This window comes from Gossypium hirsutum, chromosome A11 (assembly GCF_007990345.1).
Source record: "Gossypium hirsutum isolate 1008001.06 chromosome A11, Gossypium_hirsutum_v2.1, whole genome shotgun sequence".
In the NCBI taxonomy this organism is placed as follows: Eukaryota; Viridiplantae; Streptophyta; class Magnoliopsida; order Malvales; family Malvaceae; genus Gossypium; species Gossypium hirsutum.
The window spans coordinates 98,561,362-98,633,450 of NC_053434.1; the positions used below are offsets into that span (position 1 = coordinate 98,561,362).

The window sequence follows — 72,089 nt, forward strand, 5'->3', positions numbered from 1 at the left end:
TTTCATGTTTTTTCTTCAACCCTGACAATTTTAACTTCAAATCCAAAATTGCACCAAAATACAGACTATTCAAAATTAATATTTGGATTTGATTTCTGGGCATTTCAAAACTTATTTTTGGGTTTGAATATTGTCCAGTACAAGTTAAAAAACCAAGCGATTTTAAGCTCAACACTCGATTCTCTCGCAAGCTATTACTTCTTCCTTTTGCCTTGGTTTTTCTTCATCTTCCTCAATTGTTTCCTCCCAATTTCAGACGTTGTTTCCCTAATTTTTGTATAATTCCCTTAATGTTCATGGAATTTCACTCACCCTAATCTAAGTTTAAATCTCAATTTGGTTTTAGTTGAGAACTTGAGCATGACCAAGAAAGAGCGATATTCAAACCCATAAACAAGATACGGGACAGATAAAGGAAAATCAAAGATATAGAAGAGATGAACAAAGGAAGATAGGAGAAAAATCAAACCCTAAAATCAAATAAAGAATCCAACACATTCAAAGAACAAATAATAAACAAAGAACCCAAAATCTTCAAAAACAAAAAACAAAAAAAAACCCTCAATATTTGAAATAACATTTTCAACCCAAAATCATTTCAAATAGAAAAAAAAACAACCTAATATGATAGTAAAAACCCAAAATAGGAGAAAAAATCTAAAAAAAAATATAAGAACTTAAAATCATTTGAAAACAAAAAATTTACAATCCAGAAAGAAAGCAAAAACTCGGGAAAAAAGATAAAATACAAGAATTTAGAAAACCTTAAAAATCCTATGGATCCAATGAACAACATGGTCACTGATTCTCTATTGTTGCCTTGTAGTGGCGGTGCTACAACTTCCTTTGGCTCTTCAACTCGCTCTTAGCCTCACCAGAAGACTCCTTAGCCTTTCATAAGTAGGTTTAAGGTTTCCAAAAGCTCAAGGATCAAGCTTTGATTTTTTTTCAACTTTAAAGAGATTTTCTACAAAATGCAAAGCAAGATTTTTAGAAGACAAGGAAGAGAGAAGTGTTTTGATGGTCGAATTGGTTGGAGAAAGCCATGGATGGAAATGACTCATGGCAACAGTAGCTAAGGTTATAAGAAGAGGGAGAATGAGAAGAAAAAGAAGGGAAGATAGAAAGGAGAAATACAAAATAAATATATAAATTCTTGGAGAAAAGTCAAAAAAAGTTTTTTTTATAATTATTTTAGATTATGACAGTATCATGATGTCATTCATGTCACGTGTCACAATCTTATTCCGCCACCTGTCTTGAACTTAACGGCGTTAGGCTCGAGTATCAATTTAGTTGATGAAAAAAAGTTCGAGTACTTATCTGGGACAAAAAAACCAGAAGTATCAATTTGAGAGACGTGGACAAGTTCGGGTACCAATTTTATATTGAACCCTTAAAAAAATACACAAGCAAGGTTTAGTTGATGACAAGTGTAACTTAAGTTTAAATTTGGGTAAACTACCTAGTTGGTCATATAAATTTTAGGGCGCTTTTGTTTTTGTCTCCCAAAAAAAGTTCTTTCAATTTCATTACTATCATTAGAGAAATATGTCATTGTGGTCACCCAAGCATTAAATTCCTAACAATGGTTGACTGTACACGCCACATCATGCCCAATTGTTAGTCAAATCCCACTATTAAATTATTCTTTGACCAATGTGAACCAATCTAATTCTTTTTTCATTCTTTTTTCTTTTTTGTCAAAAATCTTCTTTCTTTCTTCTTTTTCATCCTTAACCCAATGTTTTCCCTTTACACCACCCTCCCACACCAAACTAAGTAACCTTTTCGATTTTGGATGAAGAATTTGAAATTTAATAATTTTGTAGGCTACAAGACTTGAAATATTTAAGGACATGTAAGAGCTCATCAACTCAACATCAAATGTAAAAAACAAAGTATTGGTGAAACTCCCATGATTATCCCAAAGCTAAACTCTGAAGAACTTGAATCTCACTTGGAATTTCTATATGCTAGAAACTTGCCTTTTAAAGGACCGAAAGAACATGTGCATCCCATAGTACAAGATTTTCATATTTACAAGAGTTTTATCAATGTTACATGTGAAATTCATTGAGTGCACAAAATGTTTTTGATATTGTAGAGGCTTCAAAAATTTGTTCAAGCAAGGCATTGAAGGAGATTTCCATAAGCTTCATTTTCAATAACATTGAAGATGTAATTTTATTGGAGAAATATGAAGCTTTAGTAGCTAAGCACCACTTAACTTTGAATGTAGATTATGAGGGATTTCTTTAATAAATTCAAAAATGAGAGATTTAATCAATTTGAACTTGGGTTTCAGAAGAAAATGGTATATCAAGAGAAATTAAAAAAGGATTTTTCAAGAAAAGAAATCAGGGATTAGTCAATGAATTTCATATGTAGAATATTCAATAGGTGGATCAGATACATTTGGATTTAGAGAAAAGGTTTTTGATATTAGATAAGAGTATGCATCAATACAAAACAATATATATATGGAGAGAAGAATCACAGAGAAAAAGTAAAAAAGGTAACTATATCGGAAATGGAAAGTTTGTTCAATGAAATTAATTAAAACTAGACCCATTCAACAATATCAAACATCAAAATTATGTGATTTATATGCAATCTTGTATTTGTTACATTTACAAGAAATGATTTAGTAATGGGCAAACTTAAATCTATTCAATATAGCTTTGCAAAAACATCTGAGGTTGCCTCAACATATATGTTACAAAACAATATAAGGGTGGTGACATGTGGAGCAAAGCCCATCCTAGTTGAACCCAACAACAATTCTCCTAGCAGAACAATTAAACAATTGCAACATCATTCAGATAGAAAAAATAAAATATGTTAGAATTAACCACTAAGAAACAAAGCTAAATTGCAAGGACTAATATGATATAACTTGGTGGAGCATTGTTTTTTCCATTAGTAACAAAGTGTTGGATGATGGAAAATAGGGTACAGTGGCTGGATGAATGGAGCAAAGGGTAGAAAGAAACTGCAACGAGGTGTTGCAGACTGAGTTTGGTGTGGAAGTAAAGGCATGAGAGGGTGGCATGCTATGGAAAAAATGGGTTAAGAAAGAAGAAAGAAAGAAGTTTTTTACCATTTGATTGGTGCACCTTAGTCAAAGAAGAATTTGATAATGGTATTTGATCAATAGGTGGGCATGATTTGGCATGTACAGTCAACCATCGTTAGGGATTTAACGTTTGGGTTATTAAAATGAAAAATTTCTCTAATGGCAATGACAAATTGCAAGAATTTTTTTTGGGTGACTAATTGGATAGTTTACCCTTAAAATTTTTAAAAATAACTAAATAAACACGCCATCATCTTAATCATGCTTGTGGATTTTTTTCTTTCATGTTAGCAATGCATTATTACTATAATAATTGTATCATTGTTTGTTTGCATTATTTTCGACAATGAATGTAGCACTTTACATTTGTTTGTCTTTTGGATTGGGTGTAAGGTGTTACATCAAATATAGTAAATCAACAACCGCCACACTATCTAGAAGGGAATGATATTAAGATTTGTTCATCCAATATCAAAGCTTGTTCAAGAGGTATCAATGCCAATATGCTCAGGGACTTGTAACGACTATTTTTCTTACAAGTATCGAGACCACTCTTGTAGGCATCGATACTTATACTTTGGATTGCATTTATTCCATGAATTTAATATTTTTAATTGCTAGATTCTCTCTGCAATAACTACAAATCAATGGGAAGGTATAAATAAAATTTAATATTAAAAACACTCCAAGGTAAATAAAAACCAAGCAAACTTTCAAAGTTCATAGTGCAAAATTTTAATCTTTCTTTTATTATACTCAACTTCCTTTGTAGAACACTTATTTGGGTCATTTCATTTTCTTTGTTCAAGTGTTTTATTGTATTTGAGGATTTCCTACTTGATTTAGTGGGAGAATCAAAGCAAGTAGTGGAATTTTGGTTTGGATTGAAAAAAGAAATGGAAAAGAAGGCAAAGGGGAAAATCTTCTCCCTTCTTCCTGGGGTGGTCATCCACTTGTGGAAGAAGGGTACTAAAATCTCTCTTTTCTCTTCTTTTATTTATTAGGAGTGTGTTTGGTAAACTCAACAATTAAGTGTTGAAAAATTAAATGTTAATTTTTTAGTACTGAATTTTATAAACACTAATTTTGTAACACCCCTAACCCGAATCAGATCGCCGGATTAAGGCTAAGAGGTATTACCGAACTAAACATTTAATTATCTCATTCACATTGTAAATAAACATAAACAGAGATCGAGCTGAAATACATACTGATATTTAAGTTATACGCCATTTTCGTATGGCCAAAATATTTACAATTTCAAAACATCGTTATCATCAGCCTAACCTATACATGCCATATCGAGTCCAAAATATAACTGTACCAAAAAGATCGATGGTGTGATGAACTGCTGACGATCCCCGACTCGGTGGCCAAAATCAACAATCTATAAAACATAGAAATAAAGAACAGAGTAAGCTTTCAAAGCTTAGTAAGTTTTAAGCATCACAAACAATTAAAGACTTATCGAAAATCGAAACATTCATTTAAACATACTTATTCTCAATTCAAATTACTTCATGGCTGAATACACATAAACATATACATAGATTTCTCAGCACATATTTTTCTTCTACTTAAAGTTCATACGATGCATTTAAATCAAATAATCTCATATATTAACAACATTTGACCGAATAGGTCATTGTTTTACTCGTAGATATAACAATCATTCACACTTAAGTATCATTCTTTAATACTAATAATTCACAAAATCATTGACTGAATGTACATGAGTACATAAAGAAATTTTAACATATAATTCATATACAAATATACCATGACCGATTAAATCATTCTCATATTCACAAATATAACCATCAATCATATTTATATATATTCTTCTTTGATGCTAATGATTCACTTCGAAATCAATTCAACGATGAGGAAGTAATACGTACCTGAACATCTTAAATGTATAGTACTTACTCGACGATGGTTTACTGCGAACATTCAATATCGTAATCTTACTTAACTTACTGGCATTAAGCCTGTCAAGTTTTAGGACTTGAAACTAATTACCAGTACAAGCCTGTGGAAATTTAAACCCGGTATAATACCAGCTCGAAGCCTGCGGGATTTTAGCCCGGACATATTTCCAGCACGTAGCCTGCGGACCTTAAGTCCGGTTATAATTCCAGCACATAGCCTGCGGACCTTAAGTCCGGATATAATTCCAGCACATTGTAATAGCCCGATTTAGGCTTAGTCGGAACAGTGGTTTCGGGACCACAAATCCGACGAAAAAAAAATGTAATGGCTTGAATTTTCAGAGGTGTCGGAACGGTGATTCGAGATCACTAAATTCGACAAATGGGTAGAAAATATTATTAATTTAGTAAGTATAAGTTAAATATGAAGTTAGGAAAATTTTTGAAATAGTGAATAGTGCACTAGAAATAAATATTAAAATAATTAGAATCGAAATGAGGTATCAAGACCTCGGGGATTTTAAACTGAGCCATAAATATTTTTATAAATATTTATGGAGTGTTAAAAAGTTAGTATTAAAGTTTCGTTAAGAAATTTTAAAGTTCCGATAATTAATTGAACTAAAAGGACTAAATTGTAACAAATGCAAAATTTTGGGAAATGATTAAATAGCTTAAATGATAAAAGGAAGAGGGCTTAAAAGGCAAATAGACCCAAGGTCTATTTGGGCTGGACGGCAGAGGCATGAAATCAGCAAGAAAGTAAGGAGAATTAAGGGCAAAATTGCAAAATTGCAAAATTTGCTTAATAAAGTTAGGACCCAAGTGGAATTATCTAGATTTCTCTTCATTTTTCTGAATTCTCATCAGCTAAAACACCATGGAAGGGCTTCTTCAAGCTGGTTCTTCATATTTTTATTACAAGTAAGTTCAATTCTTGACTATTTCTTGAAATTTTTGTATTTTTATGACTTTTACAACTAGGCCCACTTGTTAAATCCATTAGTTTTTGATTTTATGAAAGAAGTTGAAAGTTGATATGAATATGTGCTGGAAGTATATGATGATTTAGCATGAAATTAGAGCTTTAAATTGTTCATATGCTGATTTTATTGAAAGAATTGAATAGAAAGTGAATGTTTGGGACCTAATAGTAAAAGAGTTTGAAGATAGAGTTATATGTGGAAATTCTGAATTTCAATAGTTGTGTAACAACTTATAATGTCTAGTAAAGTACTAATTGAGAAAATTAGATTAATTGAGGGGTTAATTGAGAAAGGACCGAATTGTATAAACTGTGAAATTTGGGGCAAAATGGAAATCAACATTTTGCACTAAAGCAGTTTTGGACAGCAGCAGTAGTGTAACTTTGAAAAATCACCAAAAATTGTAGAGATTGAATTAGAGGATGAATAAAATATGAAACTAAAGCTTATTGAGTCTAGTTTCTTATAAAAGAAATGATGTGAGCAATGGAATTGTAAATCATGAGATATAATAGATTTTGTGAGACAAGGTCAGAATGAATTCGGGTTCCCCTGTTCTGACTTTGGAAAATCATTAAAAATTGTACAAAAATTATTATGAGTTATAGTTTATATGGTTAGAATCCTTAATGAGTCTATTTTTAGAAGAAACAAGCTAAAACATCATCCGAATTCTGTACAATGAGATAATTAATTTTTAGTGAAGAGTGGTCGGAACTGTCAGACAGCGAAACAGGGGAAACTTTAAAGAATAAACTGTACTATTTGGCTGAACCAAAAATTATGAAAATTTTATGGTATGAAGATATGTGAGTCTAGTTTCAGGAAAAATTAACGGATCTTAATTTGGAGCTCTGTAGCTCCGGATAAAAATAATTTAGTGACTCTGACTCGGATAAACAGCTTTGAATATACATGTTAGTGAATATTGAAATTATGGTTAATGTTGTTTAAGTGTGTTATACACATTAAGGATGTGGAATGGAGAGGAGGAGGAGGAAAATTGGGAAATATATGAATGATTCGTGTATAAATGGTCATATGTTTGATTATAACTCATAAACGATGAAATATGAATGATGCTTATTTTTGTGCATTATTGGTCATGGTTTAAGCTCATGTGTGAAAATAAAGTTTCATAGTATGTGTGTATGGTATATTCAGTATATGATTTGGCATGAAATAATACCATGAATGGTTTATGAATTAACACATGTTGGTAAGCCTGATATATGAATAAATGATCAAATTGAGCGGAACGCCGGATTTGAGTACTTCTGATCAAGTGACAAAGTGATAAGTGGTAGCTTTAGCTACACTTATCTGATCAAGTGACAAGTGGAAAGTGATAAGTAATAGCTTCGGCTATACTTATCTGATCAAGTGACAAAGTGATAAGTGATAGCTTCGGCTACACTTATCTGATCAAGTGACAAGTGAAAAGTGATAAGTGATAGCTTCGGCTATACTTATCTGATCAAGAGACAAAGTGATAAGTGATAGCTTTAGCTACACTTATCTGATCAAGAGACAAAGTGATAAGTGGCTACACTTATCTGATCAAGAAACAAAGTGATAGGTGGCTACACTTATCTGATCAGGGACAAGTGATAAGTGATCATACGTAAGACCATAGTTATACTATGGCAAAGTGAAAGTGAAGTACTCAATTTTCCGTGACCGTTCCCTAATTTGATTAAGGATGGTAAGTGACAAATGGGCCCAAAAGAATTAAAGTAAATGGATAAGTGGTAGTGTATTTATATCAGGACGATGTTGTTATTCAAACTAAAGTGATATTTTCATTGCTAAATTGAGAATTTCATAAATGTGTTATTGAATGGTATAATCAATAAACATTGAGTTAAATGGTAAATACGTATTAGTTTTGAATTGATGTCATTGAATTGTACGTGAATTAAATGGAAATTGCTAGTGATATGATTTAAATTATGATTTAAATTATGAGCATGAGAAATTACGAATTGAATGAAATGGAAATGAAGCATTAAATTGCATGAGTATGTATCGGGTCTCGCAGGCCCTAATTATTATAATTATAATATTTTGAGGATATATTGTGAAAAGTTATAGAAACATATTAATTATTTTGAAAGTTTTAATTTTGATGAAATTTTATAACTCGGTTAAATACGTTTACAAGTGTATGTGTTTTGGTAATGCCTCGTACCCTATTCCGGTGTTGGATACGGGTAAGGGGTGTTACATTTAGTGGTATCAGAGCTACGGTTTAGTCGGTTCTCGGACCAAACGTAGCATACGTGAGCCTAGCTATACATGCCACGTTATTACTCTTGATGATGTGATATCTCCGGGCTCTAACGAAATTGCTTTGTTAAGACAGAGATGATTTTCAATCGAGCTATTTTCGATAATGCTAAAAATGATATTGAGATAAATGAAATATGCTCACGTTATGTTGGAATTTGGAAAGGTAAGTATAAAAATTTGTGATATGGATGTGTTCATGTATGAAAAGAGATGACTATAAGTTAAAAAAAAAGTTTATGTTGTGACAAGCTCATCCAAGTATGTTGGTGATTATATAATGCTATGTGCTCAACATATTTGATTAAGTGAATCATAGCAAATTTACTTAAATAGATGGAACGTGTGTATGTACATCTGCTTGAATAAGTGAAATTAGTATGTTCATATGATAGAATCTTATGTTTAATTGTTAAATTAAAGATAATAAGATATTTTGTTTTATGTCTAAACCATGAATATTATAATAGTATGAAAAATTGAATTGGAAGTCAAATTGAGTAGAACGCAGGAATGAGTACTTTCGTTCAGTGATATGTGATGAATTGACGGAAAAGACCATGGTTTGACCATGGCAACATGTGAACATGTGATTATGTGATTCCGTGTAAGACCATAGCTGGGCTATGGCATCGGTAAGTGATATGTGTGATATGTGATTCCGTGTAAGACCATAGTTGGGCTATGGCATCGGTATGTGATTTGTGATTACGTGTAAGACCATAGTTGGACTATGGCATCGAGAAAACGAAGTACACAATTCCGTAAGACGTTCTCTAATTTGGCAAATGTCGGTAAGTAAAATAGAAGCCAAGTATTGGAATTTAAATAGATATTAACGTTGAGCTTAAGTAAGTAAATTCGTTGTGTGAAATTGTGAGTGACAGAAAACATTTGTAATAAATAGATGTGTTAATTTGCTTGGAATGAATTACGTGGTTATGATGGTATTACATTGATGATGAATACAAAATCATATATATATATGTATCTATGAGAGCAAGTTGAAAGATTTATGACTTCACCATCACCCCCTTATCAGTAGTGTTCTATAACGAAAATTATCTTGATGAGACAGATATATTTTTCAACTGAGTTAATTCTAATAGTATAGAAATAAATACTAAAATGTTTGAGTGAAAATGTATTGATTATGAGTTGAAACTCATAAAGGTATGGATCAAAGAATAAAACATTTTTTTATTGATGAATGTTATAATTATACAAGCATATGAGTTATGATATTTGGATTATGATGCTATATAGAAATTTTGATTGTGAATTAGTGATTTGAGTTAGAATTTTGTGTTGAGAACAAAAGTGATTAAAAGCAAATGTTTATTAAATGCTTTGAGAATGTGAACTTAGTAATGAATTGGCTATTTGTGATGGTATGTGTTATGCGCATTTATGTGTAAGATAAATTTGAGGCTTTACTACACTCACCCCCATATTAGTAAAATGTTACAATGAAATTTGTGAGATTTTGGTTGAATAAGCTTACGAGTGTAGTGTTACAGAAGTTCGTGTACGGGAGAATAATAATGTGGTCGGAAAAGTGAATGAATTAGAAAATGAGGACAATATAAAAAGAGAGAAATATTTGATAGTTCTGAAAACTACTCAGGTTATCAAAATGGATATCATTCTATATGGATTGTAATTTTTCGATACTTTGTGTAGCTTCAGATGCTGAAATATCGCTATCCTGATTTTCTTATGAATCTATGTGATTATCTGTAAAAGATATGAAAATCCAAAATCATGTGTGAATTTGAAATATACTGTGGAAGTAAATCATTAACCTACCATCTGGTAAGATTTTCGGGAACGAAAATCCCTAAAGGGGGGGAGAGTTGTAATAGCCCGATTTAGGCTTAGTCGGAACAGTGGTTTCGGGACCACAAATCCGACGAAAAAAAAATGTAATGGCTTGAATTTTCAGAGGTGTCGGAACGGTGATTCGAGATCACTAAATTCGACAAATGGGTAGAAAATATTATTAATTTAGTAAGTATAAGTTAAATATGAAGTTAGGAAAATTTTTGAAATAGTGAATAGTGCACTAGAAATAAATATTAAAATAATTAGAATCGAAATGAGGTATCAAGACCTCGGGGATTTTAAACTGAGCCATAAATATTTTTATAAATATTTATGGAGTGTTAAAAAGTTAGTATTAAAGTTTCGTTAAGAAATTTTAAAGTTCCGATAATTAATTGAACTAAAAGGACTAAATTGTAACAAATGCAAAATTTTGGGAAATGATTAAATAGCTTAAATGATAAAAGGAAGAGGGCTTAAAAGGCAAATAGACCCAAGGTCTATTTGGGCTGGACGGCAGAGGCATGAAATCAGCAAGAAAGTAAGGAGAATTAAGGGCAAAATTGCAAAATTGCAAAATTTGCTTAATAAAGTTAGGACCCAAGTGGAATTATCTAGATTTCTCTTCATTTTTCTGAATTCTCATCAGCTAAAACACCATGGAAGGGCTTCTTCAAGCTGGTTCTTCATATTTTTATTACAAGTAAGTTCAATTCTTGACTATTTCTTGAAATTTTTGTATTTTTATGACTTTTACAACTAGGCCCACTTGTTAAATCCATTAGTTTTTGATTTTATGAAAGAAGTTGAAAGTTGATATGAATATGTGCTGGAAGTATATGATGATTTAGCATGAAATTAGAGCTTTAAATTGTTCATATGCTGATTTTATTGAAAGAATTGAATAGAAAGTGAATGTTTGGGACCTAATAGTAAAAGAGTTTGAAGATAGAGTTATATGTGGAAATTCTGAATTTCAATAGTTGTGTAACAACTTATAATGTCTAGTAAAGTACTAATTGAGAAAATTAGATTAATTGAGGGGTTAATTGAGAAAGGACCGAATTGTATAAACTGTGAAATTTGGGGCAAAATGGAAATCAACATTTTGCACTAAAGCAGTTTTGGACAGCAGCAGTAGTGTAACTTTGAAAAATCACCAAAAATTGTAGAGATTGAATTAGAGGATGAATAAAATATGAAACTAAAGCTTATTGAGTCTAGTTTCTTATAAAAGAAATGATGTGAGCAATGGAATTGTAAATCATGAGATATAATAGATTTTGTGAGACAAGGTCAGAATGAATTCGGGTTCCCCTGTTCTGACTTTGGAAAATCATTAAAAATTGTACAAAAATGATTATGAGTTATAGTTTATATGGTTAGAATCCTTAATGAGTCTATTTTTAGAAGAAACAAGCTAAAACATCATCCGAATTCTGTACAATGAGATAATTAATTTTTAGTGAAGAGTGGTCGGAACTGTCAGACAGCGAAACAGGGGAAACTTTAAAGAATAAACTGTACTATTTGGCTGAACCAAAAATTATGAAAATTTTATGGTATGAAGATATGTGAGTCTAGTTTCAGGAAAAATTAACGGATCTTAATTTGGAGCTCTGTAGCTCCGGATAAAAATAATTTAGTGACTCTGACTCGGATAAACAGCTTTGAATATACATGTTAGTGAATATTGAAATTATGGTTAATGTTGTTTAAGTGTGTTATACACATTAAGGATGTGGAATGGAGAGGAGGAGGAGGAAAATTGGGAAATATATGAATGATTCGTGTATAAATGGTCATATGTTTGATTATAACTCATAAACGATGAAATATGAATGATGCTTATTTTTGTGCATTATTGGTCATGGTTTAAGCTCATGTGTGAAAATAAAGTTTCATAGTATGTGTGTATGGTATATTCAGTATATGATTTGGCATGAAATAATACCATGAATGGTTTATGAATTAACACATGTTGGTAAGCCTGATATATGAATAAATGATCAAATTGAGCGGAACGCCGGATTTGAGTACTTCTGATCAAGTGACAAAGTGATAAGTGGTAGCTTTAGCTACACTTATCTGATCAAGTGACAAGTGGAAAGTGATAAGTAATAGCTTCGGCTATACTTATCTGATCAAGTGACAAAGTGATAAGTGATAGCTTCGGCTACACTTATCTGATCAAGTGACAAGTGAAAAGTGATAAGTGATAGCTTCGGCTATACTTATCTGATCAAGAGACAAAGTGATAAGTGATAGCTTTAGCTACACTTATCTGATCAAGAGACAAAGTGATAAGTGGCTACACTTATCTGATCAAGAAACAAAGTGATAGGTGGCTACACTTATCTGATCAGGGACAAGTGATAAGTGATCATACGTAAGACCATAGTTATACTATGGCAAAGTGAAAGTGAAGTACTCAATTTTCCGTGACCGTTCCCTAATTTGATTAAGGATGGTAAGTGACAAATGGGCCCAAAAGAATTAAAGTAAATGGATAAGTGGTAGTGTATTTATATCAGGACGATGTTGTTATTCAAACTAAAGTGATATTTTCATTGCTAAATTGAGAATTTCATAAATGTGTTATTGAATGGTATAATCAATAAACATTGAGTTAAATGGTAAATACGTATTAGTTTTGAATTGATGTCATTGAATTGTACGTGAATTAAATGGAAATTGCTAGTGATATGATTTAAATTATGATTTAAATTATGAGCATGAGAAATTACGAATTGAATGAAATGGAAATGAAGCATTAAATTGCATGAGTATGTATCGGGTCTCGCAGGCCCTAATTATTATAATTATAATATTTTGAGGATATATTGTGAAAAGTTATAGAAACATATTAATTATTTTGAAAGTTTTAATTTTGATGAAATTTTATAACTCGGTTAAATACGTTTACAAGTGTATGTGTTTTGGTAATGCCTCGTACCCTATTCCGGTGTTGGATACGGGTAAGGGGTGTTACACACATAGCCTACGGACCCTAAGTCCGGATATAATTCCAGCATATAGCCTGCGGACCCTAAGTCCGGATATAATCATCACTGAATATCATGCATACTTATTCGCAAGAAATTTTAATTCACATAACATCTCACAATCATAGTTCATTTATTCCCTTCGAATAATAGCATAACATGGGCACCATTCATATAACTTTTGGCTCAATAACATACATAAGAATATATGTCCATTTTACTTTCCAAGCTTAACTTCTAATGTCTACTCGGCTTTAAGCCTTAAACATAAATTATTTGTCACTCAACTATATTCAAATAGATTCAATAGATCGCAGTACAGTTATCATACACATATCAAGACATTATCAATTACGTACTAAATGTGACTATTCAAAACTTGCCTCGATATACTTTAACGGTTGCGGAAAGGCTACTCAATTACTTTCTCTTTTCCCCTATCCAACTTCGACCCTCTTTGCTCTTGAGCTTAAATTCAAAAATTTTAAACTAGTTATTATTCGACTATTCAAGCATTACTTCAGAAATATAATATATATATTCGACTTTCACACATATAGATCATAGTAAGTTTATAAGAAAACATTAAGCAACTCATTAACAAATTTTTATCAATGTTTACCACATAATCACAAATTCACAATAAGCTGTCTTCCTGAGCAACAGTCACCAAATTATTTATAACTGGAGCTAAAAAACTCCAATCAATTTTCGTAAAATTTTCCTGAAAATAGACTCATATATCTTTTATCCATAAAATTTTCAGAATTTTTAGTTTGGCCAATCAATACCAGATTTTTCTTAAAGTTTCCCCCTGTTTCACTGTTTGACTAATCTGACCACCCTTTACTACGAATCAAATTTCTAATTGTACAGAAGTCAAAATATGTTCTCGTTGATTTCATTTGAAACTAGACTCATTAAGCTTTAATTACATAGTTTATTCAGCTTCTAACTCCACTCTCACAATTTATGGTGATTTTCCAAAATCACATTACAGCTGCTGTCCCAAGCAGATTTATTACAATATACTATTTCACAACTCTTTGCATTCATATTATTTAAACATGTATATCACCAATCAATTTCATCACATATCTATAATTTCACTTAAGCATAATCTCAATCCAAATATATCCATTGTCCATATATCAAGCTTACTTAAAGCTATTTATAATTTATTCATATCATTAACCAAATATAGTTATGCAACCAAAACACAAATCATACATACCTTATAATATGCATATCAAAATAACTCCAACCATAATCGGATATAACCGAATTTAAACATGAAAATTAAGCCATTTTCGAACTCCTATACTCAATCAATACATACCAAAAGCTAATTTTTTCATATCCGTCAACTCGAACCTAAAACCATAACCGAATACTCAAGTACATATTATCTATTCTATTATTACAATTTATGCACATGTGGCTAAAACAAATTGAACCATTTTGAACACAAATATCAACTAAAAATACAACCATTTCGCATGTTTATTATTATGCTTATAATTACATATTTTCAATATAAGCTAAATCATGACCGAATTATCACTATAATTGACAACATTAACAAACCATTTCCAAAACATATAACACCTTCAAAGACATCCCTAAAATCCATAGCCAAATGCATCATTTCAAATCAATAACAAAAATTAAATCATGGGCTATGAAAGGAGCTTAGCAATTAACTCAATTTCACATAAATTATTAAGAAATAAAATCAAACATACCTCCAATTAGAAACATCAAATCCAATTAGAAACATCCAAGCCAAATATCCAAGAACCCTTTTGTTTTGCTTGTTCTTTAAATTTCAGCAAAATGAAAGAAGAATGGATGAAAACTTTGTTTTTCTCACCTATTTTCTTTTATTAAATTATATAATTCCTCTTATAATATCATTAAATATTATATTACTAACATGGAATCATATAATATTCATTAGGTTATTATTTTACAATACAAAATATATATTTTTCTTGTCAACTTTCATCATTGCCGTCCACTAATATAATAGTGGTCCATTTTACATGCAAGTCCTCCTTGTAATATACCATGCATTATTCGGCCCTCTAAATTCTTCCTATCACATTTTTAAGTTTTAACACACAAGTCCTTTTTAGCTATTTCCACATTCAAATGACAAAGTTAAGACACGATACTTTCACACATACACTTTCACATATAATAAGCATAGAATATAACGTTTAATTATTATCGTGACTCGGTTAGGGTCAAATTAGGGCTGTCACAAATTTTATATTCTAAACTTGTTTGATATATTAGTGAAATTTAAGCATGGAATATAATTATCTTATTTGATAATATTAAATTTTCATTTGTGGAAATTCATTACATTTAATCTTATTAATATGATATTATTTATTTTATTTTGAATAGTCTTATATAAAAGTTAAAAGATAAATTTTGAATATTTTATTTTTTAATAAAATGAGGAAATAATTTATTTCAAAAATAAGATTTTGCAAAATAAAATTAATTTAATATTTTTCACATTAAGCGATAAGTAGTTATCTACTTATTATACTCAACACTTTTATGTTGAAATTTTTAGATTAAGTAAAATATCAATATTGTTATCAAACACAATTAAAAAAATTAAATGTTAAAAATATTCATTTTCAACGAAACGAAAATTTTCAATGATTTATCAAACATACCCTAAATTAGTCAAATTGCAAGTCAAAATGAGATGGTTCACATCAATTTCTTTATTCACATAATGCGGCCAAAATTTAATCTCTGTGCTCAAGTATCAATTTTATAAAGGTTGATTTACTGAAAAAAAATTAAATTAAATTTGGTCATTTAAGTGAAAATGCATCTTGTAGGGTGTGTTTTCATTGAAAACGTTTTTTGAATTTTTTTATTTTTAATTAATATTTTTAACACATTAATTTTTTATTAGATGGTTAGATAATTGCAATTTTATCTTTGAGTCTCAAGTTCAATTCTTTTTATAAGCATTTTAATATGTTTTTTTATTTCATATTGTTTCAAGCTTTTTTATTTTTAATTAATATTTATGATTAATAAATATATTGTTTTCATTTTTTTTATTTTTAATTAATAACTCATTTATATTATAATATAAGATATAGAGATTAAAGAACAAAGACAATGAGTGAGCAATGGGAGAGTGTATTTTATTGATCAACCGGAATATCTACAATGTTTCTCTAAAATCTATATTTATAGACATAAGAAGTATAAATAAAATAGAACTCTACTTCTAATGACTATTAGAATTTAAATTTCATCAAAACTTATCTTGATCTTAATAGACATTCAGTTGATAAAATATTCATAACAATTTATTTATAAAATCAAATAATTATTTCAAATATCACTATTTTTAGTAAATACTTTTTATATGTGTAATATTTATTTTTCAATCCATATTAGAAATCACCATACCCACAATATAGATGGAGAAAATAAGTATTTGATATATAAGCAAAAATATATCAAAAGAATTAGTTGATGTTTTGAAAAAATAATTACATATTTATTTTTTGATTTTATGAATAAAAGAGTTATTAATTAAAAATAAAAAATTAAAAATAATATATTTATTAATTATAAAAATTAATTAAAAATTAAAAAAAGCTTTAAACAAGTGAAATAAAAAATACAAAAAAATAAAAAAAAAACTTATAAAATGAGTCAAATGTGGGACTCAAAAACAAAATCACAATTATCTATCTAACTAAAAGAAATAATATATAAAATTATAAATTAAAAAAACTTAAAACAAAATAAAAAAAATACAAATATAAATAGGAGAGAAATCAAACTCAAAATTCAAACATTTAACTATCTAATTAAAAGAGTTAAGTTATTACCTTTTAGTGAAAACATATTTTCACTTTCTCTCTAAAAAAAATATATCGATAAATTAAAAAAAAAAAAAAAAGCGAATATAGATGGCGAAATTTAATTTTTTTTTCAGCATATATCCGTAAATCAATATATCTCTTTAGGAAAAGTCCAAAATACTCTTTTTTGGAAAATTATACTGTAATTCTTGTACTTTCTATTTTCATTCATTTTTCAATTCCTTCATGCCAATGCATTCTGTGTGTTTTATTTACTCAATTCGACATTCACGGATCTACCTTCTATTTGTTTGGTCAATTTACATTTCAGTCTTCACACTTTCCCAAAGTTTTCAATTCAATCCTATTTCTCATAATTCATCCTCATTAATTTCCTCTCCAAGTATCAAAATTAACTCCATAACAAAATTCATTTCTTAAATTCGTTTTCAAAGTTTTGTCAAAATTTCACTGATTTCTTATATTTGAATAACTTAAACTAGAAATTAAATGATTTAATGTACATTTGGTGCACAAATAATGTTTTTTTTTATTGTAGAAGTAGTTTTAAAAAATTATCATGTGTCTTTTATTTTTAATATTTTACTATATCCTTATAAGACACTTGTCAACCCCATACTCTGCTTGTAGAGTCCAAAAATTCCATAGTGGGTATTTGGTACATTAGCAATACACTTTTATATTTCACAAGCAATTAAAAAAATTTGTTATGTCACTTTTTTTAAAAATATTTATTTTTACTATTTAACTATACTATTATAGAACATTTGCCAACCCCTTACTCTACTTGTGGAGTCTATAAACTTTATTAATAATATACTAAATATTTTCCTAAATAGGGTAAGTATTTGATACACTTACTGCGTACTTTTTTTATTTCACAAACTTTTGTAAAAAATTGTCATATGTCGTTTTTTTTAATATTTATTTTTTTATATTTTACTATACTTCTGTAGGACACTTGCAAATCCCTTACTCCCTGAAGTCTAAAATTTTCACTTGCTAAATATTTTTCCAAATCAAAAACTAAAATAATGAATAAAAAAACTCTAAAAAATAATTAGCAAAAATTAAATAGACGACTAAAAAAAATAGTCTTTGTGTTTACACGTGACTGTGGTAATCCTGCTTACTTAAAACTACTATTTAATTATATATACAATTTACAATTAATTTATTAATTTTTTGGGATACAATTAATATTAAAATATTACAAATAAAAAAATATTACAATTTCATTATTTTATTATTAGTATTAAATTCGGGTTTGGGTCAGTCTCGAGTTCAAGTTCTTCAAATTTAAGTGTGTTTTTAGGTTTGAACTTTTTAGAGTTCAACTTTTTTTAGGTTTGAGTTATTGAAGTTTTTATCAAATTAAGCTTAGAAACAAGTTTATACTCAAATATTTTCAATTTGGATTTTCAAACTCAAACTCTTTTTGCAACCATTGCTTTTACCATCTAAGATTTCTAGCCAAGTGGTATCAAGTGTGCAAAGGTAAGGAATTTAGTTGATAGTTTTCACAGGCGCAACATATATAATTAATATTTCTAATAATATTGACATTTTTATCGTGAACTTACAGATCATATCTATATTAATTAATACGCTCCTTAAACTCTATGAACGTTTTGAACTATTCTCCAAGCACGTGAGATAAAAATCCTCAAATAAGACAATAAGTCTATTAAGAATCTAAGACCAACCGCTTTTCAACAAACAAGATTATAATAATTGAAATGTGGAATTGTGGAATGAAATTACATACACCTTTCAAGATTTGAGAAATAGAAGTATTTAACTTCAACTATGTTTGGTTTTTGGAAAATTTTAATGTGATTTGGTGGATCAATTTAAACATTTGTTGAAGAGTTTGGATAAGATGTGCTTATTTAAACAAAGCTTTGGGTCGGGGGTTTGTATTTTAATATTTGGCCTTTTTCTTTTAAATTCAAAGTATGCGGTACAGTTATCCAGTGTAAACGTTCACTTAACGATAAAAAAATTAGACTAAATCTGCATAAAATAAATAGTACAGGGATTATTTGTACAATACAACCTAAAGATTTTATACATCAGGTGGCTTACAAAAATTGGGAGGTAAAAGATAAAAAGGGTAAACTATCCTAGCTGGTCACTCAACTTTTAAGATACTTTCATTTTTGTCATCTAAAATGAAATCCTTACAATTTCGTCACTTAACGATGTTTTTATTTTAGTCACTTACTGTCAAAACTCTAATGATGGTGGTTGACTGTACAAGTCACATCATATTTTTTTATTGAAATGAGGGTGTTGCCGACTATAGTGACTAATCCCTTCGCCATGGAAGCTCTCTAAGGAGATAAACGACATCAAGTTTACACTTTCATTTTAATTACAAAAAAAAAACCCTTTCTTTTAAGTGTCGACCGGGTAAAAAAATTAAGGATTAAATTGAAAAAAGTACTAAAAATTAAAATAATGCTTTAAATTTTTGTCAATTTGTACTTATTTGCCTCCTTGCCAAAAGTTCTAAAATTCTTTTTCTTTTTCAATATTAAAAATTTAAATTACAAAGCATCAAAATCAATTAAATAAAATACTGAAAATTTTTATCCTTTAATAGTGTTAGTTGAATTGTTACTATAATATTAAAATTAATTAATTTAATCAATTTAATCTTCTTCTAAATTTTTAAAATTTATTTTATTTTTAGATTATTATTAATGAAATCAACTCAAATAACTTATCTTTAATTGATTTCATTAATAATTTTATGTGAAACTCAATTTTTTTTGTTCATTTGATCTCAAATCTTCCATGCTAAGTTAAAAAAAATTCTATTAATTAATTTTATTTTCCATGCGAAACAAAACTTAGATTTTTTTCCATCACTTCTTTTCCCAAACAAAACCCAAGATTTCCTTCTTTTAGCTTAGTATGGAAGATTCGATATTATATAATAAAAAAATTTTATTTTATTTTATTTTTTCAGATTATTATTAATGAAATCAACTCAAATAATTTATTTTTAATAATTGTCTATGAAACTTAAATTTCTTTTGGTCATGTAAGCTCAAATCTTTCGTGCTAAGCTAAAAAAAAATCTTGCAATTAATTAAATTAATTAATTCTATCTTCTATGTCAAACAAAACTTAGATTTTTGTCTGTCACTTCTTTCTCCAAACAAAACCCAAGATTTTTTTTTTATAACTTAGTAAGGAAGATTTGAGATTATATGTTAGAATTAAGTGACCCAAATCCTTATTTAAATAAAATATAGTGGTAAAATAAAATAAAAGAAGAACCCATATAGAATTACACTTCTTTTATTTTATTTTAGAATAAGGTTTTTTAAACCTTATTAAATTCTATCTACTTGATATTGATTAGAATAAGGTGTTTCAGTCTTACTAGAATATGGCTTTACAAGCCTATAAATAGACATGTTCTATTCCTCTTGTAATTAAATTCGAATTCGACATAGTGAATTTTCTTCTCCTTTGCCCGTAGTTTTTTCCCGAAAGGGTTTCCACGTAAAATCTATGTGTTCTTTTTATTTTTTTTAAACAAATTGGTATCCGAACTTCTAGGTTATTCATCTCGATCACGGTAATGGCGTCTTTGAAGTATGAAATTCCGTTGTTGGATCGCAACACCAGATTTGCGTTGTGGCAGATTAAGATGCAAACAGTTCTTCCGCAGATGGATCTGGAGGATGCCCTGCTAGGGATAGATAAGATGCCTTCGACATTAACAGATGAAGAGAAGAAGCGTAAGGATAAAAAGGCATTAACACAATTACATCTGTATTTGTCCAACAAAATTCTGCAGGATGTGATGAAAGAGAAGACTGTCGCTGCATTATGGAAGAGGCTAGAACAAATATGTATGTCGAAAACTCTAACAAACAAGTTGCATATGAAGCAGTGTCTTTATGCTCATCGTTTGGATGAAGGTGCATCTGTACACGAACACTTAACAGTGTTTAAAGAAATTCTCTCAAACTTGGAGGCCATGGAGGTTCAGTATGATAAGGAAGATCTAGGGTTGATTCTACTTTGTTCGTTGCCCCCATTTTATTCAACCTTTAGAGACAAAATTTTATATAGCCGTGAGTCTCTCATAGTTGATGAGGTTTATGATTCTTTAACCTCGTATGATAAGATGAAGCATCTTGTGGTTAAACCCAACTCTCAGGGAATGGGTCTCATTGTTCGTGGGAGACAAGATCGGAATGCTGATGATGATTGTGGTAGGACACAGGAACAGAATACTCGTGGTAAATCTAAGGGTAGATCAAAGTCTTCAAACATAGGTAAAACTTATAATTTCTGCAAGAAGAAAGGGCACATTAAATCTAAGTGCTATAAGCTACAAAACAATATTAAAAGGGAGGCTAAAAATCAAAAGGGAAAACAATCAGAAAATTTCGGTGAAGCTGATGTTGTAGAAGACTACAGCGATGGTGAACTTCTAGTCGCTTCTGTCAATGATTCTAAAGTAAGCAAGGAGTGGATACTTGATTCAGGCTGCACCTTCCACATGAGTCCTAATCCGGATTGGTTTACAACTTACGAAACAGTGTCTGAAGGTGTTGTTTTGATGGGAAATAATGCTTTATGTAAAATCGCAGGTATTGGAACAATTAAAGTTAAGATGTTTGATGGAGTTGTCAGAACACTTAGTGATGTACGACATGTTCCAGAATTGAAAAGAAATTTAATTTCGTTGAGTACTCTTGATTCAAAATGGTACAGATACGCAGCAGAAAGTGGGGTTTTAAAGATTTCCAAAGGTTCCCTTGTTGTGATGAAAGGGTAGAGAAAGACTGCCAAGTTATATGTTTTGCAGGGTTCTACTATTACTAGTGATGCAGCTGTCGCTTCTTCTTCCTTGTCAGATGATGATATTACTAAACTTTGGCATATGCGCCTAGGGCATATGAGTGAGAAAGGCATGGCAGAATTGAGTAAAAGAGGACTTCTTGATGGGCAAGGAATTTGCAAACTTAATTTCTATGAGCATTGTGTTTTTGGGAAGCAAAAAAGAGTTCGATTCACCAGAGGAATCCATAACACGAAGGGAACGTTGGAGTATATTCATTCTGATCTGTGGGGGCCATCCAGAGTGCCTTCGAGAGGTGGAGCTAATTATATGCTAACATTTATTGATGATTTTTCCATAAAAGTTTGGGCGTTCTTCTTGAAGCAGAAAAGTGGTGTGTTTTCCACATTTAAGTCTTGGAAAATTATGATTGAAAAACAGTCTGGAAAACAAATAAAATACCTCCGTACAGACAATGGCTTAGAGTTCTGTTCTGATGAGTTTAACAAATTGTGCAAGTCAGAAAGGATCGTGAGACACTTGACAGTTTGCCATACTCCACAGCAAAATGGCTTTGCAGAACGAATGAACAGAACGACCATGGAAAAAGCTTCGATGTATGTTGTCAAATGCCAACTTATCAAAGTCGTTTTGGGCCGAAGCAACTTCTACTGCATGTTTTTTGATCAACCGATCCTATCTGTTGCCGTTGAGAAAAAGACTCCACAAGAGGTATGGTCTGGTAATCCTGCTAATTATTCTGATTTAAAGATCTTTGGGTTTCCTGCGTATGCTCATGTTGATAATGGAAAATTGGAACCGAAATCTATTAAATATGTTTTTCTTGGTTATAAAGCTGGTGTAAAAGGGTATAAGTTATTGTGTCCTGAAAATAAAAAAGTTATTATTAGCAGAGATGTTGTTTTTGATGAAACTGCTATGCTACCTAACTTATCTCTTAAAGACTCTTCCAATAAAGAAAATCAAAAGCAAGTGGAGCATCAGATTAGTACAGAGTCGACTCCTCAAGCCAGTACAAAAATTGATAATAGAGTTGCTTCTTCACCGCAATACTCTGTCACCAAAAATAGAACTAGAAGAGAAATTAAACCTCCAAAGAAGTATGCCGAGGCTGATCTAGTTGCTTATGCTTTAAATGTGGCTAAAGATATAGATGCGAATCAAGAACCATCTAATTATTCTAAGGCGATTAGTTGTGAAGACTCAGAAAAGTGGATGTTTGCTATGCAAGAGGAGATGGAATCACTCCACAAAAACAGAATTGGGATCTTGTAAAACTTCCTAAAGGTAAAAAGGCTGTTCGTTGTAAATAGGTGTTTAAAAAGAAAGAAAGGACTCTAGGAGTTGAAGAACCCATATATAAAGTAAGGCTTGTTGCAAAGGGTTACAGTCAAATTCTAGGAGTGGACTTCACAGATGTGTTCTCCCCAATTGTTAAGCATAGTTCGATTCGAGCTTTGCTCGGTATTGTGGCCATGCATGACTTGGAGCTTGAGCAGTTAGATGTAAAAACTATATTTTTGCATGAAAACTTGAGGAGGATATTTACATGCAACAACCAGAGGGTTTTACAGTCTCAGAAAAAAAGGACTACGTTTGCTTGCTGAAAAAGTCTCTTTACGGTTTGAAACAGTCACCAAGACAGTGGTACAAGAGGTTTGATTCCTTTATGACTTCTCACAATTTCAAAAGAAGTAGTTTTGACAGTTTTGTTTACTTTAAGAAAAGCAGTGATGGTTCTTTTGTGTATCTACTTCCTTATGTTGATGACATGTTGATAGCAGCAAAAGATAAATGAGAGATAAGAAAGGTCAAAACCCAACTAAGTGAAGAATTTAAGATGAAAGATTTAGGACCAGCAAAGAAGATACTTGGTATGGAGATTCTCAGAGATAGAAAAGCAAGTAAATTGTACATAAGTCAGAAGGGGTACATTGAGAAAGTTCTTTGCAGGTTCAATATGCAGAGTGCTAAGCCTGTTAGTATTCCTTTAGCAGCCCATTTCAGAATTTCATCGGCTTTGTCTCCACAATCAGATGATGAGATTGAGTACATGTCACATGTTCCATTCTCTAGTGTAGTGGGATCTCTCATGTATGCTATGGTTTGTTCACGTCTAGATTTATCATATGCAGTTAGTGCAATTAGCAGATATATGGCGAATCCTTGTAAAGAACATTGGAAAGCAGTTCAGTGGATTTTAAGATATTTACGAGGAACTACTGATGTTTACTTACAATTTGGAAGAACAAAAGATGGAGTAATTGGGTATGTTGATGCTGATTTTGCTGGAGACCTTGATAGAAGAAGATCTCTCACAGGTTATGTCTTTGCAATTGCAGGTTGTGCAATTAGTTGGAAAGCCACTTTGCAAACTACAGTCGCTTTATCTACCACTGAAGCTGAGTACATGGCGATTACTGAGGCTTGTAAAGAAGCTATTTGATTGAAGAGACTCTTTAGTGAACTCAATGAATACCTTCAAATCAGCACAGTATTTTGTGACAGTCAGAGTACCATCTTTCTTACGAAAGATCAAATGTTTCATGAGAGAACAAACACATTGATGTTCGGTATCATTTTGTTCGTGATATTATTGCTCGTGGTAATATTGTTGTGAGCAAAATTAGTACTCATGAAAATCCTGCAGATATGATGACTAAGTCACTTCCTATAACCAAGTTTGAGTATTGCTTAGACTTGGTTGATGTTCATTGTTGAAGTTAAACCCTTAAGGGGTTTTATGGAAGAGATGGAGAACTTGTTCGTTGAGAGTTCGCGATAAAGAACTTGTTCATTAAGAATTCGTGTCAAGGTGGAGATTATTAGAATTAAGTAACCCGAATCCTTATTTAAATAAAATACAGTGGTAAAATAAAATAAAAGAAGAATCCATATAGAATTACACTTCTTTTATTTTATTTTAGAATAAGGTTTTTTAAACCTTATTAAATTCTATCTATTTGATATTGATTAGAATAAGGTGTTTCAGTCTTACTAGAATATGGCTTTATAAGCTTATAAATAGACATAGTCGAATCCTCTTGTAATTAAATTTGAATTCGACATAGTGAATTTTCTTCTCCTCTGCCCGTGGTTTTTTCCCGAAAGGGTTTCCACGTAAAAATCTGTGTGTTTTTTATTTTTATTTTATTTTATTTTATTTTCACATTATATAATTAAAAGAAATTTAAGTTTCATAGAAAATTATTAAATATGAGTTATTTGATTTGATTTAATTAAGAATAACTTGAAAACATAAGCTAAAATTTTAAAACTAGAGATTAAATTAAATAATTTAATCAATTTCAATATTACAGTAACAAATGGATTGATATTATCAAGGGATAAATTTTTTTTCAACAATTTATTTAATTGATTTTGATGTTTTGAAATTTAAAATTTCAATATTAAAAAAAATAAAATTATCGACAATGGGATAAACAAGTAAAATTTGACAAATTTTTTATGCAATAGTTTAATCTGTACCGCTTTTTCACTTTAATCCTAATTTTTAACCCAAATTAATGTACTTAAAAAGAGATTTTTTTTTGGTGACAAAAATGAAAACAACCTAGAAGTTGGACGACCAAAATAAAAGTGTAATTATGATGTGGAGTGTACAATTAACCTTCGTTAGAGATATAATAGTTGAATGTTTAAAATGAAAGCGTCTTAAAAATTGGGTGACGAAATTGTAAGAATTTCATTTTGAGTGACTAAAATAAAAGTGTACTAAAAATGATGTGACCAAAATAAAAGTGTAAATATGACGTGAAGTGTACAGTTAACCTTCATTAGAGATATAATAGTTGAATGATTAAAATGAAAGTATTGTAAAAATTAAATGACAAAATTGCAAAAATTTTATTTTGGGCGATCAAAACGAAAGTGTACTTAAAGTGCTGTGAACATTTAGGGCAGTTTACCCATCATAAAAAGAAATACTATATTCTGGGGACAACTCTCAAAAATTTTTTTTGTCAAAATCATGGGTACATTCTTTGTATTTTCCCAATTTTCCCTCCTAAACCGAAATAATTCCCTCTTTCTTCTTTCCATTGTATTTTGGTTCCCTCTCTCACACTAACGCCACTAGGTAAGGGGAAACAAAACCTACAATCTTTCTTGTTTGCTTCATCATTAGCGTCAGTTTTAAAAGGTAAGCTTTTTTCCTGGGTTTCTTTTCTTGTTTGTAATATCCTTTTTTTTAATACATTCTTGTTCGTAATGTCTGGTTCGAATTTTTTTTAATTTAATGATTTTTAGTGTGTCGTGCGTTTTGATTTTTGTGGGTATGACATCTTTCCATTGTTCAAAGCTTCCATTCTTCAATATGGGTTCGTTTCATTTATTTCTTTTACTTTTCTGTTTGGTTAAATTTTAAGAATTTTTCTGGTTTATCTTGCTTTATTTTGTTTGTCAATTCGTGGGTTTCATGGCTTTTGTCTTTCTCATTTTGTCTGCATGTGTTTTTATCTGCTTTTGGTTGATGGCGTTACGGTTTGCTACTGGGTTATGTGGTTTGTTTGGCTCTTGAAAAATTGGGAAAGTAAATTAAAAGTTTAACATTGTATTCAAGTTCATTATGGTTGTTTGTCTCTATGTTTTTTTTCCCTTCTTTTTCCTTTAGTTTAGTGGCAATATATAAGTGCATGTCAAGGGTCAAGTTTTGACTTTGCTGCTTCATATATCTTTTCTTTTTCCTTGTAAAATGTCTCTTCTACAAAACAGAATTTACATTATTTGTATGCTTTAACTTCTGAAGTTCTCCCTTCTCTGGTCCTTATAATTATTAAGTTGATTGCTAGTTAATTTGTTGATTGTAATGGTTATAGGTTCTTTTTTACAGTATTTGATCCCTTGGTATTTTTAAGATTGCATTTTTGTATACTATAGCTACTTTGTATTGGTTGATATGTTTATGTTGCTTGACATTGTGATCCTGGTAATTTTATTTAGCAATGGCCTTACTTGTTACCTTTATATTATGTTTCAGGCTTTGAAATTTGGATTCTTGGCTTTCAGTAGCATTGTGATTTTACTTAGCGTGCAGCTAGGAAATATTTGAGCAATGTTAATTGGCTGTACCTGTATCGAGTGTAGCTAATATATGGTGGTTATTGCTATAATGGTGGGTTAGGTTTTTGATGAAGTTGGTTGATATATTTGACTAAAATTGTGTGGTTGCAGTGGTGTAGGAATATTTTGGATGATAGTGGATGTTGGATAAATAGGTTTGAAATTTTGATCCTTTAATCTTCGAGTCCTAACAACCATGGAGTGTAACAAAGAAGAGGCTGTCAGAGCGAGGGGAATTGCTGAACAAAAGATGCAAAATGGTGATTTTGAGGGTGCTAAGAAGTTTGCATTAAAGGCCCAAAAGTTGTTCCCTGAGCTTGAGAACATACCACAGTTGTTGACAGTATGTAATGTTCACTACTGTGCAAAAAACAAACTTTTTGGTTCTGAAATGGACTGGTATGGGATTCTTCAGATCGAGCAATCAGCTGATGAGACTTCCATCAAGAAGCAGTACAGAAAGCTTGCACTACTGCTCCATCCAGACAAGAATAAATTTGCTGGTGCCGAGGCTGCTTTTAAGTTGATTGGGGAAGCAAACAGGGTTCTTTCAGACCAAACGAACCGTTCTCAATATGATTTGAAGTGCAAAATCTCAGTGAAAACTGCACCAAAGTCGGCTTCTCACCCTTCGAATAAGGCCTCTAAGGATAGTCAGTATAAGTTCACATTCACTGCTTCATATTCGTATCAACAGGCACAACATCCAACATTTTGGACACTCTGCAGTGCTTGTGGTATCAAGTACCAGTACTATTTGGATTGTTTGAACAGACTGTTAGATTGCAAGAGATGTGGGTCTTCCTTCATCGCATTTGACTTGGGTCCTTACGGCCACTCTTGTAGTCAGTTCTCCAATCAGAAAGAGATACCGAATCAGGGACCTTGTAAAGTACCTTCGCAATGCAATGGTGGTAGCCACTTCTCGCATGGAATTGCAGGGTCAGCTCATATTCCAAAGGCAGGAAACTCTCATGAGGATTTTACAGCTAATCAGAAAGTGGACCGATTTTCAAACACAAGAGACAAAGAGGAGGGTGCTGACATGCCTAAGCCTAATGCGACGAAACCCAAAGGTTCAGGAACATCGAGAAATGCCAAGAAGAGAGGGAGGAAGTCAGTAGAGGAATGTGCTGAAACTGCTGACGGTGCTGGACAGGAAGATTGTGGAAATAATAGTGGTTTGAACTCAAATGCAAATGCGAGTCATCCTCCTAGGAGATCTTCAAGGCAAAAACCTATTACAGATTATTTTTCTTGGCAAAAACGTGCCTAAGTCCAAATGCGTTAAACTGTGTTTGTGCTTACTTTTCTTTTCCTTTTTTACTACTAAGTTCTGATGTAATGAACTTTAATCTTATGAAAATGATCTCGGAATATTAACTTAGAAAGTTTGTAGTCATGGGCCCATGACAGTTTATTTCAACTTTATTTTTTGTCTACCTTAGTAACTTTTTCCGATTTTGGTGATATAGTATTTTGAGATAATGTCATGATGACAAGACCTAATATTAGAGTAGAGTGTTATATCATCATTTGGACTAAATTTTTGAAAAACTGTCAAGCTTCATACCTAATATGAACTAAAAATAATTTAAGAATTAAATTGTCAAATTTATAGGCTCAACATATTTTATTTAAGTTGGTGTCACGAGTCTATCAAACATCAACTCAGTTAGGAAAATTATGAATTATGTAATTAAAATAAGTTATGTTATATGAGGTTCTTTTAAACTTTTTTTTTTAAACTCAAAAAAGAAATTTACGTATGATTGGATTTGAGCTCATCTATTGATATTAATAAAGCATGGGTAAATTATACCATTAATAACTAAATTATGGGAAAGTTTTTGTTTTGAACACTTAACTAAATAAAGTTACAATTTAGTCATTGAACTATTCAAGAGTTTTCATTTAAATTACTAGGATGTTAAACTCGATGTTATATGACTTTCTCTATTATGTACCAAAGAAAAGCTCACTTTCCCCTTCTCTTCTACATTTCAATTTTTTTTCATAAAAATAGTTTTGGACGTCACAGATTTGCAAATTGAAACTCAAACAACTTTTTTCTCTAATTTTCGACATTGTTCGTCAAATCGACTTGGATCTAAGGTGCGTTCTTTTACTTTTTGATGGGTACTGATCCACCGTACCGATCATCAAGTCGTCGTTTGGAGCTCATTGGTAGAACTTAAAAAAAAAACTTAACAACTAAGTGACTTAAATGAAAACTTTTGAATAATTTAGTGATAAAATTGTAACTTTTTTTAGTTAAGTAATCAAAACGAAAACTTACTCATAGTTTAGTGACTAATGATGTAGTTTACTCATAAAACATTAACTTTATCACTAAACTAAAAATTTATTTTAATATAATATTTACAATTCACTTATATTATGTGTGCTTTATTAATTAATTTTAAATCATTTATTATTTTTTAAGTAAGTAATTTTCATGTGCATACTCATGTAATAAAAAATTTAAAATATAAATATTTTGGATTTATGGCATATGTGGGTGAAAGAAAGAGTATTTTGCAATAATAAATATAATTGCCCACTGGCTATTTTCTTGAATAATCTAAAGAAGAAAACATCATATGTAAGAAAAAAAATCAAATAATTTGATTGAAACTATAATCGTTAAAATTCATATGTTTGTGATAAAAATATAAAACCTATTTTTAATGAAGTACTCATTTTGCATCCCCTTCTCAAGGATTGTTAAAGTTTAAATAGCAAGAATGCTGACAGCAATTTGCTTTAGCTAATGAGATATATTACATCATTTCTTTGTCCAAAGCTAACTTCTATGTGGTACCAAAAATTAATTACAACTATTCTCACAACCACATTGAAAGATTTATTAAAGGGATAATTGTTGTTAAAGTACTAAAGTTATTTACAATTAGACCTGATCATCACCCACTTGAAAAGTATGAGGGTTTAGGTAAAAATATAGGTTCGAAAAATAGGTTTGGATAAAACTTGCCATGTTTTCAGGAATTTCACATGGAAGATTTGATCAAATTAAACACTCAGAGACGGTCCCTTGCAACTTGGACATTTAGATTGGATTGAAACTCTACGAGAGTACATGATTGGTTTATTCTTTATTATTATATTGTAAACATGTTATTTTATTATTGTGATACCTTCTATGTTAGTAAGTCTTGAATGAAAATCTATTAAGGGAAAGACTTGTATAAATTATTGTATCGAGAGTTTTTATCACTTATCTTGTTCAAGTTAATGATCTTTTCTTAGGGTGCAAATTGTTAGTAAAACCATTTGTGTTGTGGTTTTACTTGTTGAGTTCATAGGGGTGAACTTAGTGGTGAGTGTATTGTTCTTAAATGTTCAAAAGTAAAGAGAATCATCACGGGGTGTGTGATAAGTTAAGTTTACTTCTTGTAATTGTTGAAGAGAGTAAATATTTTTCACTGAACTAGATTCTACAAACATAGATAAATCAATTTTTATAAACAATTTCTGTGTATTCTTTGTATTTTCGATTTTCAAATTCACTAGCAACTTTCATGTAACTCTTTCCAAACATTTAGTTTATTCACTAATGTTATGGCCCATTTTTGTCCGGACTTCAAACAAAGAAACAAATCAAAATAAAAAATAAAATAATTAATACGCCCAAACACTATCCTAGCCCAAAATATTACAACCCCATAACCCTCAAGAATTAGCAGAAACGAAAACCCTAGCAGCAGTGTGCGCTGCTCCCCACATGCCTGGTCAGCACGTCCAATGCTCGAGGCCTGACCACCCCTAGCTCTCTTGCACCAAAATGGAAAACCTCTACCTCGTTGACTTCTTCCCTAACATGCAAACATGGCAAGAAAAAGAAAGCAACAAGCAAGAAGGAAGCAGAGAAACGGAGGCAAAACAGTAACAATAAAAATATAAAATAGTGTATCTGTTTGGCTATAAAAGCCATCACCGAATGTAAAAAAAAAAGAAAAAAGAAAGAGATCAAATACAAAAAATGAGAAGTTTGAATAAAAAATCAAAGGTGTTTTTCCATTCTTTTTTTTTTTTTAAGTTTTTAATTAAGTGAATAAATGAAATAAAAAACCTTACCTCGTCGATTGGTTTCCCCCACAGTCGAATGTCGCTGGCGTTTGAATACTCAAACCCATATGGGTTCTAATGAGGGTTTGAAAGGGAGACGAGGGTCGTTGTTTCCTTTTGCATAGTATTCTTTATTTCCAAAAAATCAGATTTGAAAGTTTTCTTCAAAAAGGAGGAAAGAGGGTTTAAAAAGGGTCGAAAAGACTCGATTTTGCAAACCTCCGACCACCGTCTATGGCGGAGGCGCGGTAGCCGATCGCCAGAGCCTAAGTCGGCGTTTAGAAAGGGGAGAGGTTTTGCAGAGAAAAAAAAGGAGGAATGGTTTTTTTTTAAAACAAGTGTTGAAATGAATTTTTTGTTGAAAAATTTGCTTACATAGAGGGCTAAAACGATGTCGTTTTGGCCTGGGTCTTTAAACCCCAAAACAGCATCGTTTCATGCTCAACCCGTCCGACCCGACTTGCTCCAGCCTAGGATCCGCGTATTTTAAATCGGAAGGGCTAAAAAACTCGTCCGACCCGACCCACTCCAGCCTAGGATCCGCGTGTTTTTAATCGGAAGGGCTAATTGCGCTTTTAGCCCTTCCGCTTTTTTATTATTTTACGATTAAGTTTTTTAATTTTTTATTTTTCGCCCCTTAATTTATTTCGTTTCCAATCAGGTCTATATCGAAGCTGCTCGCTTTGGAGGGGGATTATTTCCCATTTTGGTCCCTCCTTGTTATTCGCTGTTCGATTCGGTCCTTTTCTTTTTATTTCTATTTCGGATTTGCCCCGAATTTCTATTTTAAATTCAATTTAGTCTCTTTTTTAGTTATTTTCCTATTTTTTATTAAAATTAATTAATTTTATTATTATTACTATTATTACTATTTTTGTTATTATGATTATTATTATTACTATTATTTTTATTACTATTATTATTACTATTTTTGTTATTATCATTATTACTGTTATATTACTATTATTATTATCATTATTATATTTTCTTTTTTGTATTTACCTATACGTTATTATTATATTAAATAATTTAATATTATTTTTTAGCACATTTATTTTATTTTTTATATATCATTACTCTTATTATTATCATTTTATCATTCATTTTATTTATATCTTTTTAAATAATTTCAAAATTTAGAATATTTATTATTTGTATTATTGTTATTATTATTAATATTACTATCATTATTATTAATATTATTATTTTTAAATCCTTTTTTTACATGATAGTTATTTATTTACTCGATTACTATTAATTTTTTAAAATTTTGAATTTCTTAGCTTACTTATTATTTTTCTTTTTATGATTAACTTGTTCATTTTATTCGTTCATTCTCGTTTTCCTTGTTGTTGCTTAATGCATTTATTTTGTTACGCATATTGCCATCATGAATTATTTTCACCACAAATTTGTGTTACATTAATTTCACTTGATACATAAAATTTCTGTTTTTTTAAGCAATCTCTCGTATTTTGGAACTCGAAAAGTTGTTCTCTAAGTTACAGGGTTTCGATTTTCTTGATGAATCCGAATAAACGAACGTTTTTAAAAGCACGAATTATAAATATTCTTGGGAAGTAAGAAAAGATCGTGTTCGAACTTACGGAATATGATTTCCTTCTAAAACCAAGATAATCAAATATCTTTTAAAATAAATAAATTTTTAGGCGTTTATTCGCGTATCAGGAATTTAAGACATTGTGTCCTAACTTATGGGACGTGATTTTTTTCGATTAATGTGAAATATGCCATTTTCTCGAAATTTTCAATCGAATAATATTTTAACAAAGGATCGTATTTTTAAAATCTTTTCAAATTCTCAAATTCTCGACACTAAGGCATTAATTAATCAACTAGGTACCAATTTTGAGCATTACGAGGGTGCTAATCCTTCCTCGTACGTAACTGACTCCTGAACTCATTTTTTGATTTCGTAGACCAAAATTATCGTTTTAATAAATCGAACTTTTTATTAAAATGATCAAAATGCGAGGTGATCCGATCACACCTTATAAAAAAATGATTAGTGGGACGACTCCCATTTTTTATTTTCGTTTTCAAAATAAAAAGTCACCCCTTTTTAAAAAAAAATGATTTGGACAACTAAGAACATGCAACTCTTTCCAAACATTTAGTTTATTCATTAACAACGGTTTAATACTTATATATTGTACTGTTTGTTAATTTTCTTTAATACATATTATAAGAGACTCAATTTTCATTCTTAATTTTTACCGCCTCAATGAAATATAGTGTTTTCTATAATACATTTTTACAATTTTAACCTTCTAATAGTTATAATTTCATATCAGCTGTAAAAATTCATTTTTATATATTTGGACTCCTTTGAGTGGTTCAATATCATCCCTAATAAAACCAAAATAATTTTAAATAAAGTAAATTAAAAAAAAACAGATTTCAATTTGATTCATGAAAAGCTAAAAATAAACTTGGTATTTGACCAATTTTTTTTCGTATTCAAGTTTTTTACGATTAGTATAAATTTAAATGTTTTTTTACCTGCTTATTTGCTACATTTTCAAAATGATTTTGAGTTTACCAATTGCTTATTTTTCTCAAATATATTATAGTTAGCATTGATGCAAAGAAGAAAATGAGAAGGAACTTCTACCTTTTCGCTTTATATGTTAATGTCTCACCATGTAAATAAGTTTCTACAGATCATATAGCAACACTCATGTTTGAATATCCTTACGAAGAATAAGAGTCGGAATAACAAAGCTGCACTAACTATATATATATATATATATCAAGGACATCCATTACCAGATTCATTGGCAAAACGAGAGCAACATATTACAAAATTTTGGTTGCATATAAACTCTGAGCTTACCAAGTTCCAGGTCATCTAAAGTATTTCCTAGAAATGAATGAATAAGATTGACAATAAATTTTTGGTATCAGAAACCTGTCTCAATATGCAACCTGGCGGTAGCCCCTAACTCCAGTCCTCGCCGAGATGTCTTCCATAACTGGGACTCCAGCCCTAACCTCCTAATCTCCATAAGCCCACGCTCAACTGCATACAGTACCAACTATCAATATATTTTAATCATGACATGACATTACTTCAAAATTTACCATACCTTATGTTACATGGATTTATGAGGTGTTGGATATGGATATGTGTCGTTCACAAGTTTTTGAACACAAATACTTTAGGGAAACTGAAGAAGTCCGGATAGTATAACGTGTATGTAGCCTATATTTTTGTCTAGTTTTCGGGAAAAAAAATGCAGGAGATTCATGAAGTCAATACTTTCTCAAAGTCAGTAAAGCTGAAATAGTGGTGAAAAAAAAACAGAAGTAAACTACTGCTTATACCTACAGGCTGAGGTGACTCAAAGTCTAAGAAAGCAGGCCATCCAGGGGACTTGGATAATGTTCTCAATAGTTAAGCTTGCCATACAAAGAAAGAGAGATGTACAGAGAGCAAGTACCATCAACTGCATCCTGCGAAGTAATACATTGAGAGCTGCATTGGATCCATGACTGCAAACGTTCATCTGCAATATCAGCTTCCACTCCATGGTTCATTGCCCTCCTCCAGAAATATGTAAGCCAAGCCTGCACAAGCATAAGCCATAAGAACCTAGTAAACTAACACAAAAGGTCTACTTGAAACAAATAACTCGATCAAGCAGATTAATGGTAGAATTTCAGGCCTGCTTACATGAGCCTTTAAAATTTCACAACCTTGGTATTATTCCTCTTGTTATATGTATAAGATTCATCAACATCGTACTTGTTCTACACTTTTAAAATACAAAATGATACCTGTTATCTCACAATGTTTTTGATTTCTCTAAAGCACAAGTGTGCGATTCTTGAAACTAATCAGGTTCAAACTTACATGCAATGAACATAAGGTCCAAGAGAAAACAAAGACTAGTTTGGAGCCATAACGACATAATCATCTTTCTTAGATTAGCTTGGAGCCTTAAGACATGATCATTTTTATTGGTAGTAAAACGCAGGAACAAGGTAACACTGTACCTGCTTAAAACGCACGTCTTCAGACTCCTCTTGGCTCAATTCTGAAGGAAAAATATCATCAATTGGAGAAAATAGGATACAGGAATAAATGTACAACAAACTCTTACATTCACTAATGCATGCCTGATACTGACGTAAACATAAAAAAAGGTTAATTAACTTACCAAATACCTCAAATTGACCCTCGGTAGGTAGTTTCACCTCCTCTGCAACCATGAAAATGGATAACAGTGTCAGGCGACCAATAGATCTTTTGGATCTTAAAAGCATGCCACTCATGTCCAGCTATTGCATTAACAATGAAGTGTCAATTTCTAAAGTTGTTATTACACGCAAACAGAACAGCAGAAAATACTCCAACTATCAATAGATGTCATGTTCAAAAAGGTAAGGAAAAACATACCAGTTTTTAGCATATTTTGGCGTCTCTGTTTAGCCATTGCAAATGCAACTGCATCCTCTACCTTCAGAAATGATAAATTATTTAAAAGAACTAATTAAAAGGGAAAATATTCTGTAAATATATAAACAAACTGATCATTATGGGAGGAAGCCATAAAGAAGGATAGAATGCGATCATATTACATCATAATTCTGTGATAATAAGTGAGAAAAAAGATGGAACCATAACTGCAAACACAAGGATATGGGGTAAAGAAAAAAAAACCTTTAACAAAGCCAGTTCCCTTAGACCTTTCTCTACTAAAAGCATGCTTTCAACATTTCTCTCTCCAGATAGTTCATTAGTGTGTTGCAGGACTTTTCCTCTTTCTTCTAGATCATCCCCGGCTGTTCAGTATGGAGATAAAGGGGAAAAAAGGAGACATTTAGTTCTCTCCGCAGAGAGAGTAAAAACTGAATGTGAGACTCTAAGAAGCAAGGAAAAAAGGAGGAAAAGATCATCTAAAGATTGACTTTCAGATCCTACCAAAAGTCAGATGGAATATTTGGGGAGCTGGATGAAGTAAAAAAGCATATAAAATGAAATCTTACTTGAAATATCCTCCTCTCTGGCTCTTTGTCCGGCAGCTAATACTATTTCAACAGGAAGAGGTGCAAATGATGACCAATATTCATGTTTCACCCCGGCTATATCGGCCTGAATACCTGCAAAAAGTGATGTCCTCAAGAAATCTAAGCAGGCTCCATGCAAAATGTAAGAGACATAATTATAGTGTAGCACATTAATGAGACAGACTACAATTACAACTTCAATTACTCCTGGGATCACTTGACCATTATAACGATTTGCAGCATTTTAACTTTTTAAAGATTGATTATATGTAAGCAGCTGTCTATCCGATACAGCAGCATCAACTCAAAAACAATCAGGAACTTCATGTATTGAAAGATCAACACTTTACCATGATCCACACATAAACTCCAATAACGAGCAAGCCAGCATCTCTTTAAAACAACCTCTTCCTAAGATGAAAACTGCAGATTACGTAACTATGACATAAAGGAGTAAATTGGCAGGATGATGTCTACAAGATTAGAAATAAAGCCAACCATCTCTTCCTCAGTCAACATCATCCTTTGAGTTACTGTTTGCAGTGCTTTGATTTCAAACTCCGCTTCACCGAGCTTCTCTAGGACAGAATTTGTTTCATCTCTAGCAATCTAGGCCACAAGTTAAGAAGGGAGAGACTTATTTTAAGCATGGTTTCCCTTTGTAAGAAAGGAAAAATTCAAAAGAACAAAAAAAAAAAAAAAAAAACAGAACATACAACATAAAACTTCAAGATACCTCAGCTTCTGTCTGGAGAGCAGCAATCTGTTCAAGTGTAGCCTGAGCTTGTGCTCCACCTCTTGAAGCAGCCTGCAAGAAGGACCATGTCACATGCTACTCAGCTGCAGTTCATAAACCATTTCCTGACTAACATGTAAAAGTAAAGAATAAAATCAGCACAATGGTTTTCGTGAAAAGAGGTCAGTTATAAGCAATAAAGCATGAGTAGCTAGGTCTACAAAACCAGTGAAACTTTTTAAGATGTTCAGAGTGAATAAAGCAAGATTCCGCTACCAAATCCACAGATCTAAAAGCACACCAACTTCTTTGCTAAGCCCCTCTATTGACTTTGAGATGGCATTTATTTTTGCATATTAGATTCACATTTATTTATGCTCATGTACATGACCGCTTTATATATTAACTCAGTAAGCACATACTTAAAGGAAAGTCTTCTATGGCTCATGGTTATTATGTAATTTTCCATGCATAATGAGACTGGTAACACATGCAGCAGTTCGAGCTAAGAAAATAGTGGCACTCATTAGAAGAACAAACCTCCCTCTCCTGCTGGGCTGCCTCCTTCCTGAAGAGAAAAAGAAATAGCAAGTAAGAAAAACGGAAAAATAAATTAAAATATAAAATTAAATACATGTAAGCCGTGAAGCTTGCCTGCTTAAAAGACGTGCTTCTAGAGTTGCACCTTCTCCAAGATCAGCAATCTATATTGGAATATGTTATGAATAAATTAAAACTTATTCATACATTTGGTGGCCAGAGCTACTTAAAAGTTCATTCACGTATCACTTGTCTAGTTGCCTTTGAACTGTAAAACGTTCACCTGTTTCTCAAGCAGCTGAACTCTCGCTTCTGCTTCCTCAAACCTCTCCTCTGCAAGGTGAAGCTGGGAAGGCAAATATCATGATAGAGCACCAAAACAAACAGCATATGACTATTATTAAAATTTTCCACAGGCCAAAGTGGCTGTTTGGCTAACCTAGAGTAGAGAAATCAAAGTTTTTGGGAGAAAATGGTGCTGCAACAGCAATATCCAAATGCCAGTAAACAAATAGATTATGCCAGTTATTTGAAGATAACTGCTGCAACAACTTAGGATAATGGACTGGTGCTTGAAGATGACGGGGAGCAAAATTGATATGCATGAGTGCAATATAAATTTTCAAATAAAACTTAAGGCCTCATTACATTCAACATTAGAAAAAGTTACATGATAAAGAAGAAAAAGAGTTATTGGAATCACCTTTTCAAGTAAACTTTCATTTTCATCCTGTAGCATATCAAGCTGCCATGAAATCCACACCATATGATTAAAAAAACATTCTTGCAAAGCTTTTCATTGTTTGATTATATAGACTAAAATTTGAAGTGTTCAGATTTGAAAATTTATATTTATCAAGATTTTTGAAAAAGAAGACATGGTTATGTATACATCAGGTTTCAAATAATTTACTAGAAATGAAAAATCAAAGCAAAACTGCAATTGGATGCTAGAAAGGAACATATATATAGCTTAACTAATTATTGTACCTCATCTTGTAGAGCGGAAGCAGACTGCTGCCTTTCCCTAGCTTTCACGCCACCCATACTCGCAAAATCTGAATTCAATCTGCTTAAACAGTAAATCTTAGAACACTATATAAAACAGAGTAAGAACCTACAGGCATGATGGTAAAAGGCTTATGAACTTCCAGGAGAAGGCATTATGCATTCTTAAAAGCTGGAAGAGCAGCGACAAAGCCTTTGTCATTGAAGAGAATGAGAATCTGAACTCCTCACTTGTATATATATAAATCATCTTGTAACTACATTATATACGACCTTTCTTAAGGTTGTTGTGTTTGTCATATATCTAAAACTTAATATGCTAAGTTAAAAGGGAAAATTCACACGATGTCTGAATGTGACAAAAAAAGGTCTCTTAGGGATTATGATATGGATGATAACTTCAAGCTGAAATCAAAACAGTTTAGAGCTATAAAAATACCGTTTTTCTCTGCGACTATCAGCTGAAACCTCAGGTGTAGTACCAGATGAGGTCGGCTTAGGTACCGCCTGAGCTGTCATGATTCTCAACTGTTGGCGACCTGGACCTGTAGAACAAGGAGATACAGGTTGTTCTAATGAAGATGGCTGGACAACACTTGAAGCCTGTCTAGTATGAAGTTGTTCTACAGAACTCTGCTGAGATAATCGTCCAGCTGAAGGTGACATGGATTGCTCCACAGAGTTAATGGAGTGAGCTGATACTGGTTGCTCCTTATTGTTGACAGATAGAGAGGTATGACTGCCTGGTGTTGAACGTGTAGATGACGACTGATCTTGATGTATGCGAACTGACTAAAAGAAAATTTATAGTTACAAGTAAGAATTACATTAATCTGTAATATACCATTAAACAGACAATAAACGTTGTTTATAGACAAATTACCAAGGGAGAAGATGAAGGTCTTGCTCTTCCACCAAGTCCAATGGTTGCTTTGCCACTCACTGCACTGTTAGCAAGCTCATCCTCATCATTATCCTCATCACTTGGTTGCTGTGGTACCTGTTGCACAGGCCTTTGAGCCATGGTTTTGACCTGTGTTTTCAAATGGAAGTCTATATAAGAATTCATTTCTCGGTAGCATAAAACTCCAGAGCATTCAAAACCGTAAAATATTTTCCTTGCACTCACATCATAAGTCAAGCTTCTTCTCTCACATTAGCGTTACAAACTAAGAAATTAGCTAAAACAAATTCATAACAAGAAATCACAAAATTACCATAGCAGGGCGTGGCTGCATTGCCCTACCATGAGCAAGACCAATGCTGGGTCTGCCACTAACTAAAACCTCTTCCTCATCACTTTCCTTGTCAGATGTTTGCTGTGTAACAGCTGGTGGCATCCGCTTCTGAGCTATACTTTTAGTCTGCAAAGTTATACACTCAAAGTCAACTGAAAACATATTTGTTGGTAGCAGCAAGCTTTTGCTTGTGGTATGTAAGTAGCAAGCTTATAAAAACACAGCACCTTCATATCTCCAAAAGTTAAATTGACAAAATGATAAATCTAAAATTTAAGTTTAAAACTCAAGCAACCTTAGAAAAAATCACTTATATGTCCATTCCATTTAAAACCTGTCACAAATGTACCCCAGAATTAACAGTATTACTTTTCTAAACGCATTCATTTTCTTTCTTTAAGGCTCATTTGACAAACACATGCCTATCTAAATCAGGTAATCATATAGTTACCGCAGGAGAGCGAGGCCGCACTGCCCTTCCACCGAGCCCTATTCTTGTTGTACCACTCACTAAAAGGTCATCTTCTTCATTCTCATCATCATCGTCTGGTGGTGGCGGTGCTCGAGTTTGAGCTAAGCTTTTCTTCTTCTGGATATTATCAGATAAGTCGAGGTAAGAACATACTTGGTTTACTATGTGAAACCAGCTACGTGCTACCATGAACAAACTTAAGGCCATATGATAAATTGATAAAACTGTCAATAGTGACAACAAAAATAAATAAAATGGTCTTGAACTTGTCAAATGGAATGTGTTGAACTATAACAAGAAGTTTATGTATCTTGACAAACAAGCAGCTGGTCTTAGCTAAAACCAAATTCATATCAGATAATTACCGCAGGAGAGGGTGACCGAATTGACCTTGCAGGAGCGACACCTGTGCTTGCTTTGTTACTGACTGGAACATCGTCATCATTGTCATCATCAGACGGTTGCCGTTTCATCACTGGTGATGGTCGCCTTTGAGGAATAGTTTTGATCTAGATTTTACAAAGCAAGTCCAGGTGATAGAACATACTTAAGAGTTCAGAGCAACAATAGAAGTGTTCAGAATGCTCGACGAGTCACGATCAATGGAAGGGAAGTGTCTTTAACTTGCCTAATTCACTCACTCTTTCTTCTCCTACCTCTCACTTAACAAACATAGCATACGTCTAACCTAAACAACATTAGTGTTAAATAATTCGAGATGATTACCACAGGAGTGCGCGCCTGCATCTGTCTTGCACCACCAAGCCCAATACTTGGCCTGCCACTCACAATAAGGTCATCCTCATCATTGTGGTCATCAGCTTGTGGTGTCATTGCCTGTGGAACTCGCCTTTGAGCCACGTTTTTAGTCTGGATTTTACAAGTTAAAAAACCCATCTGGTAAGTAGTTCAAATTTCAAAAGACCTATTTCGAAATCTGAAGCCCTGGTATAGCCTAGTAGAACTAGAAATGTCCATGGAAGTTTACTAATCCTTTTGAAGGCATAATTATTTTTTAGTCTATTGTTTCTTAAATAGTATTTGTTCAGTACTTCTTGAACATTTAACTATTCATACTGATACGAAACTTTGATTTCAAAATTAATGTATCGGATACCCTTTCCCGAATCCATGTAAACAAAACATTACCAGAGGGGAGAGAGGACGCGTTGGTCTTGCACCAGAGAATCCAATGCTTCCCGTGCTACTAACGCTACTATGATCAAGTTGGTCATAATCATCACCATCATCATCGTTTTGTTGATGAGCCATAACGGCAGCCAGCCTTTGCGCCGCTGCTTTGGTTTGCGCTTTCCTCGGGTTCCCTGTACTTCCATAGCTTGATCCAGACCTAGTGTGACGCTGCAGCGGTGATGATGGCGCCCCAGGAGTCGCCGGGACGCTCTGTCTTCTCTCGCCTGCTAACCTTCTCCTATCCATACTACAATAAACAAAGTGAAACCAAAAACAAACATCATCGTATGTTAAAAATCGGAAAGAAAATTGAAACATAAATCAATGTATGTTAAAATCCGAAAAAAATTGAAATTATGGATTGAACTTAAAAACTTACCAGGATGATTTTTTTAAAAAAGGACTCTCAATTCCAGTAAAAGGTAAGAAAAACAAACATTATTTTTTTTCTGTGACACAAAACGGAAAATAATGAGAAACTGGAATGGAACAGTTTACGGGGACACATTTAAAGTGAAGAACGGTAAACCAAAGGATCCTATTTTTAAGGCAAGAAAGGAGGGAGGTTTTAACGGTCCAATTCCGATTATTTATCAAATACGTCCTTATGGACTTAATGTCTGATTTTATTTTACTAAACAAATATTAAAACCAAATTATCCAATAAGATAAAACTTTATTTTTTATATATATCCGTTTTAAGCACACTAGCACAGCTAATTATTAATAATAATCTCTATTATTTTTTACTTTTTACCCGCCATTTCTTTTCTAGGCTCCACGTTTAAATTTTAAGATAACTATTGTTGTTCCAATAGGGTCGAAAGCGTGTAAATTATTGTACTAAAAAATCACACAAAGTTCAATTCCCAGGGAAGAGAGGTGGATCACATGGATCTCTTAAATACCAAGTCTTTCCTTAGTCAGAATATCTCTTCTATAGTAATTTAATAGCACAATTAAATACTACTATTATACCCTCAAATATTGAAAGAAAAATAGGACAAGAAAGAACACAAGAGTTTTAACGAGGTTCGGTAAATTATACCTACGTCCTCGGGCACTAACACCAGATGATAACTTTACTATCTTCAAAATATTACAAACAAATAGAATTCATTGAGAATTCTCAAATGGGAGAAGAGAGAAAACTAAGAGAGAAAGATTGGTTGGGATGAATTGAAATGAGAAATGAGAAGGCCTATTTATAGTTGAGGTTTAAGGACCAAACAATAAATAGCCCATTATCTCAAAGACCAAAAAAAATTATCTCATGCCACTTTTTCAAAGTCAACTTTAGGGTGCTAAACTTGCACCACTTTGTATTGTTTGCCATTAATGTTGTCTCCCATTAATGTTAACAATCTCCACCTTGAAGATTTGATTAGGATAATCACATCTTCACACACTTCCTTCAACTCCCCAAATTCGATAAAGCTATCTTTTGTAGTGCCTACAAATGCACTCTCGAGCGCCATACACCTGAAGGTGCTCAAATTCTCAGGATGTTAATCAAGTTCAAACAATGATTAAACTTGATTGTTGTTACCACCTTGGTCATCATATCTGCGGGATTATCTGCTGTTGGAATCTTCTAAAGTAGAATTTTTCCTTTTTCAAAGACTTCCCGCACAAAGTGATATCTTAAGTCGATATGTTTGGTTCTTGAATGATAGACTTGATTTTTCGCTAAATGAATAGCGCTCTGACTGTCACAATATAAACTTATGTGACTTTGAACAACTCCTAAGTCTTTCAATAATCCATTAAGCCAAATAGCCTCCTTAACAGCTTCTGTAACTGCCATATATTTTGCCTCTGTAGTAGACATAGCTACTGTAGACTGTAAGGTAGACTTCCAACTCACTGGGGCTTTCGCAAGAGTAAACAGATACGCCGTAGTTGAACGACGTTTATCTAAATCACCAGCAAAGTTGGAATCAACATATCCAACTACAAACTGACCAAGTGCTTCATCCTGTTCAAAAATTAAACCAACATCTACGGTTTTTCGAAGATACCGTAGAATCCATTTCACTGCTTGCCAATGTCCTTTTCCAGGATCATGCATATACCTGCTCACAACTCCAACAACTTGTGAAATGTCAGGCCGCGTACACACCATAGCATACATCAAACTCCCAACTGCATTAGCATATGGGACTTTTGCCATATATTCTCTTTCTTCTTCAGTTTTCGGAGATAATTGAGCACTAAGTTTCAAATGAGAAGCAAGTGGGGTACTTACATGTTTTGTGTTTTCATTTACACCAAAACATTGTAATACCTTTTTCAGATATTACTTCTGATTCAAACAAAGCTTGCCTCTCTGTCTATCTCTACTTATCTCCATGCCGAGAATCTTTTTGGCCTCACCTAGATCTTTCATCTCGAACTCTTGATTCAACTGAGCCTTCAGCTTATCTATCTCTTTTTGGCTCTTCGAAGCGATTAACATATCATCAACATACAAGAGTAGATAAATGAAAGATCCGTCATGCAGCTTCTGCAAATACACACAATTGTCATATTTGCTTCTTGTGTACTTCTGCCTTCCCATAAAGCTATCAAATCGCTTGTACCACTGCCTCGGGGATTGCTTCAATCCATATAGTGATTTGTTCAGCTTACAAACCCAATTTCTACCACCAGCATCTGTGTATCCTTCGGGCTGAGTCATATAGATCTCCTCTTCTAACTCACCATGCAAGAAAGCCGTCTTAACATCAAGTTGAGCTAGCTCCAAATTCAACTGTGCTACCAAGGCCAACAAAATTCTAATGGAGGAATGCTTCACAACAGGGGAAAATACATCATTGTAGTCAATTCCCTCCTTCTGAGCGTAGACTTTAGCTACCAATCTTGCCTTGTAGCGAATATCCTTCTTGCTAGGAGATCCATCTTTCTTTGCGAATACCCACTTGCATCCGATTGCCCTTTTACCTTTCGGTAATTGCGCCAACTCCCAAGTATTGTTCTTCCGGAGAGACTGCATTTCTTCATCCATGGTGCTTTTCCATTTATCACTTTCTAAGCTTTGCATTGCTTCTTGATAAGTGATAGGAATATCATCAACAACGGGAAGGGCGTAGGCCACCATATCAGTAAATCGAGCAGGTTTACGAATTTCTCTCCGTGGCCTTGCAACTGCAACTGGTTCTGGTGTACTTAGTGGTTCTTGGGTCAGAACTTCTTCAACCTCTAATTCCTCCATTGTGGCTGGAGAATTAGACTTATTAACTGGGCAAATCTCCATCTGCTCAAACTCCACCTGTTTTGGAGTACACTCCACCTGCTGTGGAGTATTGCTCGTCTGAATATCTTTATCTGCTACCTTTTTCAATGTGGCAGATTCATCAAAGGTAACATCTCTGCTACAGATCATTTTCTTTGTGCTTAAGCACCAAAGACGAAATCCCTTCACTCCAGAAGTGATTCCCATAAAGAGAGCTTTCTTTACCCTCGGATCTAACTTTGACTCCTTCACATGGTAATATGCAGTGGATCCAAACACATGTAAGGAATCATAATCTGTAGCCGGTTTTCCAGACCATACCTCTATAGGAGTTTTTCTTTCTAATGCAGATGATGGCAAACGATTAATAAGATGACCAGTGTATGTCACAGCCTCAGCCCAAAATTGCTTGCCCAACCCAGTATTGGACAACATACATCGAACTTTCTCTAGCAATGTTCGATTCATACGCTCTGCCAATCCATTCTGCTGTGGTGTATCCCTAACTGTGAAGTGTCGAACAATACCATACTCTTGGCACACATCGAAGAACGGATCACTTTTATATTCCCCTCCATTGTCCGTCCTAAGCCGCTTGATTTTCTTGCCAGTCTGGTTTCCGATCATAGTTTTCCATTTAAGAAAAACTCTAAGCACTTCATCCTTAGTTCTCATGGTATACACCCAAACTCTTCTGGAAAAGTCATCAACAAAAGTAACAAAGTAGTGTTTTCCTCCCAATGAAGGTGTCTTGGAAGGCCCCCACACATCTGAGTGAACATATTCCAAAATACCTTTTGTATTATGGATAGCAGTACCGAATTTCACTCTCTTTTGCTTTCCCAGAACACAATGCTCGCAAAATTTTAATTTGTAAGCCTTTGCACCTTTCAACAATCCTTGCTTTGCCAGAATTTGTAAGGATTTTTCGCTGGCATGTCCCAACTTCATATGCCACAACTGCATTGAGTCCAATTCTTTGTTACCGGAAGCTGTAGCGACTGCTCCAATAACTGTACTACCTTGGTAGTAATACAAGTTATTTTTCCTGATGCCCTTCAATATCACAAGTGCGCCAGATGTCACTTTCAAAATCCCATCTCTGGTTGATCCATCTTGATTCTTTAATTGGATTGGACCTATCCCAACAGTTTTACAGGCATTGTCATTGCCCATATAAACAACTCATCCATTTAGTTCTACTAAATCAGAGAACCACTCCCGGTTAGGGGACATATGATAGGTACAACCCGAATCCAATATCCACTCATCTGAATGGAACGACGATGATGATGCAACCAGTGATAGTTCAGAGTCACTAGTATCATGCTTAGCAACACAAGCATCTACAACAGCTTTTCCCTTATTCTTCAGCTTTGGACAATTTTTCTTCCAGTGGCCTTTCTTATGACAAAAAGCACATTCATCTTTCCCGAGTCTGGACTTTGACTTTGATCTCCCCTTTTGAGTTTTCTTCCGAGTGTATGAACGACCTCGGACTACTAAAGCTTCTGTATCTCTGATTGAGTTTTTCTGTTTGTCCTTCTTTCTCTGTTCATAACTGTATAAGGCCGCACAGACTTCGCTCAGAGATATATCACTCCTGCCATGAAGTAGAGTAGTTTCTAGGAACTCAAACTCCTCAGGAAGTGACCCCAACAGCATCAAAGCCAAATCTTCATCTTTGAATGTCTCATCCATATTCAGGAAATCAGTGACTAACTGATTAAATTTGGTGATGTGATCATTCATTGTGGTACTTGGGACGTATGTGAAGCGAAACAGTCTTTTCTTCAAGTGGAGCTTATTTTGACTGTTTTTCTTCAAAAAATTTTCTTCAAGTGCCACCCACAACTTATTTGCAGAAGTCTCCTTTGAAAAAGCATACCTCTGCTCTCGAGAAAGGCATGATCGAATTGTGCCACATGCCAACCGATTGATCGCCTTCCAATCTTTCTCCTGTACATCATCTGGTTTCTCTTCATCAATGGCAATGTCTAGACCCTGCTGAAAAAGGGCATCTAGAACCTCACTTTGCCACATACCAAAATGGCCCGTGCCATCAAAGATCTTCACGGCCAATCTTGCATTTGCAATTGTCGGTCTTGTCCACATGGACGATGTTGAAGCTCCTACACCGACCGTTTTCTCCATAATCTTTCAATATACCTAAGGAAATCTTTTCTGATGTGGAAGATCAGTTTAAACTGCAACCACAGAGCATACTACGGTTAACCTTCGGCTCTGATACCACTTGTTGTTCCAATAGGGTCGGAAGCGTGTAAATTATTGTACTAAAAAATCACACAAAGTTCAATTCCCAGGGAAGAGAGGTGGATCACATGGATCTCTTAAATACCAAGTCTTTCCTTAGTCAGAATATCCATTCTATAGTAATTTAATAGCACAATTAAATACTACTATTATACCCTCAAATATTGAAAGAAAAATAGGACAAGAAAGAACACAAGAGTTTTAACGAGGTTCGGTAAATTATACCTACGTCCTCGGGCATTAACACCAGATGATAACTTTACTATCTTCAAAATATTACAAACAAATAGAATTCCTTGAGAATTCTCAAATGGGAGAAGAGAGAAAACTAAGAGAGAGATTGGTTGGGATGAATTGAAATGAGAAATGAGAAGGGCTATTTATAGTTGAGGTTTAAGGACCAAACAATAAATAGCCCATTATCTCAAGGACCAAAAAAAAATTATCCCATGCCACTTTTTCAAAGTCAACTTTAGGGTGCTGAACTTGCACCACTTTGTATTATTTGCCATTAATGTTGTCTCCCATTAGTGTTAACAACTACTACCTCCTTAATCACTAAATCTAATTTACTAATCTTTCTTTTCATAATTTAATTAAAAGTATTCATTAAATTATTTTAAAAATTTTATTTAATTCGCTAAACTATTCAAAATTCTTTATTTAAATTACTTATTGGGTTTTTTTGGGTTTTATTTTTAAAAAAATCACTGAGTACTAAGTGACAATTCAATTGCCGGTACAATGGACTAATATCTATTGACAAGTAGAATAACATACTTTCGAATAAAAAAACATACATTAGATTCAACTCGATTTAACGGTCAGTATCAAAAATTAGAAAAAAATTGTTTAAATTTTAATTCGTAGATTGTCACATCCAAAGTTGTTTAATGGAAAACAAAATTGTAAAAAAAAATTAATTGGTGCAAGTACTACGAACAAAAAAAATTATTTAATATTAATTTTATCAACCCAATAACTTAAATAAAACTTTTGAAGAGTTTAACGATTAAATTTTAACTTTTTTAATTAAATGATCAAAATAAAAACTTACCTATAATGATACTTCAATTTAATATCTTTATTTTTAATTTTTAAAATTTAATTCATTTATTAATTAAAGTGGCATTATTTTTTTTTTCGAAGGTCATGCAAGCAAAAATGAACAAGTACCGAAATTCACTCCATTCTCTAGACCAGTGCTGCAAATAAATATGGATTTAGAAGCGAAAACATCATATTTAACGATTTTCTTTGCTTATTTAAGCGGGTTTAGTAACAATAAAAACTCATTTTCGAAATTATTTACGGAAATAGGTCATTTCTAAAAATAATAATCGGTATAGATTGAAAACTTAAAAACACGCTGACTTGAACTTGTTTTCAAGGGATAATTCAGAAAAACACTTTCACGTTAACACTTTTTTTCTTGTGTCAAGCAAAAGCGCTCTGACATGAACGCATTTTACTAAGAACTGCTGACGAGGACGTACTTTTGGCTGTGTTTTCCCCCAACGGCCAGAAAAAAAAAAGTATAAAAACCCCATCCATTTTTCCACACAAAATTTATTATTCTTCCAAATTTCTCTCAAAATTTTCAAAAAAAAGCTCTCAAAGTTCTCTAAATCTTTTATTTGTCTGAATTATTAATAATTTTTTATAATTTTTAAAAAATTTAATCTTGTTAATAATGACCCGACAATTAATTCATCTGTATAATAAACATATTTTCGTTGACCAAATTAAAATGATAAGAGTTAATTTCATTTTTTTAATATTATTTAATTTTTTATTTAATTTTTATAATTTAATTAAATCTTAAACCCTAATCAAACCCAAAAACCCTAAACCTAAGCCGTAATTAGCAAATAATCCACTGAAACATGAAAGCATTTTTCTAAGTTATCTCTTCAAAGCTCTCTAAATTTTTTATTTTTGTCTGAATTATTTTTTTATAATTTTTAAGAAATTTGATCGTGTTAACAATGACTCGACAATTAATTTATCTGTATGATAAATATATTTTCGTCGACTAAATGAAAATGATAAGGGTTAATTTCATTTTTTTTAATTTCAATTTTATAATTTAATTAAACCCTAAACCCTAATCAAACCCAAGAGACCTAAACCTAAGCCCTAATTAGCAAATAATTCACTAAAGGTTACACGGCCAAAAGCGTATCCACATCAAAACGCTTTTGCCTGACACAAAAAAAAAAACATTGATGTAGAAACGTTTTTTTAAATTATCCCTTAAAAGCACGTCCACATCAGCACATTTTTTAATTTTCATTCCATACCAATTATTATTTTTAAAAACGGCCTATTTCCAAAAATAAATTAAGAAATGGGCCTTTATTGGTATTAAGCCCTATTTAAGCTTCCATACATGTAATTCAAAAAGTGGAAAAGCGCAAGAAATACTATCCCGATCCAAACACACAGGGTAAAGGAAGAACCACTAACATTCAATCAACTGAAATATAATCTGTTCTTTTACTTGCTTTTAAAACATCATCACTGTAAAAAGAAAATAAATAACAAAACTGGATAAAAAAGATCAAAAGAACCAAAAAAAAATAAAGGAGGCAAATACATAGTTCGGTAAAGGCAGATATATAGAACTGGAATTACAACCAATGAGAGAGTTAAATAAATATCTGATCCAGATAGCAGGAAAATGTTTCAACTTCAATGACAAGTGCTGCTTGAGAGCATTAGGATGCAACATTTCTGGAACACATTTGCTTACCTGCATATAGCAATAAACTCCAGTTTTCATTCAAGTGACCATTTGTTGCTAAAATACCAACTACATAATATAGATGCAGAGAAACACATGACTAAGTTGAGAAAAACAATGCATGCTAAAATGACTCACCTTGGCAAGAAGATTGCAGTTGGATTTCCAGGGGATGGAGGATTCTGGTTTAGCAGGGATGCATGTGTACCAGCTTTAGCACTAGCATCAGAGTCAGTGAATGACAGTACTTCTACCTCTTCAAGACCAACTTGTCTTTTGATCAAGTCCAAGTTCTCTTTGAGGACGTCAATCTCTCCAAAGGGAAGTTTCAAATCCAGAGCTTGGACACCAATTTTAATAGCCTCATCCTTCTTGAACCTCAAGAATGGCATACATTGTTTCTGGATCTTTTTGAAGTCTGCTGCCTGACCAACAGTGCTCTCCTGTAATGCTTTCATTATCTCCCCATCTGATGCAAAAGTTCGGGCATTACTGTCAAACTTGCTTTGGAGAATCTGCAAACACTCTGCTTGCCATCCTTCGAATTTCTCATTCACATAGATTAGGCCTTTTAACTTGTCCTCAGATAGTGATGTAACTGGAGCCCCTTTCTTATTAGATTTCTTTGAGCCCAAAATCTGCTTATTCAGCAGCTTTCTCATCAACACAATGGAATCCTGCAGATACTTATTGGCACTCTTGAGTTTAAGATCTGGAGAACCAGCTGATGGCCAGCCAGCTTTTATCACAAAGCCATCCTTCTTCAGAAGCTCTCTCCAAACAAACTCCGCATAGTGAGGGCAGACTGGAGTGATAAGCCTAGTCTGCACATCCATAAAACGCCATACAAGGTCACGGTTCATGCCCCCGCTGCCACAAGAGAACCTATACTCATCCCTCGCAGTTTGAAGATCATAAAAGCCAGTTTTGAGAGCCTCTCGAAACATGTAATCTCGATAATTCTTCTCAGTCATCTTGACGGCGATGTTTATCTCATTTTCAAAAACCCGATCAGCATAGGTAGATGGAGGACCTGTCCTCAACGACGATTCCGCAGCCAGAATCTCTTCCATCCATGCAATCTCTTTTGTAAGGCGCAAAATTGCAGTATTGGCCGTCTCAAACACAAAGTTTGCATCATCCACGCCATCCCCAGCATCAGCTAGAGAGAATCTAGTAGCATCAGCAGAGAATTCCTCAATTGCCTGGCGCAATGTCCTGAAATTTCCAGTAGACTTGGACATCTTCTCTGAATTGAGCATAATATGTCCATTGCACCTGAATCCACGAGGCCAATGATCTTTGGACATGATTGCTGTGTGGTTGTAGATACAAAATGTCAAATGGTTCTGGATAAGGTCCTTTCCAGACACTCGTAGATCGAAAGGGTACCAGTATTCAAATTCCTGCTTCATCTTATTAAGAGTAGCAGCTGGGATATTTGAAGATTTGGGATAGGGACCACCACAGAAGAGAAATTCCCATACCTCATCTGTCATCTGGGCAGGTTGAACCAGATCAGAACTTTTTCCATACATGTCCCCATTTTGTAAAAGATGAGCAACTGTGTAATAAGCCATGTAAATGGTTGAGTCAGATAATGACTCAACAAGGAATTCTTCATCCCAAGGAATGCGAGTCCCAAGGCCAAAGGATCGTGAGCAAGCCCATTGGTTCAGCCATCCTAACGTATGTTCAAAGCCATGACGTGTCTCATCAGAGTATAGATTCATATTGGATAAGCACTCCTCAGACAATTTTTTCCATTCTGGTTCCCCGTATGTGATGTACCATTGATCTGTAAGAGCCACAACACACTCATCACCAGACCTTGACATGACCTTCTTCTCAGGCTCACTATAAATTATTGCCTGGCCTGTCTCAATCAGTTTGGTCCTCAACAGTGGCTTAGCTTCCTGGACTCTTCTTCCAGCATATTCTCCAACAATCATAGTTCCCTCTGTAAAACCTCTCAAGTACACCAACCTCTTTGCCTCAGCAAGTTTGTCTTTCTCATTCTGACTTTTAATTTTAAGATCCAGACAAACCTTTTCAGCTGCCCTGTCTCCATACTCAGGGATGTCAATGATGGGTACAATCTCAAAAGGCAACACCCACTCATCTTTCACCCCAAACTTTGCCCGAAAAGCAGGTTTTGCTTTTAAATCTTGTAAGGCCATATAATCATCAGGAGCATCACTAGGAACACTGGTGACTATTCCGGTACCTTTGTCTGTTAGAATGGTCAACATCGGAAGAGCATATATGATTTCATTAAATGAGAGAGGAGGCTTTACTGGAAGCCCAATCAGGTCATAACCAGTCAGCTCAACCAAGCAACTAGGCTTCTCGGGGACAAGGGAGAGCTTCTGATAAGCAAGGTTGAGTGCTGCCCTCTCAGTCAGAATAAATACGTCAGTGTCATTGATTTCAAAGGCTCCATATTTCCCATCAGGCAATACCCAGCAATTTGTTTGCCCATACATGGTTTCAGGCCTCAATGTTGCAGCAGCCAAAAACACTTTTTTCCCTTCCAAAACACGCATTTTAGCCGGAAAAGGTGACACTACTTCCATTTTGATAATAGTATACTCTTGAGGCTGAACACCTTCACCAGTTGCCCTATCATGATCAGCACAAGGCTGACCGTCTAGAGGAGAATATATGGTATACCTCATATCTTTAACGATCTTACCCAGCGATTTCAACTTCCTCATCTGCCACTTAACAAAAGAATCAAAAAACGGATTCATATCCGTAGTCACAAACGACCTTCTCCAATCACAACCTAAGCCAAAGGCCTTAAGGTCTTCCACTGCCAATGGCGGAAAAAACTTCAACCATTCATATGGGTTTTGAAACTTGGATATCTCACTATCTGAAAGTCCAAAACTCCTCATAATTTCCCACTGAAAAATCTGTCCACTAGACTTAGACGCTGCTTTAGACTTTTTCCCTTTAAACTTATCAGGTACCACATTGGCACCCTCATTTCGGTCAGATTCTTCTTTTGGGTTAGGTTCCTCCTCTACAACCTCGTGAGGAAAAGCTGGTGGATTACCGAATTGTTGGATTTCTCTAGCAAGTTTATCAGCAGAAGCCTTAATTGGCATACCAGTACAGTGAAAAGCAAATGGCAATAACACATTCGCGCCTCTTAATCTATGGTAAGCAGCAGCAAACTCGAGTTTGGACAGAGAAAAGGCATGACCTAGATGTAAAAAACCATTCATATAAGGAAACGGAAAGTTCCCAAAGAATTTTTCACCTGGTTGAGGTGGTTTTTCAGCAGGTTCAGCCTTGAAAACATCTTTTTCATCCCACCAAACTCTAACCTTTGACTCGATTTCAAGTAGTTTGTCTCTCCTTGCAAAGCTCTTGCCTCCCTCTGTTGCCATCTCGTGAAACCGATGGAATCTGTAAAAAGACCAAAACAAAACCTCCAATTCATAAAAACGAAATAAATAACAAAATGGAAAAGCAAGAATCTTTGATAAAGAAAGTGTGCCTGAGTTTACTGAGGAAGATGGCGTTAAGCCTACGGGCGGGCTGAGATCGAATTATCTTGGCGGCGGAAAACAAGAAATAAGTGGAGATGAGAAGATAAAAGAGGAAATATCAAGACTGAGTTGAATCACTATTCACTTTATATACAAACCAGGGTTAGTTTCTCATTTGTTTCCTACAGTTTTTTAGGGTTTAAAACTAAAACAGCCTCATCCAACCCGACCCGATCTAACAAGTAAGATGTAGTTTAGTTTGTTGAAATGTAATGAACGAGGAATAGATTGAAAATTTTTATTTAATAACTATAAAAATACAATTCGCTAAACATACGAATAATTATAAATATATTACTCTTTATCAAATGTTAAAGATACGAAAATTCTCTCTTCTATTTACAAGAATAAAAGGTGTACTAGATTATTTCAAATACAAAAACAACTTACTATTCAACTTTAATAATCTATATTAAACAATTTTTGATGATTTTACATTATAGAATTTCGATAAAATATGTTTAATATTTCACAATTTAACATGTTTATTGTCTCTAAGTAGACTTGTTCATGGGTTGAGTCACCGAGCTTGGCCTGAATGTCTGCCCAAAAAGTAAGAGGGTTTGAGTAAAAATATAAACAAAAAAAATGGGTTTGGACAAAAAAATTAGGCCCGTTTAGAAAACAAGTCGGGCTTCAAGTAAAGCTTTTTTGGCCCGAGCCCGGCCCGAATATACAAAAAACTATTATTTTCTTACTTTTTTATTGTTTTCTTCTTTTTATAATCTATTTTGCTACTATTTCACTATATATTGATACTATTTTGTTGTTATTATTTGAATATTGTATAATTATTATTTTATTATTAATTTTATTATTATTTTAGAGGCATTTGATTATTAAGTTGCACTTACCTTATATACCTTATATATATATATATTTAAAAAAATTAATATGGGTGGATCAGACCAGACCCGAATCTAGCAAAATGGGCCTAAAATTTTGGTTGAGCCCAACCCATGAACACCTCCATCTTTAAGGTTTAAACTTGTGTCTCCTTTTGGGAATATAATGTGCCCACTTGATTATTATTTTTAAAAATCGATATATTAAATTTATAAGATATTTCATATTAAAATAATATAATAAAATATTTTAAATTTATTATATTTTAATTAACCCATAAAGAGGAGATTGCGTTGAAACACAATTAAACCAATGTCCTCCTACCTTAATAATAATACATATTTCAATCGAACTAAAACTCAATCCTAATATTATGAAAAGGTTAAATGTGATTACAATTAACAAAATATTGTTTTGAAAAAAATATTAACCAAATATGTTTTCTTGAATGAAACGGTTAAACAAAATCTGTACAAGAGAATTAAATGCAAACAATTAAAACTCTAGCACACAGGTTTTAAATTTCTTTCTTGTTCTTTATTCTCCACAACATTAATAATTTATTGTTTTGAATAATTTTAATGAAAATTTCAAAGTTTTAAAAGCATATGAATGTAAAATTATGTAGATAAATTAATATTTGGTTTCTTTATACTCTATCATAATTTAAGTTATTTATATATAAAATTAAAATTTTTTATACTGAATACATATATCTAACGTGGTCCTCTGATAGCTTTTCCACGTCTGAGTTGTGATTACTGTAGTTACTGTGCTATTGCTTATCTGCATGATATTCGCAAATTCTCATCTCGCTTTCTCCAATCTCTTTTACGTCGGATGTGGGGGTTAGATGGTACTGTTTGTGTAATTACTAGGCTGTACGATTCACCAACCGCCATGACATGCACTTTGTTTTGGATGGTGGTTTATCGTCGGTGTACGCCGCCACCTTACTTGTGACATCGTGGACTCGAATTGCATGCTCTCTCAGAACCTATCAGAACAGTTCCGGTGTGGGTTCAATTTTGGGGCTGCCTTTTGAGTATCAAAACCCACGTGCTGCAGCAAAAATCGGTAACTTACTAGGCGAAGTTTTTTATGTTGATTGGCAAACGGGTGAAGCCAGGTTGGCGTGGGCTTCGATCCGTAAAATTATTTTTTAGGTTTTTAAATTTTTTAAAAAATTTTAAATTAGTAAAGGTAAAATTACATTTTAGTCCCCCTAAAATTATAAAATTTTAATTTAATCCTTTATAAATTATAAATATATAAACTATCAAAAATTAAAATTTCATCCAACCCCCCTAAAAAAAATTTTTAGCTTCGCCTCTGGGCGTAACATTAGCTTCTTGCGGATATGGGTAGGTTTGAATCCCTTCTTGGAACCCCTTCCTACCTGGTTGTTTCTTACAACGTGATGACGGCGTAGAAGTTTGGATCCCTTTTCGTTATGAACGTATTTGTAAAATCAGTTTGCGTGGTAGGAGAATTGGTCACTCAGGGAACTAATGTTTATCTTCGGTTATTTTACCTAAATGACCTGAAAAAAAACAATTGTAAAAATGACATAAGCTTAAAAATAATTACCAAAATAACCTAAAATAAACAGTAAAATGGGGTTAGGGGACTTCAAGGGCCGATATCACCTTGCATTTTGGCCCAATCATTGTCTGTTGATTATGTCAGGCTTAAAAAATACTTCCTGGGTTGGGAGACTTTAATGGTCAGCACTTATGTATTTTTTTTCAAAACGTAACATATTGGTATACATTTATACCAGTATTTGAAAAAAAAATTGAGTTAGGGGAGACAAGTGGGTGACACCATTTTAAGTATTCAAAAAATAATTTTTTTTTGTGCTGGCACATAAAAGGCTAGCACCCACTTTATCAAATAAAAAAAATTGATTAGGGGAAATAGATGGCCGACACCACCTTTTTTAGAACCCGTAAATAATTTTTTGGGTGCTGGGACACTAATGGTTGACACCTCTATACCAATTTTTAAAAAAAATTTGTTTGAGTGCTGGGACACTAATGGTCAACAACTCAGTATTAGGTTTTATAAAAAAAAATTGGTGCTGAGACATTGATGGTTGGCATCCTTGTACCAGATTTGAAAAAAAGGGTGTTGGGACACTAATGGCCGTCACCCCTTCAATATATAAAGTTTTTTTTTTGTCTTTTTATCTTCCATTTTAGCTTTTTGTTTGCTTTATCAATTGAAGAGGAAGCAGAAATATTAGTTTTGTTTGTTTACTTTATCAATATTAAAAATATCAGTTTTATTTGTTGAGGAGGAAGTAAAAATTGTTAAAGATGAGTTCCCAAATTCTGTTTGTTTATGTTCATTTCGATGGAGAAATGATAAATCCAACTGAAGAAGGTTGTGTTTTTCAAAGTCGGCAAAAAATTAGAATGATATTCAACAAGCATATTTTGTTGGCGTATTTGAAACAGAAGATCAGTACAAAGATAGCTACCCATTGCGAGAAGCAAATGTTGAGATTATTTTACAAATTTTTTATTTCAACAGGTCCACTCAAGTTCTCGGAAATGGAGCTTGTAGATGATGATGATATAAGGACAATGATGACAATTTATTTGTAACACCCCTAACCCGTATCCGTATTCGATGCCGAAACAAGGTTACGGATCATAACCAGACTTATAGATCAAAACGTCAAACATTTCATGTTCATAAATCATTCAATTCAAAAACCATCCATTAATCATCATATAGTCCCTAATGCGAGCCCTCAAGGCCCCAAATAGACATTAAAAGTAGTTTGGGACTAAACCGGGTTCTCTAAGAATTTTTAGGAAAACATGGAAAAATTTTCAAAGTGTAGGGGACACACGGCTATGTCCGACCCTATAATACCCCTAACCCTTATTCATCGCTAGAACTGAGTTACAGAGTATTACCAATAAATACAAAACATTTACAGAATTAATTATATCATTTACCGAAATTTATCATTTACATACCATCATTTAACTTAGTTAACCTATACATGCCATTACCAAAATAAGATTTTCATTTATACCAAAATCAAGGAGTTGATAGTGTGATGATTGCTCCGACCGATTTCCAACCTTCACAAGCTCTAAGCACTATAAAACAGGAAAAATAAAACCTAGTAAGCATTATATGCTTAGTAAGCTCGTATAACTAAAATTACACTTACCGATCATATTTAACATTTAAAACTTATACAAAGCTTATATCCATCAATTAGGCAAATTTGACTAGTCACAAACACTCAATCAACATGTTAGTCACAAATATACCAAAATGCATAGATGAGCTCATCATACCACATAAGTGTTTTATCCGTTGAACTATTAATTTCCAATGGATATTTCAAGTAGTACACTCGAGGTGTACAATTCCATTATTCGTCAATTCCTATCCAGTAGTACCGTCTAGGTACACTCTCGAGTCACATATCATACAACAGAATTACCAGTCTAAGCTAAATTCTAGCTGTAGTACATATACTCTAAGGGCTTTGTCGGATTAACAGTCTAGGCTAAATCCTTGTATGACAAAGAATTCCCTATAAAGTTCATTCTGGATTACCAGTCTAGGCTAAATCCTTGTATGACAAAGAATTCCCTATAGAGTTCATTTTGGATTACAAGTCCAGGCTAAATCCAGTCAATTAAAATTACCAGTCCAGGCTAAATCATAATTGAAATATATACTCGAGAGACTCATTTCGGATTACCCGTCCGGGCTAAATCCATTCTACAACACGTGCAGTTATATAAGGGAAATCACATTTATCCATCGAAACTCAATATTCAAATAAATTTTATCTCTTTTTCAATCATTTTACATCATATACATACTTCATGCCTTACAATGTTCATGCTTAATGTACATATAGTTCACATATCATATTTCGTACAATTCAACAATCAAATCAACACATATTCATGCTTATTTAAGTTATACGAACTTACCTTAATAATTGTTCATATCTATTTATCCGAAACTTTCTCTTTTCTTCGATTTTTCTCTTTGTTTGGTATTTTCGAATCTATATAAATGAATTTAATCATCAATTTAATACTTTTCATATTCAATTGAACCCAATTCATATTCTAGGCAAAAGTATCATTTTGCCCCTAAACTTTTAATTAATTCCAATTTCATCCCTAGGTTCGGAAATTGAAATTCATACAATTTACTCCTTATTCCAAGCCTAATCAAAATTCTAACATAACTTTTACAGAACATATTTTTAATAAAATTTATAATTTTTCCTTGAATTTCATCACTTTTCAATTTAGTCCCTAAACATGTTTCCATCAAAAATCACTTTGTAAAAGTTGTTTATCTATCAACAACCTTTCATTTTCCACCATAAACTTTTAAATTTTAGCATATTCATCCATGGGAAATTTTATATACTTTGATATCTATTCAAATTAACCCCCCAAATAGAGAAATTAAGCTTTCTCGATCTAAAAAATATAAAAATTACTAAAAACGGGACATAAGAACTTACCACTTTATGATTGGAAAGCTTATTTTCTCTCTCTTAGGGTTCATGTGTATTTTTGATGAAAAAGATGATATAAAATGATATTAATTTCTATTTTAATATTTATCATATTATTAACTTTTCTATTTCCAATTTAGTCCCTAACCTTTTCTAATTTTTCCATAGATGATTCACCAAAAATATCTACATATTTTTCATCAATGGTTTAAGTACTATTTAAGGACCTCAAGTTTTGAATTCTATACCTATTTAATCCTTATAGCTACTAGAATCCAAATTTGACATTTTATGCTTTTGCAATTAGACACGTAATCGATAAATTTTTCCTATCAAAATTTTCATACAATCTTCTTACCATATTACCAATCATTTCATAATATTAAAATATTTTATCTTTTCGGCTCAGATTTGTGGTTATCGACTTTACTGAAATTGGACTGTTACTGACCCCATGTAACTCACTGACCTGGGTCACACGGCCAACACACACGCTCGTATGCCAGGCCGTGTACCCTTCGAAATGGCATCACATGCCCGTGTGCCAGGCTGTGTGCTATGCAGTGTAAAACTTGGAAGGTATACTGACTTGTGCCACACGGCCAAGCCACATGCCCGTGTGCTAGGCCGTGTGAAGCTGCTGACTTGTTTTCTATAGAAGTATCAGGGGACACATGGCCGTGTGTCACACATAGCTTAGACACACACCCGTGTCTCTTCTCATGTGGACAAAAATAAGCCATTTTCCAAGCCATATTTCCTCACCCACATTGGTACCAACGTATACACATCAATTAGCACATAACCATGGCATAAATAGGACTCAAACCAACCAATATCAAGTATATATATATCATGTACTATCCACACATACCACATAATATCCATAAGCACATTCATTTAACCACTTTTAAACATATAAAATATACTTTCAAATCTACCTAAATGGTCAATTTCATATACTAGATATTGTGCCTAACTTAGCATGCATACATATTCTCAATTTCAACCATTTGGTACCTTAAATACCAACTCACAATACACAACATATCATAAGGACATTTACACCTATTTACATATCAAAACATATACCATTTTCAAGCCAAATCACTTGGCTAAATACATAACAAAACATATAAGTCATATTAGTCAATATACCTATACATGCCATTTAACCCGAAATATAAATTCCAAAGTACCAAAATAATATTTTGATAATGTGACGCGATCCTTGATGACTTCCAATTCAAGCTAGCTTCTGAGACACTATAAAACACGAAAAAAAATAAATGGAGTAAGCAATTAAGCTTATAAGTTCGTAAAACATAGAATTAAACTTACCACATAACCACATATTTATATAAGTAACTTAATTCAATTTGGCCAAAGCCTATCACATAACCATTCATCAAGTTAACCATGTATACGATTAAAACCCGAGAATCATGTATGAATTCAACAATTATTAAAATTCCATGTACATGTAACATTTATACCATATATCCATATATCATATATATACCATCTTCATGTAATTACCTGTAATAGTTCATTTCAAACTTGTATATTCTCGTAATAACACTATGCCAGTTGAACCACTTAGAATCTCGTTAGATATGCGGGCAGTACACAAGAGGTGTACTGAACTATAATCGATCAATTCTTGTACATGTAGGCTCATACGAGCGATAAACGGTAAGCTCTTCTGAGTTGAAAATATCGATAAGCTCATACGAGCTGCAAATCGGTAAGCTCATACGAGTTGTGGTGAGTTCGCAACAAATGCAGGACCTCAACCAAAATGGTAACCCTAATGACATGTCATTTGTATCTTACGAATTCTTAAGGTTAAAACCTCGGTATTCTTCGTACATTGTCGGTTATGCGTTCAATAATTATACATAATAATTAAACTAATAGCATACATATATTTCAATCAAAGCATATAAATACACAAATTATTTACATAGACTTACCTTAAACTCGTACAACAGAAAAATGATCGTTTACTCGATAACTTTGTCTTTCCTTCGATTTAAATCTATACGTCGCTTTTCTTGATCTATATAATCAAATTTAACTAATTTAATTCCCAATCCATTCAATTTAATCCAAAATTCATGTTATGAAAAAATTACCATTTTGCCCCTATACTTTTGACCTTTTTACAATTTAGTCCCTAGGCTCATAAAAAATGAAATTCATGAAATTTCACCACACTCAAGCCTAGCTGAAAATCATATATGCTCATATCAGCCCATACATTTCATAAATTCACACATTTAATACAAAATTTTCATATTTCTTAATTTAATCCATAATTGACAATTTTAACAAAAATCACTTAACAAAAATTGTTTACTTAACAACAAGGATTCATTTTCTTCCATTAAACTTCAAAACCTTAACATTTTCATCAATGGAAAAACTCAAACTATACAATAGTTTTGCAAATTAGCCCCCTAGTTAGCTAGGTTAAGCTATAACGATCCTGAAAACATAAAAATAATTAAAAACGGAACTAAATTACACTTACATGGAAGGAATAGCTTGGCTGGAAATTTTTTCTTCTCCCAAGGCACATTTGGCTAGCACAATGAAATTAGAAGGAAGACGATAGCTTTTCCTTTGTTTGTTTTATTATTTTTTTCTCATTAATTGACTAATTACCAAATTACCCTTACATAACTTTAAAAATTACTCAACTACCAAGCCATACACATCCACTAACTCATTTAATGGTCTAATTACCATATAAGGACCTCCACTTTAAATTTCTATAGCTATTTAATTCCTTTCGCTAATAGAATGCAACTTTCGCACTTTATGCGATTTAGTCCTTTTTCACAAATTGAGCATACAAACGATAAAATTGCTTTACAAAATTTTTATGCAATAATACTATCATGCTGTAGACCACAAAATAATATTAAAATAAATTTTACAACCTCAAATTTGTGGTCCCAAAACCATTGTTCTGATTTCACTAAAAAAGGGTCATTACATTATTGCCCCCTGAGATGGATAATCCCAGCCCGATTGAGTTTCTAACAGCCTGATTTTGGGTCTAGTCAGAACAATAGTTTCAGGACCACAAAGCTGACGTAGTAAAATTTATTTTTATTAGATTTTTATGGTCTACAGTTTTATGAAATAATTTCGTGAAAATTTTGTTCGAAAATTTTAACGTTTGGGCACTCAATTTAGTTTTAAGGACTAAATCGTAAAAAGTGTAAAACTTGAATTCTAGATGTTAAAGGTGTAAAATTGCTATGAGATTTTAAATTAGAGGTCATTATATGATAATTAGACCATTAGTTAAGTTTATGGACAAAAATGGACATGATTAGGTGAAATTTTAAAGTTTGGCAAAAAGGGCATTTTGGTCATTTAGTAATTAAATGAATTAATAAGCAAAATGAAAGAAAAAATTTGTTCATCTTCTCTTACCTTGTGCCGAAATTTGAAGGTACTCGATAGCTAGGGTTTTTTCACTTTTAAGCTTGATAGTAAGTACATCATAGCCCCATTTTCAATGCTTACGTTTTTTAAGTCGTCATCACTCGATCTACCTATTTCTACCATTAATTTAAGATGTGGTTGATGTCTAGGTTTAACCCATGTTAGAAATATGTGTATTTTGATGTTTAATGATAGATTATGCATGTTTGATTGGTGATAAACAACTTTTACTCGGTGATTTTTGATGAAAATGCATAAAAAGGACCTAATTCTAAAAAGTTATGAAATGGGTAGTAAGAATCCAATTTAATGGAAAAAGTGGACTACTATAAGCATGAAAATAGTCCGACTAAGCTTGGGTTACCAAGAAATTGAACATATTTCATTTTACGACATAGGGACTAAAATGTAAAATGTCAAAAAGTTAGGGACAAAATGGTAATTTTGTCTAGGATGCAAATTAATGTAAATGTATGTGTAAAATGATGAATTTATAGTTGAATTTGCTTATATAGACCCTGAACAACCGATTACGGAACTAGATCAAGGAAAACAAAAAGTCTTAGATTAGTTGAGTTTCAAATACGAACTATTCTCAAGATAAGTTCTGTAATTTAATTTGGTATGTTATTATGTTTTAGTTGAATTATGTGATTGAGATAATATATATATATATGATACACACTATGAAATAATCACAAGATGGTAAATATGAATAAAATGTCATTGTCCCGGTCGAACATTGTATTTTGATGGATTATAAAATTTTTCTTAAAATGAACAAAATGATATAGAAAGAATTTAGCCTGGACAGGTAATCCTAAGCTACACTCTTTTGAGAAAATGTTATGAAATGGATTTAGCTCTGACGGGTAATCCATAGTAGGCTCATTAGAGCTAATGTTATCGAAAGGATTTGGCCTAGACTGGTAATCCTGAATAACCTCTTGGGAGCGAATGTTAAAGATGAGATTTAGCCTGGATTGGTAATCATGTTATATAAATGTGGCTTGAGAGTGTGCTCTATGAATATGTGCTTAAAGAGCACTTTGGACGTGAATTGACGAACGATTGACATGTATACCTTGAGTATACTACCCAAGTATCCATCGAAATTATAATAGTTCAATGAAAAGAAATCCTGAAAAATGGAAAAGTGAAATGATATGAAAGTTTATATTATGGTAAGCTCATCTATGTTGGTTTAATAACTTCATGATGTGTGTGACTAACTTGTTTAATGAGTGAATGTATTTAGGTAACTTGTCAAAATATTGATGGAATGAATGCGTATATAAGCTTATTTGAATAATTATGACCAGTAAGTTTTCTTTCTGTTACGCGAACTTACTAAGCATGAAAATGCTTACCCCGTTTTACTTTTTCTTATTTTATAGTGCTCGTAAGGCTCATGAAGGTTGGAGGATTCGGTTTGAGCATGATCACACTATCCACAAATCTCCTTTTTGGTATAGCTAAATGATTCATTTTGGTATAATGGCATGTATAAGCTACTTGGCATAAATGAAGACTTATAAGTAATATTTTGTGATTAGCCATTGGAATGGCTAAGGATGTTCAATTGGTGCATGTATGAAGTTAATGTATGTCCAAATTCTTAAGTGTTAAGTATGGTGGATGAGTCATTTTGTATATGGCCATGAAGGGTGGCTAATATTAATTAAATGTATGTTCAATAATAGATGTCCGTCATGAGTGTGATATTGGCATGAATGGAAAAAAATTATGTATGGGTTATGGATGATAGATGTTAGCATGTAGATACCATGACAATGCCTTGATTGTGGTTGATTTGGTTGTATGAATATGCTTGGATTGATGTTATGTTATGTAGGTTGGTGCAAGTAAGGATGGAAAAATGGCTTGGTAAATAGCCTTGTTTTTGTCCACACGGGTAGACACACGGGCGTGTGTCTATGCTGTATGTGACACAGGGCTCACCCCATGGGCGTGTGTCATGACCGTGTGTCCCCTGCACCTTAATTGTTGCAAAATAGAATTCTCAGTATTGAGCACTTGGACAGAGACACGGACGTGTGTCTCAGCCGTGTGGATGACACGGCCTCGAACACGGGCTTGTGCCCTGGCTGTGTGAAGTCTACACCTATTTTATGAAAAATTATGAAAATTAAATTGACCATATGGCCTAGCACACGGGCGTGTCTCAGGGTCACATGGTTGTATCCCGAACCCACACAGGCAATGGACCCTTGTAACATGGAAATTTTCCCAAGTGTTGTAAAATTTTCTAAAGTTTTAGATTTAGTCCTGAACTACTTCCAGTGCATGTTTTGGGCCTCGTAGGCTCGTTTTAGGAACGATATGAATGATTATGAAAATTTTTAAATTTGGATGGAAATTCACGTCTTAATTTTGTATGATTGCTTGTGTATAAGTCTGGTAATGCCTCGTACCCTATTCCAGCGTTGAATAGGGTAAGGGGTGTTACAGAGTTATTTGCGGAGATAGCTGAACCAGAATCTGTTCAATTTTTTAATTCTAGTAAGTCAGCATTCTAGAATTGAATCTAATCTTAATGTCTGCTGGAAAGATCAGTCGGGTTGTGGAGGGTCATTGGAAACTCTCGAAAGTCTAAACTACAGTAGATGGTCGTATAACGTCCCAATCTCGTGTCATCATTTAGAGATTCATCCAGAGATGTTGGCCACCATAGAAGATAGTAATAAATGGTCCGATAATGAAGAGCAGTCCCACCATGATAGTGAAGATTCGAGTGACCCTGACCCCAATTTGGATGACATTCCTGAAGACAAAGATGATGAAGGCCCAATGGAGGGTAAAGATATACATCCCCATTTGGCCAGGTATACAGGATCCAATATAGTTATCTGTAATAATCTAGGGGCTTTTATTCGTAATAATCTAGGGGCTTTCATGACTGATGTAGATCTTGATGTGGCACTTATACGTGAGTTCTCTGAATATCCAAATATAATGTCGGCTCACCTAGTAGATAAAGAACCGGAAGCTGAAGAGTTGTTCGTAGGACAACAATTTGATAACAAAAAAATCTGCTTACATGCAAGAAAGTAGTACAACTTGAAGCTGTCTGTTGATTATAAAGTTACAAAGTTAACGAAGTATTTATATGTTGGAGAATGCTGAAAATCCTTAAGTGGTTGTCCGTGGCATGTTCGAGCTACATTAATGTAGCGGATACAGATATGGACAATAAGGAAAATAGAAGGTCCTCACACATGCACGGTTGCTCGTATGTCGCAAGACCATCAAAAGTTGGATGCAAAAATCATATGCAGCTGTATCATCTCGTTGGTGAAAAACTCACCCACCATCCTTGTATCTATGCTTATTACAGATATACGAACTCGATTCAAATACAAGGTTTCTTACAGGAAGGCATGGTAGGCAAAGCAAATGGCAATGCAGCAGTTGTATGGTAACTTTAATGCGTCATACAATGAACTTCAAGGGTAGGTAGCCGTGATGCGAAAGTATGTACCAGGAACGTTAACTAATTTGCAAACACTGCCATATAAGGGCTTGGATGGTGAGATAGAGTCGGGGAAACGAGTTTTCCACCGATTGTTTTTTATGTTTGAGCCATGTGTTAGGGCCTTCCCTCACTGCAAGCCGGTGGTGTAGTTGGATGGAACCTGACTCTACGGTAGATGCACGCAAATACTCTAGATTGCGATTACATAAGATGGCAACCGAAACGTACTTCCTATCACTTTTTCCATTGTGGAGAGTGAGAACTTTGAGTATTGAAATTTTTCTTGTCAAATTTGCGGAGGCACGTTGTCAGGCAAGATAACATTTGCCTCATCTCGTACAAATCGAAGGGATTAGTTACTGCGATAAGGCGTTCGAGGGTCTGTGTAGGTCCGTTTATTGCATCTGACACATCGTGTCCAACTTCCAAAGAGAGTATAAGAATAAAGAATGACATAGAAAAATCGTGAAAATGGGTAAACAAACATTGTTCCAAAATTGATCTGATCATATTTTATTTTTTAAATTTGTTTGTATATTTTTTGAATCTGATAATATTTTATCAGTTTGTATTTAAAATTTTTTCTTCTATATTTATAGCAATGTAATTGTTTTAAAACATTGGTTGGAAATTAAATACACAGGGCACGAGCTAGGATCACGAAGATTTAAGCAAAGGTTTGCGAGGCTTGAAGATTAGATGAATTCATTACCCGAAAATCGTAGTCTCCGTCCGTGGTTAGGTAGAATGGAGAACTGTCAGTGGACTCAAAGTTATGATGATGGGTTCCGGGATGGTCAGATGACGACCAATCTCGTAGAAGCAGTTACTCAATCTTGAGGGGTACATGTCACCTGCCAATTTTTGCTATTTTCTTGGCAAAATTCTATAGACTAGCCACATTAATGCCAAAAATAGGGCTAAAACAAGTAAAATAGATAGAGGCCAGGCATATGTATGTTGAGGGCGTCCGAAATGCAATAAAAGTAAATGCGAATAGGGCGCGGAAGATGAACGCAGAACTATATTAGCGTGACTTGGAGACATTCTGAGTTCAATAATATGTAAGCCATCAATCGGGCCTTCCGCCTAGGTCGTACGCTGTTGATCTGCGAAATAGGCGTTACGAGTACAAAGGGTTCCAGACTTTTCGATATCTGTATGTGCATGTTCATGCAACGTGTGTGAATCAAAACCTAGACATCGAACAATTCATAGATGAGGTCTACACGCTGCAATGCACATTGCGTATTTAGGGGAATGAATTTCCCGTAATGCGAGATGCCTCTAACTGGGAAGTTTCGCCACTTGCTTTCAAGATTTTGTTGGACCACCGTCTCCGCAGACATCTTAAAGTTGGACTACGGTTGATGAGGATTCAAAATGACATGGATATCATGGAGATGGGCAAACCCAAACAGTGCACGGTCTGCCGAACATCCGGCTACAACTGATCAACTTGCCCACATCATGTTTATGTTCGCAATTAATCTTCCCGTAATGCCGGATTGGAAGACGATGAATAGGATTTATGATTATTTTCAAAACTTATAAGTAAAGAAAGTTTTTTATTTTATTCACCAAACTTATAAGTAAAGAAAATTTTTTATTTTATTCACCAACACCCTTATTATTTATTTAAAATTAAAATAAGAATTTAATTAAAGAATGATTAATTAAACAATTTATTTTAATTAAAGATAAAATTCAAGTAATAAATTTAAATGATTGTTTTTAAAAAATACTATTTTAATTAATGCTAAAAGTCAACTAATAAATTTTAAACTAATAAATGACATTAAACCAATTTAATTAAAGGATAAATGATGTTAATAGTAATAAATTAAAGTAAAAGTTAAAAAAAGTAAATGATAAAAAACTGTAAATAAATAAACAAGTTAAAAATGAAAAATTTAAAAAAAAATTGATTGATGGGATGGGCCTAGGAAGCAGGCCTGTCAAGTAGTTGGCTGGCATTAGGCCTGACAATTTTTTTTTAGAAAAAAAAGAATGAAATTAAAAAAAAAAGGTGATGGGGTTGGACGGGCCTAGAGAAGCAAGGCTCATTAGGTTGTTGGCAAACACCAAGCTTGGGTACTTAAAAAAGAAGAAGAGAGAGACTGAAATTAAAAAAAAAACAAAACAAAGGTGATGGGATTGGACGGGCCTAGAGAAGTAGGCCCGTTAGGTTGTTGGCCAACACTAGGCTTGGGTATTTAAAAAAGAAGAAGAAAGATTCAAAAAAAAAGAGAAAAGATAATGGGATTGAATGGGCCTAGAGAATCGAGCAGGTTAGGTTGTTGGCCAGTATCAGAGAAGCAAGCATTAGGAGTCTTGCTATGGGAAAATAGTGACTGACGTGACCTGATGGAGCATGTGGTTTTTTTTTTCACTTTGACTCATTTTTCCCTTTATTTTCTCTTAATCCCCCAACTCGTCCCCCACTAATATAAATTCTTCATTGCAACCGCCGACCATCACAACTCTCACTGCTGACTACCGTCGATCACCGCTAGCTACCACTGAGCACCACCAGTCCCTAAATTTTTTTTTCACATTTTTTCTATAGTACTAGAAAATGTAAGGGCATACAACCTCTTTTAGAAATTAAAGTTTTTTTTTCAATATTTTCTTAAATTTTAATTTCCTTCGTAATAAATTATTTGATTTTTATGCACATACTATAATGAATCCTCAACCACTTCTAAATGATGGGAATTACATTGCAAAATTTGCACGTGATATGGTAAATTATTGGCCAATTGAAATTTAAGCGAAATCCATATAATTTTTTTACGATAAATAAAAATATTATATTTATTATTTTTGCAGGAACGATACCGGATTGTGAGGCCTTGATACCATGATCCGGGATATTTTCTCGATTAGAGGGTTTTGCCTTTTTTGAATACAGTTGGGTTTAGGGGAGCGGCATTCATTCGGATTCTTAACTTACGAGCCGACTTAATATCAGACCTAATTGAAATATAGCGAAAGGAGACACACACAATCCACCTTATGTGTGGGGAGGTAACTATTACACTGTAAGACATAGCGGCCCAACTAGGACTGCCTATTGATAGAGAAGTAGTTACCGGGCTGGGAAAAGTGGTCGATCCATGGGGAACTTACCAACAATTACTTGGTAAAGTGCCCCCCAATGATGATGAATGAAGATTAACTAGTATTAAATTTACGTGGAACATCTACCGAGTCATCCAGCGTAGATAGACATTATCTACGCCACAAGAGCATTTATTCTTCAACTCCTATGTGGGGTATTGATGCCGGATGTAAATCAAAATAAAATCTATATCATGTACCTCCCCTTATTGGAAGACTTGGCCTAAACAAGGAATTATAGTTGGGGCTCTACAGTACTGGCGTTCTTATACTGCGAGCTTTGTCAAGCAACAAATCCATCCACAAAGACAATGGACGGTTGCTACCTTCTGCTGCAATTGTGGGCCTTATATTGGATGTTATTTTTAGCATCCATGAGCCACCAACCGCTAACCTGGCCACTCATAAATATATGATTTATCATTCGACTATAACTATTGGTTTTTTATTATATAGTATACATGCAAAAATTAATCGAAAATATGAACAAGTATTTCAAATGGGCGACATTATCGGGGATTGGATGATCATATACCCTGCATGTATATTGCCAAATGATAGAGACCCACTCCGGGGTGAAGGTAAAATACACTTCCGAAATTTTCGCAAAAAATTTAACCTATCTAAAAATATGTGCTATATATTGTGTAGTTTATATAGATGTCGTATTTGGAAGAGTAATTAGTGACCTTCATACTATCATGGGTTCACGAGTAGCAAGCTATGTAATTAGTGACCTTCATACTATCATGGGTTCACGGGTAGCAAGCTATGTTCGCGCCGAACATCTCACTGATTAATTTTCATATGGTTGAGTGGCACGCAGCGGATCAAGTCTTGAGACAGTTCGATTGCATGCAACCTATCCTGGACCTTCCATATGATTTAGGTTAAATACACGGGATAGACAAAAAAAGGTAGGGACGCCATCAATTGGGCAAACCAACATGCTCCGTACATCATTATATGGAACGCCCGACATGAGAGGCAACCCCCTTTATTTGTCTCAGAGATAGAGTTCTTTCTCGCGCGAGTATGTAACTTGGTACATTAATAACGGGATGCTCTACATATTCTAGAGTCAATACATGGTCGTCCCGAAACACAAGCAACTGGAATCTTCTCGATGGCATAGGACCGAAACACGACCATGTCGTAATCGAGTTCCATCATTTAGGAACACGAAATCTGTCTTAAACCCCAATCCTGAGCCTCGTTATGAAGCATCCAAATCATACTCACATAACCCTAGCCACAACATTCGACACACTCCGGATCGTCCTCATACTACCCAGACCTCAATCAGCAAGCAGTTCCACCTAACATTGAGGATATTTTTGACTCGGCACCTCTGGTCTTGCAATACCCCAACACCCTTGATCATGAGGTATACGATTATACAACTTTCTTAGGTACACTGAAAAGGACACAAGGGACACCGAAGACTGACCCAAACAACTATCAAACGCCTCAAACAAGGTGCTCGTCCTTGATGATGGAGGCATCCCGACTATTATATGCCAGTGCCAGGGATGTCGTCGGGATCTAGACAATTTTGATTATTTTTGTAAATAATTACTTTGTAACTATTCTTAATAGACAAAAAAATGAATTTTTTACATAATTATTTACTTGCCTACATGAGAACAAAATATTAAGTAAAAAAATTATAATTCGAGCAAATAATAATATGCAACAAAGAAATTTACAGATACAAGAAAATACAAATATTTTGTAAAATACGAACATTTTAACTCATATAAAAAAATTTAAAATTCGACCAACAAATAATATGGACGGATTTTGATTTACAGATACAAAAATAAAACAAACATTTTATAAAATTTATATAAGAATATATAAAATGCGACCAACAAATTCAAACTAAATTTTTTTACATATCCAAATTTGTAAAAAAAATAAAATAAAAAATAAAATAAAGATAAAAAATAAAGAACACACAAATTTTACGTGGAAACCCTTTCGAAAAAAAACCACGGGCAGAGGAGAAAAAAATTCACTATGTCGAAAAATTGAATCCAATACAAGAGGAATAGACTATGTCTATTTATAGGCTTGTAAAGCCACATTCTTGTAGGATTGAAACACCTTATCTTAATCAATATAAAATAGATGAAGTTTAATAAGGTTTAAAAACCTTATTCTAAAATAAAATAAAAGAAGTCTAGTTCTATATGGATTTTACTTTTATTTTATTTTCCATCGTATTTTATTTAAATAAGAATTTGGGTCACTTAATTCTAACAATCTCCACCTTGACACAAATTCTCAATGAACAAGTTCTTCATCGCGAACTTTCAATAAACAAGTTCTCCGCCTCTTCCGTAAAACCCCTTAAGGGTTTAACTTCAACAATGAACACCAACCAAGTCTAAGCAGTGCTCAAAATTGGTTATAGGAAGTGACTTAGTCATAATATCTGCAGGATTTTCATGAGTACTAATCTTGCTTACAACAATATCACCACGAGCAATAATATCACGAACAAAATGATACCGAACGTCAATATGTTTTGTTCTCTCATGAAACATTTGATCTTTTGTAAGAAAGATGACACTCTGACTGTCACAAAATACTGTGCTGATTTGAAGGTCTTCATTAAGTTCACTAAAGAGTCGCTTCAACCAAATAGCTTCTTTACAAGCCTCAGTAATCGTCATGTACTCAGCTTCAGTGGTAGACAAAACGAATGTAGACTGCAAAGTGGCTTTCCAGCTGATTGCACAACCTCCGATTGTAAAGACATAACCTGTGAGAGATTTTCTTTTATCAAGGTCTCCAGCAAAATCAGCATCAACATACCCTATGACTCCATCTCTAGTTCTTCCAAATTGTAAGCAAACATCAGTAGTGCCTCGTAAGTATCTTAGAATCCACTGAACTGCTTTCCAGTGTTTTTTACCGGGATTCGCCATGTATCTGCTAACTGCACTGACTGCATATGATAAATCTGGACGTGAACAAACCATAGCATACGTGAGAGATCCCACTGCACTAGAGTATGGAACATGTGACATGTACTTAATCTCATCATCTGATTGTGGAGACAAAACTGATGAAAGTCTGGAATGGGCTACTAAAGGAGTACTAACAGGCTTAGCACTCTGCATGTTGAACCTGCAAAGAACTTTCTCAATGTACCCTTTCAGACTTAGGTACAATTTACTTGTTTTTCTATTTCTGAGAATCTCCATTCCAAGTATCTTCTTTGCTGGTCCTAAATCTTTCATCTCAAATTCTTTACTTAGTTGGGTTTTGACATTTCTTATCTCTCCTTTATCTTTTGCTGCTATCAACATGTCATCAACATAAAGAAGTAGATACACAAAAGAACCATCACTGTTTTTCTTAAAGTAAACATAACTGTCAAAACTATTTCTTTTGAAATCATGCGAAGTCATAAAGGAATCAAACCTCTTGTACCACTGTCTTGGTGACTGTTTCAAACCGTAAAGGGACTTTTTCAGCAAGTAAACATAGTCCTCTTTTTCTGAGACTATAAAACCCTCTGGTTGTTGCATGTAAATATCCTCCTCAAGTTTTCCATGCAGAAATGCAGTTTTTACATCTAACTGCTCAAGCTCCAAATCATGCATG

General features: G+C 33.2%; 3 protein-coding genes and 1 long non-coding RNA gene across 10 annotated transcripts; 1 reads left to right on the forward strand and 3 right to left on the reverse strand.

Annotated features, from left to right (window-relative positions):
- Positions 1-25,747: 25,747 nt before the first annotated feature.
- LOC107941990 (dnaJ homolog subfamily C member 14) lies at positions 25,748-28,328 on the forward strand. 5 transcript variants are annotated; one of them, XM_016875628.2, is made up of 2 exons: positions 25,748-25,982; positions 26,820-28,328. In XM_016875628.2, the coding sequence occupies exon 2, from the start codon at positions 27,099-27,101 to the stop codon at positions 28,176-28,178; it is 1,080 nt and encodes a 359-aa protein (XP_016731117.1). In that variant the 5' UTR covers positions 25,748-25,982; positions 26,820-27,098; the 3' UTR covers positions 28,179-28,328. The 5 variants fall into 5 exon arrangements, with proteins under 5 accessions (XP_016731117.1, XP_016731118.1, XP_040937852.1 ...); XM_016875629.2 differs by having other exon boundaries at positions 27,014-28,328; XM_041081918.1 differs by having other exon boundaries at positions 25,762-25,919.
- A 2,119-nt stretch (positions 28,329-30,447) lies between these two features.
- LOC121209930 (uncharacterized) lies at positions 30,448-31,353 on the reverse strand. Its single transcript, XR_005905137.1, has 2 exons — positions 31,001-31,353; positions 30,448-30,738 (listed from the first exon to the last, which is right to left on the reverse strand). It is a non-coding gene; the product is annotated as an uncharacterized lncRNA (long non-coding RNA).
- Positions 31,354-33,737: 2,384 nt separating this feature from the next.
- LOC107941991 (coiled-coil domain-containing protein SCD2) lies at positions 33,738-41,732 on the reverse strand. 2 transcript variants are annotated; one of them, XM_041081921.1, is made up of 23 exons: positions 41,593-41,732; positions 41,169-41,460; positions 40,746-40,889; positions 40,385-40,528; positions 39,999-40,133; positions 39,527-39,673; positions 39,193-39,342; positions 38,749-39,101; positions 38,292-38,370; positions 38,005-38,046; positions 37,585-37,647; positions 37,416-37,465; positions 37,302-37,329; positions 36,762-36,833; positions 36,524-36,634; positions 36,376-36,436; positions 36,005-36,118; positions 35,679-35,800; positions 35,415-35,475; positions 35,176-35,217; positions 35,012-35,052; positions 34,456-34,582; positions 33,738-34,034 (listed from the first exon to the last, which is right to left on the reverse strand). In XM_041081921.1, the coding sequence occupies exons 2-23, from the start codon at positions 41,457-41,459 to the stop codon at positions 33,916-33,918; spliced, it is 2,496 nt and encodes an 831-aa protein (XP_040937855.1). In that variant the 5' UTR covers position 41,460; positions 41,593-41,732; the 3' UTR covers positions 33,738-33,915. The 2 variants fall into 2 exon arrangements, with proteins under 2 accessions (XP_040937855.1, XP_016731119.1); XM_016875630.2 differs by having other exon boundaries at positions 39,999-40,136.
- Positions 41,733-49,172: 7,440 nt separating this feature from the next.
- Positions 49,173-53,203, reverse strand: LOC107941996 (leucine--tRNA ligase, cytoplasmic). 2 transcript variants are annotated; one of them, XM_016875634.2, is made up of 3 exons: positions 52,977-53,203; positions 49,607-52,885; positions 49,173-49,477 (listed from the first exon to the last, which is right to left on the reverse strand). In XM_016875634.2, the coding sequence occupies exons 2-3, from the start codon at positions 52,864-52,866 to the stop codon at positions 49,474-49,476; spliced, it is 3,264 nt and encodes a 1,087-aa protein (XP_016731123.1). In that variant the 5' UTR covers positions 52,867-52,885; positions 52,977-53,203; the 3' UTR covers positions 49,173-49,473. The 2 variants fall into 2 exon arrangements, with proteins under 2 accessions (XP_016731123.1, XP_016731124.1); XM_016875635.2 differs by having other exon boundaries at positions 52,987-53,165.
- Positions 53,204-72,089: the final 18,886 nt, after the last annotated feature.

Excerpts from the sequence above, each read along its gene's own strand:
- LOC107941990 (XM_016875628.2), top strand. The coding sequence starts at position 27,099 with ATGGAGTGTAACAAAGAAGAGGCTGTCAGAGCGAGGGGAATTGCTGAA.
- LOC107941991 (XM_016875630.2), bottom strand. The coding sequence starts at position 41,459 with ATGGATAGGAGAAGGTTAGCAGGCGAGAGAAGACAGAGCGTCCCGGCG. Across the intron at positions 37,330-37,415 it reads GAAGCACGTCTTTTAAGCAG|GAAGGAGGCAGCCCAGCAGG; the intron begins GCAAGCTTCACG and ends TTTTCTCTTCAG. Across the intron at positions 36,635-36,761 it reads CTCTCCAGACAGAAGCTGAG|ATTGCTAGAGATGAAACAAA; the intron begins GTATCTTGAAGT and ends CTTGTGGCCTAG.
- LOC107941996 (XM_016875634.2), bottom strand. The coding sequence starts at position 52,866 with ATGGCAACAGAGGGAGGCAAGAGCTTTGCAAGGAGAGACAAACTACTT.